The sequence below is a fragment of the Aythya fuligula genome, chromosome 9 (genome assembly GCF_009819795.1).
Source record: "Aythya fuligula isolate bAytFul2 chromosome 9, bAytFul2.pri, whole genome shotgun sequence".
Lineage (NCBI taxonomy): Eukaryota > Metazoa > Chordata > Aves > Anseriformes > Anatidae > Aythya > Aythya fuligula.
The window spans coordinates 14,777,273-14,839,281 of NC_045567.1; the positions used below are offsets into that span (position 1 = coordinate 14,777,273).

Here is a 62,009-nt window from a genome sequence, read left to right on the forward strand (position 1 = left end):
TCAAACATCAGTCAAACTTTCCCAGGTCTCTGCTTCTTTACTCTTCAGTGGATAATACAGTCAGGACCGCTAGCATTTGCTAGAAGTATTGGCTAAATTTGCAAGCAGCAGCACCAACCTGGGGAAGCCAGCCTGGCCGTACTTGTCTGTGCAGCTAAGCCTTGCCAAACACTAACCTAAGAAAAGACAGGAGATTAGGAACTGATACCTGCCACGACCTGTTCCATTTTTTTCTGGTCTGACTCCTGAAAAAAATTCAAGCAGCTTTTAGCCTCAAAGATTACTCCAGAAGCAGTTACTGGTGGAAAGACAGAGCCCTAATCTCTTCATGAAGCTTGGCTCGAAGTCTAACAAAGGGTCCTGAAGAAACATACAGAGCACAAATTATTTCTGTTAAAAGTAGAGAATTAAAGTTATGCTAATAGAAGTCATTTGGCCATCTGAGCAGTCTCCTAGCAATTGCATAAATTACTGCCTGAACAAGGAGTTTCAACCAGAGCATCATTTCTTGGCCAGACCCTGACTGATTTCCAGGCAAGCAATAACGAGCACTCTGGGGGGAGCTGCTCTATCCTCAGATGAATGGAGTTAATAAGTCACAGGAAGCTGTTTAATAAACAAATTCCTCCTTTTTCTCTTGTGAGCTGTACAAAAACAGAGTATGTGAACAGAGACGCCTGTTTTCTGCATATTTCCCAAACCTTTTCCCCATCGAGCCCTTGCCCTTCACTTTAAGAACTTCTGAGCCCTGAGCTGCTTTCATCTGAGGAGCAGAGCACATGGTGCTTCTTTGGCAGCGGGTTCCTTGTCCCCTCTGTAACTCAGAAAAGCAGTTCCTCATTCCTCTGCTCTCTGCCTCCACAGGCAGAGCAGCAGGATTTGGGTTCAAACCTGTTATTCTCCTCTTAAGACGCAGCCATTTGTAGCTCATGAAGAGCAATTTAGCAGATAGATTGAGATGTTTCAGGTTTATCTTCCCACACAAGTAACAGCAAATTGTAGCATGAGATTTGTACACAATTTTGCTTGAGCACCCCGAGGCTGGGAAGCTGCCTGATGAAGCTGTTTTGCTGGAGCTGCACATTTCCCCACTCCCCATCTTCCCAGCACAGCGCTCTCCTGCCTCTGAAGTAGCTCTGGCAGAGGCGATGGAAGCACTGCAGGCAGAGAAGCATTACAAAAGATCCACAAAGAAAAGCCATGCCGTGAGCTAGAGCTGCCTGTTTGAGACAAGTCACAGCAGAACTTTTTGTTGAGCTGGGAAAAAAAAAAGGTCATTTGATTTTTTTTTTATTTTTATTTTTAAATTGTATCTGATTTATATACGGCTCTGTACATTCCCAGGGAGCAGCAACAGACCTGCTGAATCACCATGACAGAAGCCTGTATCCAGGCAGATTTGGGTTTTCAGAAGCAAAATTTCAAAAACTCTTTAGGACTAGAAGGGTTGGAAAGAAATCTGTAACTGTGCACACACACACCATTTAGCATGGGACAGCTGGGTCCTCCAGCTACTATTGCAGTGAAGTTCAGTACTCCCAACAGAAATTGCTAGTGGAAACTTCTTTCCCCAAGGCATTTCCATGCAAAGCTCTGTCTGTAAACACATCCAGTTTTATCTATACTGTGCCCAAAGCAAGCTCAAGCCCGTCCATCTTTCCATGCCCTAAGGCATGGAGATACCAGAGTCTGGCTCCAGCAAAAGCTAATCTAGATTTTCAGCACTCATAAACAGAAGGCTTGTGGCAAACACTGCCTTTAGGACTGTGAGGATGTCAGATGGGAACAAGCACGTCTGTCCCATCTGAATCCTTAGTCCTTGTCTGAATGTCCCTGAGTGCCTGGTCTCAGAGGAAGCATTGCACACCTGCAGCAAGCCATGGGAGTATCCCTGTGTCTCTTTATGATGCACCCCATGCAAAGCTGGGTTTTGGCAACACATGGAAATCCCCTTGTGCAGGACCCCATGAGAGAATGGCAAAGGTTTCGATCTGATATTTGCTAAGCAATGATTTTTATCTGATATTTGCTAGGCCTTGTCTCCCCCTGCATGGAGCACACTGCACGACCCTGGCAGCTCGGCCCCTTCCTGCCATGGTGTTTTGCCCATGGAGGAAGTAGGTGGGGTATGGGCCGGCCAGGAGCCCTCAGCTCACATTTCTACGGGACCTTGTTGGTGTATTTTACAGCTGCAGCACACATCGATGCAGTCCCTCAGCAGCTCCTTTGGAAGCTGGACACCCAAGTCTTCCTGGCTCCCCAGTGCAGTTGAACATCTGAAACCCATTGAAAGAAACAAACAGGAGAAAGGGAATTGAGCTGCTCCAACAAGCCTCATCTCTGAGCAGCAAACTTATCTCCACTGCTGCTTCCACGCAGCTCCAATTCCAACTTGACCTCCATTTACCCAGGGCTCTCCACAACCCACAGAGACATCAAGTGGCCAAAAAAACTAATTGCACATATAGACATGCGGAGTTTGCCAAGGATGGCTAGAGAGGACAGAGGGGCACCTCAGCTTAAGCAAAGCTGGGCCATCCACAGCTCAGCAAGACGTTGTTTTACTCAGCGTCTTTACTAAATGGTATTTCATTTTATTCTTTCTCTCTCTCCTGTTTAGGAGCCTAGCAAAAACAAGGTAAAAAATACACAAGATGATCCCTGGAGAATGAATGGTCTGGACACATCCCCAGTCCCCACCAGCAGCACCCCTGCCAAAGGGACAAAGCCCCTCACAGTCTGCTGAAGCAGCCCCAGGCTCCTGAGTCTGTGCTCAGGAAAGAGAGACCTCAGAGTAAGTCAAGGGGCTGTGCAACTTATCTCCTCAGTTTTGCCTTTTCTCTTTCTCCCTGTATAAAGTAAATCAATTTTTTCCCCTGACTCCCTGCTGTAGGGTTATCAGCAGCACAAAGCGTAATGGAAGAGAGCCTGGCCAAGCTGGAAATCATTTGCTGTTGTCAGTACCATGGGGAGAAGCCTTTCTCTCGGAGCTGAAAAACCTTTTGAAGTTTATCCTAGCCCAAAGCTCCTGTCAGCTGCTCCTCCTTCCCACACCTTTCCCTGCGATAAGGAGGGAGTGCAGCCGAGGAGCCCCTGAGATGCCGGTCAGTGCCATCCCCGGCTGCTGATGCTGTCAGGGGCCTGGCATTACCTTAGGGGAATCAACTTAACTGAATTTTGTATTATGTGCATTGATTCAAAGGGAGTTTCTCACACAAAAAGCTAAGAAAATGAGGAGTTACGCGATAATCGTGTGCAGGTGTTAGAGGTGGAGGGCAGCAACAGGTTTTGCAGGCCAGGCCTACAGGTTTCCTTTGACCAAACTGCCAAACCCTGCAGCAGGGAGCAACCCCAAACCTCACTGCTGTAATCACAGGGACACAATCAGCCCCTCCTGCTTGGAGGGAGCAACTTTTCAAGCTTCCCACTTCCTAAAAGGAACAAGAAGGAAGAACCCTGGTGCCTTGCCCCAGCCCCAGAGTGCAGGCCAGGCTGGGCACTGGGGTACCCCCAGCTAATTCAGCTCTCAGCCACCCTGCTGCAAGTTACTTTTAATATGAAAAATATGCGTACCTTAGCACTGTCCGACTGTCTCTGGCCAGCCCCAGTGGAGCTGGCTGTGAAGGGCAGCAGGCCCCTGGCACGGGGAAGCACGGGCGATGGATGCAGGCAGAGTTACAGAAAACCTCTGTTAAACCTGCCAAGAGACCAATGTTTCACACTAAGTTTCTGCCACCCACTCGAGTTAGCAACTCTTGTATTTCTGAACAAAGGCAGTGTGCCAGATTCCCTCCTCACACCCAGCCTCTGCTCATTCCCTTCTCCCCAGCATCCCACTGCTGCCTGGGGGGGTTCAATACCTGACTCAAACTCACCTATAGGTTCAAAGATCAGAGAACACTGACAGACTTTTTCCACCACCTGAACTTTTTCCAGACAAGGAAAAAGTATATCTCTCCAAAAAGTATTTCCTCCCAGGAGAGTTTTCTCCAGCCCTGTGAATATCAAAGAGAGACAGCTCTATTAAACTCAGAGGACAATTGTCCTCTCTGTATTTCAGATTGGACTAAAACTGTGCTACAGGGGACAATTAATCTTCAAAATCAATTTTTTGTCAGGAGGCTAAATTTCAATTGTCTCAGGAATGGTGGTGCTGGGCTGGTAATTACTGTCTGATGAGGCAACCTCTGAATTCGCTGCCCCAGAGAACACTTTTTATTAATAACTTTCACCACAAATCCCAAGTCCTTTTTTGACTTTGAAAAAAAAAAAAAAAATGAAAAGAAAAAAGAAACATGTTGCCTTATTTGCTCTGTTAAAAATCTCAAGCTGTCAGGAGTCAGATGATGTGCTTTGGGTTTTCATTGAATTGCAAGACAAGGAGTAGATATTCCCTATTCCCCAGGAAGGCAAAGCAAAAACCCCAGTTTGTTTTAGAGGCAGGATAATAAAAATGCTAATCTGCTTTCTTTTGCATTTGCATCCTTTTCCCCCATGTCCCACTCTGCACAGCTGCAATAACCCTGACTCCTCATCTCCCTCTTTGTGAGAGACCCAACTCCTTTCCTCCTGTGAGCACCCACACAGTTGCTGGTTGTTTGGCCACTGCATACACCCATTTGCTTCCAAGGCTCCCTGCGTGCCAGCACCCAGAAGAGGCTCCGAGCACAGCCAGCAACAAGCCTAGGAAGCCACGGAAATGCCAACAGGAGCCACCTGCCCAAGAACTGGGCTCTCTGAAACGTCCACCTTGGTCCCTACAGCCAGGATATTTCAGGATATAGTGCAGTGACAGCATCAAATACATGAATCACTACAGAAGCAGAACTGGTCCAGGGCTTCCTCCTTCCTAGGGAGGCTGTAAGCTCCCCCTGGCCCTGGGAGTGCTCAGTTCACCACAGGGCAGCAGAGCTTGATCAGCAAGCACTGCAGAGCACGGTCTTGTCAAACTAAACTTGTGTAGCCAGCACACTCTCCTGGCACAAAGGAGACATAGCTTTGTAGCTCAGTGAGCAGATGGATTAAAACACAGATTTCCAACTGGCTAACCACCTACATTTTGGATGCAGAAAACTGATGCACTAGTGCCTTGGATGCTGCCTGGGGGAATCTAAATGCCCTCAGACCATGAAAACAGATGCCAGCCTGAGCCAGACATACACACCCATGCACCGCATTTCCTGGTGAATAACCCCAAGTATGTCAATGTACTCAGTTTCTAAATCATACCACCAAAATACCAGATTTCCCCAGGAGAAGCCTGGTGCTGGCAAATTGTTACCTAATCCTTGCTGGGGGTCAGGAACCTCCTGGTGCAGAACTCCATGCTTACACCCTTAACTCTGCCCGGGATTTCGCATTGATCTGTCAGATGAACCCAGCTCTCCTGCCCCCAATCCTACATTTTCTGCCACTGTTGCCCCTTGCAGTGGAGAAATTCAGCCTCTTCAGGAGCTACATTTTACTAGCAAAGGGATTGTGCTGAACTGAACCTCCTTCCTGCCTGCTCTTTATTTTCCAGCTCACCCAGCTAAAGCTCATTTGATTTTAAAGATAATCCAATAAACATCAATTAATAAAATTGACTTTGCAAGGATTGGATTTCCCTAGTGCATGAGACCAAGATTAAGGGTCAGGCCAGAAAGAAAACAGGGCTGACATTTCTGTTAAGATAAGATGTTTCTGTTAAACAAAGTACATTTTCCTTTGTACTAATGAAGGTTCAAAAACTCCTGCAGAAAGCCAGGACAGCACTGTATGTAGGTGTCCAGGTCCCTCCCTAGGGGAAATGCAGGTTCGGGTACACTATTGCAGGCTCTGCTGTTCCCAGGTTCAATCTGAGCTTTTTCCAGTGTTCATGGGCTGGAGTTTCTCCACAATGCAAATCTATAATGACTTTCATTAGGAACATAAAAAATAGAAGGAAGATTCCAGAAGCAAAAGGAATGCACAAAGAAGGACAGTTGTGTCTGAAATACGTATTGCAGTGCTGCTTCTTTGCATCCTGTAATATGTGTATTAATATTTGCATTAGCTGCTCACAGCTGGAAGAATTCATTCTCCAGCCTTGAAGACCAAGCAAAGGTGAGCTTGCTAAAAGCCCTTTCAGGTTTGGATAAGCTCTTTGCTGCCCAAACATTCTGTTGAGTGCTTAGCACCAAATTAAGCTCTTTCATTCTTAATCACAGAATCATCCTTTTACCACACACTGGTAAACTGGAGAGACTGCTTACATGCACACTGCTACATGGAAAATGCATCTGTAGCTCAGGAGAGCCCTTCAGATGTGTCTTCTGAACTGTTCTTCCTAGCTCCAAAATGGGAGTGATCCCTTTAGGAACCTCAGTTACATTCTCAAGCACAAAACATATTTTGGCACCTCAATTCATATATCATGAAAACACCACTCATGTCAAGGCAAAAAGGAACAAAGCTTTTTGTTACAAGGAAATGCCATTAACCAACAGGCTGGGGTTGCTGTAAGACAGTTCAGCCCATGAAAAATTAAAGGCAACATAGACCTCTAATGCATCATGTATCAGGAGAACCATTAAGTAATCAGTCGGCATCCAGTTTTATAGGGCATTTTGGGCATAATTCAATCTTCATTCATTTTAGATCATTTCCTTAATGAAGTAATGCACTGGACATAAATATTTCAATGCAACTCTCTAATGTCCTTTAAGTAGCAAGCAGCCTTCAGTAATACAGAACCCAATTAAGCTGTAAAGGGTAAATACTGCGAAAAGGAAGAAGGGCAAATTACAAGAACAGTTATGTGCTTAAGACCATGGGATTCAGGCAAAATAAATAAATAAATAAATATTACAGCTGTGCTTTTACACCAAAGCAAACTTAAAGCAGCAAAAACAGCAGTAAGAGCTGATGTTAGAGAGCTGCTATCCTTACAGCTGGACTGCCTTCCGGCTCAGGCACCTCAAATGATATGGGGCAAGGATTGTTTTTCTGCCTCAAGATGGTAGAGCCCCAACACAGAGGGATTTTCAGGTAACCCCTGCAATGGAAGTTCCTCACATCCTTCACAGCAGCGATGATTTTTCTGCCTTCACATACAGAAAAGCTGGGAATGATTTAGCATCAGGGAGGTTTCCTTAAATGCCTTTTGCCCTCCTTTTACAGCACTAAGTGGGGATTTTGCTAGGGACCATCTCTCTTCCACAGGATACAGATAGATCAAGGGGAGCTTTAAAATAGCCTCTGGCAGCGTACAAAACCAAGCGGCTGTGGGGCTTGGGCACTGCTTTGTAACAGCCCAGACCTCACAGCGCTGCAGGAGCCACCTCTGGCTGATCCCCTGGGAGAGAGGGCAGCAAGCCCGAGTTTTCAGGCAGACTGCTTGGTGCATGGTGCCTGGTGCAGATCCCCGAGTGCTGCACAGCAAAAAGTCACAGCACTAAAACTGAGTTTTTGGAAACAATTTTTAAGTATTCCACAAACATCTTTGCCAAGCAGCAGCCACAGGTTTCTCTAGGATCTGGCTCACACCATGATAAGAAAAAGGATCCCTAAAGCACAACAAAGCACTGCAAACCAGAGAAACCCATTTGCTCCTTTTTGAACCACAGGCTTAAGCAATTCACTCCAACAGCTAATGCAAGCATCTAGGTGAGGAGGGAAGCTATGAAATGCACTTTAGCATCTAAGAGCATTCCTAATCCTTTGGGGAAGATTGGGGACCAAAACACTCACAGCACAAGCAGAAAGAACTTTAAATCCCTCTGAGGGCTGGGAGAAAGCATCCTTCATCCTCCCCAGTGTGAAAGGGTCTGTCCCAGGGCAGTGGGGCGGGTGAAAATGGCCGTAAGAGTAAGGAGACGCTTGCTGCAGGGTGCCAGGAGCTTGTAAGAGGGTGGATACGTGGTTTTGTTGTATGTCAGGAGACAGGACTCCTTATTCTCTGGGAATTTTTTGTTTTATTTAATGCCTTTTTTAAAAAAATAATAAATTAAAATGTTTAAGTTGTTCAGGTGCAGCAGTCGCAGCTTGTCACCCAGCCAGCTCACCCCCGGGTGAGGCACAGGCCCAGGGGAAAGCACTGATCCTGATCTTGCCCAAGCAGCAAAGGAGCTAAATTAGCATCACCTGGGTGATCTGAGGTCTGCCACTTTCTAATTTCTGAGTGCTTGTGTTTGCCAAACAAGCAGCTTATATTTAAAAATATGTTTCTGGCCCGTGATTTCTGTAATTAAATGAACACAAGCTGTACAATTCTGGAGCGCAGCACTGTCAATGGCAAAACAGCCAAAACCTCATCCTGCAAGCGATCAGCAGCCTCGGTGCCACCAAGCCATTACCGACCTCCCTGCCCAGTGCCACCAGAAGCAGAGGGCTCCCAGGCTCCGGCTGGAAGGAGCAAGGCAGCAGCACAGCTCCCAGCACAGCTCCCAGGCCGGATCGGGCCCTGCAGGAGCCCCTCTGGCAGCAGGGAGCCCAGAGCCCAGGGGTGCGGGGCGCAGCCGCTGCTGCTCTGCTCAGCTCCGGCCGCTAGAGAGAGCCCCGGCATCAGGCGTGCTGCTCCCACGAGCAGGTGGAAAAAAAAAAAAAAAAAAAACAAACTGGAAAGACTGGAAAGAAAAAGAAAGCATTTTTGCCACCTTCTTCTTCTTCTTTTTTTTTTTTTTTTTTTTCCCCCTTTTTATCTTTTTTTCCAAGATATTTCCAATCTCCAAGATTGCTATCTTTTATTTTTCTTGTTACTCCAAGTTTGTTTTCGTGCTTTTATTTTTGATTTGCTTTCCGCTTCTCAGGGAAGAGCAGGGCTGGGAGGAGAAGGAGTAGGTAGAATCAACAAGCAGTTCTCACGCTTCTTATATGGGATATGCTGCGGGAAAGGCTTCTCACCAGAAAGGGCTGGATTGCACGCCACGGCTAACACTGAAGCTGAGTTCAGCCATGCAAGGAACTGATGAAAAAAACTGATAATATACCCAGCAACTGGGGGCTTAGAGGCATCAAAACACCTCCATGGGAGCTAGGAGCCCATTTTCAAAGTGTTAGCAGGTTCATACAGCCTTCATGAGTATCCCAGTGGTGATAATTTGTTTTGAAATTACTTGTTTTATTCCTTCAAGAACTCCCAATCCCCTCTTGTTGATTTTTTAAAATTATTTTTTGTTATTATTTTTAGGGTTACCAGCTCATTTTGAATATTTTTGTTCAAAATTAAGGTAGGCTGGACTGGGTCACAGGCTTTGGTAGCCCATGTGGTGAAACCTTCCTTTGTTTCTGGGGATTTGCTCTATCTGCACTTCAGCAGATCAGAAGGCTATTTAGGGAACACCAAGTGCTTCCAGCTGAGCAGAAAGCAACTTCCAAGTTGCAGTGAGTGGTCCTGGGGGTCTCACCAGGCAGCTCATCCTGATTTCCAGCAGACAACTTCTGTCCAACCTGCCTGAGGACCACAGAGAAGAAAAGCCCCCCCCCCGCTGGGCCTACCTGCTTCTGATGGGGCCGTTCCTGTTGCTCAGGACCTGTGAGGGTGCTGCTCTCTTCCCAGCTGGGAGTGCAGAGGACTGAGAACAGGAGGGCTAGGAGGTATCAGCCTCAGTCAGCTGTTTCTTAGCCTACAGAGAGCCAAGCTGGCATTAATTTGCACCTTTACACAGCTGAATTAACTCCTGCCGTCAGGAGAGCTGGGTTAGGCTCCCAGAGGAGCAAGCATCAGGAGGACCTGGACTTCTGCTGGAGGCAATTACAAATCATGTTCCTGGAGCACTCTGTGGTGACAAGCACGTGTATGGCCTTGCCATGGGCACTGCCTGCACCTGGGGAGGATGAAGAGGTGAAGAAGGCTGCAGTGTGCAGTACACTTTGGGGTTGTGCTCAGGCCAGGTGCTGGTGTGCTTCTGCACCAGCTCACCTGCTGCACGGGTCAGAAACCCTACTAGTGAGGCAGGAACATGCTCTTCTCCCTCGTAATTAGGCACTGGATATGTCAACCGTGTTTTAATGAAGTTGGGACAGCATCCAAATCTAAAACAGGCGGGGAAGAAAATATCCTGTGATGTGGCATTATGCTGGTAAGATGTAAATAGGAATCATGTGGTGGTGCTGGAGCTCCAGCACCAGCTAGGGGCTGTTTGCTTGGAGCAGGGTCTTGAAAGGCCACAAAGTGAGTCATCGGAGTTGAGCAAGGAACAGATTTGGGGAAAGGGCAGCTCAGGGGAGCGATTACTAAGGCAAGAGCAGCACCAGGGGAAAGGAGACAATGTGAAATCTGAGGTGTCAGTGCTAGAGCAGCTGCCTGCCATCAGCAAAATGAACTAGGGGCATTTGGCACAGTCACTGGGGGGTGGAAGAACACCAGGGAATGTGTACAGGTGGGAGATGGCAGCTGCAATCTGCAAATCCTACCTTGCAGAGCAAGATGGAGCAGCCAGATGGGCAACTGGGCTGCTGGGTACCCAGCAATGCTGACTTCAAGCAGTCTCTGCTGGCTTACCTTTCTCACAGGTGGAAAATACCTGGGGAAACTTGGATCCGTCACCTGCAGCATGATGGATCACCAGCCACATCCGTACAGTTTGAGCTGGGTATGACTTGGAAACCCAGAGATCAGCAATTCCTCTAGTTCAGCCAAAAATCTTTTTTAAGTCCCCAGGCGCTCTTCAATGTTCCTTTTGTGGCTCCCACGTACAACCCTCCATGCAGGCATTCACGCAGCAGGTGAGAGATGCTGCTCGGGGCTCCAGCTGGCCCCCTTCCCACCACAGCCCCGCGCAGCCTAACGCTTAACCAAGTGCCAAGGCTGGCATGAAAGGAGCCTTTCAAAGGAAACAGACCAACCCAGTAATTTCAGACAGGAGGCTAAAATAAATTGTAAGTTGGCAGAGCTCTTGGCACTTCTGAGTGCCCTGTATTTACAGGCTCTTCCTCCGCTAGCCATGTCCCAGTATTTTTAATTATCTGTTTTGTTGGTCCCTGCCTCTGCTCACTAGCAATACCTAAGGGACTCTGAGATGGAGGCGGTGGGAGGTAAAGATGATGTAAAAGTGATTCAAAGCAGTCAGGCAGTGCTCTACAGGCCCTAAAATACCCAGAGGAACTCAGCTGGAGACAGGGCACTCATCCCTGCACAGACCCGAGCCCAAGTCCCTGCAGGGACAGCCTGGAGCACCCTGCATTGTCAAGGAGTGCTCTGCTCCCCCGTGCAACAGTTGTTCCTGGCAAGCAGAGGGGAACAAGTGAATAAACAAACATTTGCAAAAGGTTTTAGAGTTTGGACCTGAGATTTGCAGTTAATGTTTAGTAGCCTGCCCTTTTGTGTTCTGCTGCAAGCTGAATTCATGACTTGGAAATGGCTTCGTCGGCTCGTGTTTGAGTTGTGTGGTTGTATCCTCACCTGCTGCCTTTGAAGACAGAGCATTTGTCACGTTTTCTTATTGCCTTCCGTCACACCACTGCAGGTCTAAGCTGTTATTGGGAAACTTCAAGAAGGTATTTTGCAAACTAAAAGCCATGTTAACAGAAAGGGGAAAAAAAAGTATCTTACTTTTGCAAATAATTACACAGCTTTATTATTCAGTATCACAGTCTCAGGAAATGAAACAGTCCAGATCCCTTCCAAGACATTACACAGCCTTTTTCCATCTCTCTGGCCACAAAATAATCAAATTAAATACAAATCGTTGTTTTGCTACATCTATTAAATTGGAAGAACACAATTATTGGTAGAACCAGCTAAGCTCCAGGAGCTAGGGGTGGAATGAAGCACTGCCTTCCCCTTCTCTTGCATAACCCACGGAGGGCACAGCCAACAGGACACACCAAACAAGCCTCCAACTCGCAGCAGGGAAAAGAACCCAATTCAGCGTTCCCAGAAAAGCACACGGAGGGACAGAAGGATGCAGTCAATAACAAAATACAATGGTTTATTGAACAAAACGGGGCAAGGCAATGTTCCCTTTACATTCAACGAATTCAGGAGTATGAAGCAAAACATGCTATACACACACGGACACGATACTTTGGTTAAATGTCATTCAGAAGTTCTATGCCAAACCTGGTTAAATTAGAGTGAACAGTCAAAAATAAGAAAGAAGAGGCTTGCATAGACAGATTATTGTCAGTGCATGATTTATATATTTAAGAATTAGCTGTTGCAACACAGGATACACTTTGCAGCTCTGAGGAATTTAAACCAATCCACTAATCCATCTCCTCGTATGGCTAACATTTAGATTCAACAGGCTGAAAGCTTACCCTGAAGAGCTAAACTAGACAACCGCAGTCTCTCTGAGGCAGTTAGCTATATTGCAGTACGCAGATGCAGCTGGAGACACACTGTGGAGTCTACTTAAGAGTGAACACTGATACAGTGAAACTTGTTTGCTGTGAAATAGGAAATGCTTGCGTGTGCCGTTGTCCTCTCCGGGACCCTCCTGTGAAGAGCATCAACTGCACAGCTTAAGCCTTGCCCTGTGCTACCCAAGAGGAGGCAGCAGCAGCTGATATTTCCAGCCCAGAGGCTGAGGGCAGTGCAGCTTCTCAACACAAGACGTGTGTAGTGCAGCCTGTCTGAGGCATGGCAGTCCAAGTGGCATGTGTGCAGCACAGCTCAACCCTCCACGACAGCCCTGCACGGCCAGAAGTGTGTTATGGCACATTTCAGAGTACAGATAACTGGAGTCTCTGTAGGTTTATGCCTGTCCTTCACAAGAAGAGACAAGCAGCCTGTGGTGTGTGTTATGTGAGGGGCACTGCTGTGCCTCAGTGCTGTATCCCACACCCACCTCCCAAAGCAACTGCAAAACTAAGCATTGAGAGAGAGTGGGGCAGAACCAGAACAGTCCCTCTGCTGGGGACGGATATAGGGCAGCCTCAAAGTCATCCCCAAATGGGAACTGCTGCTGCTGCAGCTGCCTCCTTGGGCATCACCACCACAAAGAGAACAGCAGAGAACTTGGTCGCCTGTCAGTCCCTGCTCTGAGCTGCGCTTTGTTTCCTACTGCACCTGAACACAGCCTTGCAGCAACAGTGCTGCCATGAGGAATAGCAGGAGCAGTCTGATTCAGCTGGCAGATGCCCAGGAGAATTACTTCTTGCAGAGAATATGAGTTTTATGGACTGGCTGCACTACATTGCAGGAGTGTAAACTAAGTAGGGGAATCCTCACACTGTCTCCAAAGTGCTCCCCTTGTATATAAATTAGCAATCCACAGTTAGTTTGCATACAGGTTAACATGAAGTAAAATAAAAACCTTGATAATAAAAAATATATAATATACACATTGATCAATAAACTGAACGAATACCCTCTAATGTAACAGTGGCTGTAGTTTGGCACAAAATAAAAAACTCAAAGGTCTAGCACTGTAAAAAAAAATCTGTTTTTCTTATGATTGTTATTAAACTTGATTCATATCCTGACAGGTGGGAATGCAGAGATATAAAAATACTGTACATACAAGATCCCTTTTACAGAGTGAAGCAGACTGCAGCATTTGCAACTTCTACCCTTCCTCCCCACGAGGAGGAAATTCAATGATGAGACTTAACCTATCCCCTAACAGCTGATATTTCCCCACCCCCATTAAGTTCAAAACCATGAAGTTCTTTAAAAAAAGATTAACCTGTTTGATCTATTCCCGTGACGACAACCGCTTCTCACTGCAGGAAGCTGTACAGTCCAAGTTTTAAGACAGTTATTTCGTAGCAAGGTGACTCAGATCAGACTGTCGAAGACGTCGAGTATCCCTGCACGTAAGGCACGATCACTCAGGTTCGCCTCACCTCTTCTGCGGACCACTGTGCTTTGGACGGAGGCGAGGTGGCGGCGAGAGCTCTTGCTGGTGAGATGTGCCTGCTATGGAGGTTAGGAAGTGCCAGGATTTCACGGTGATGGACTTTCCACACGGTGCTTGTTGCTTTGTTAATGCACATGGTAAGAAAGAGATGCAAGAGCTGAGTGACCTGGGCAGGGGTTCCTGCAAGAGCTCTGACATGCTTGTTACATCCAGAGCAAAACCATAGGCAGAGCTACTGAAACTTGGTAACTGAAGACACACACACACACACGAAGTTAAACATTTCTCTGCCATGGATAGGAGATTTTGCTCTGGCTGTTCCTTTGTAAAAGAACGGCTTCAGTGATGCTGGTTTTGCATCTCCCTGACTCTCAGCAGAGCTGTGGCTGCTGAGCTCTAAGAAGTATTGGCTCCTTTTTCATCCCTGGTCTCAACTCTTGTTGACTTCAGTGGGGCCATGGAAGTGGCTACTAAACAGACAAGTCCAGTTGCAACTTTTGCCTCGGGAACCCCGTGTCTGCACGAGGCCCACAAGGCATGTCAGGTAAGCAATTGCTCTGTTTACCCCCCATTTATTAAATGCTTTTCTCAGCTATCATTCTTAGCATTCCTCCCTGTAGACAGAGGTGCCAGCTCCCTTCTAGCAAATCCTCGAGGCCCTCCTATTTACAAGGGCTATAGAAAAAACAAACAGGAGAAGAAATGCAAGGGACAGCAAATGAATAAAGACAAGGAATAAGACTAAAAAGTTAAGCACTAAGGGAAGACATAGAGCAAAGCAGCCCCGGAGCATTCAGCGGTCCCTGAAAACATCCAAGGAAGTAGCAGACGCTCCTGGGTACTTCCCTTGAGCTCCCTTTTCTTGGTGCCACAGCTGGGCAGCTTGGCTGGCCCGAGGAGGCCATTGAGGAGATCCTGCAGCTTCATGGAGCAGGCACTGGGGCATTCTTTGGACTTTACCCAACTTCCAAACAAGATCAACCATAATTTTCTCTCATAGCATTTCCACTCACTCCCACTGAAGTCAAAAGCCTGGATACTCCTAAGCATCTTTCCTGATTTAATAGGTTCTTCCTGTGTCAGCAGGCTCAGGGCCTTCACAACTTTCCTGAATAGAAGAAGACAGAAGTTACATCAGCCAACTGCAGTGCAAGTCAGCTACAGAAGCCCAGGGAGGGCTGAGTTAGTTGGTGGTTTTCCCTTGCCTTGTGCAGAGGGTCACCAGTTTCCCATGGACAGTCAGTATAAAGCACAATTGCTTTCTTATTTGGTAGGATTTTTCCCCATCCGATTTTCCTAAGTGCCCCTGATGATACAAGCTGGGGTACTTGTAAAAGTATTAGTTCGTAAAACCCCACCAGGCATCCATTTCACAAAAATATACACACTCTAATGGAAAGGAGGGAGAAAAATCCCAACACACACAAAAAAAAAAAAAGGCATTTTCAGCAGTAGAAATTTTGACTGTTACATGAAATACAAAAATAAACTTTTATAAAGTAAAATCATTGCAAATGAGGTTGCCACATTAACCCAAGTTATCTAACAAAAAAAAATACGGTCTCTGTTGTTTTTTCCTGATCATTTAAAAACAACATTAACACTTCTGAATGGACAAAGGTGGAACGAAAAGAGGGCTCAAGGCAAGGACAGTAAAATCTAGCCTCTGGCTGGAAAATTTCCTGAGAAAAAAGAGCAAACAAGCAAAAGCTTGCGACTCACTTGAAGACTCATGCAGGTAAGCAAGCCTATGGGCTGGAAGCAAGGGTACACAGCTAACAGGTTGCTGCTGATCCAGTCTAACTTCACAACATTTTTGGCTGGTGCATGCCTGGAGCAGAGGCCTATTGGGGCTGTCTGGTACTTCACAGGGAGTGAGCTGGTGCCAACATCCCAGGGGGTAAGAGATGGAAGCTTGAGCTGTTGAGCAAGGCAAGGCAAGGCACGGGCTCATGCTGTAGTGTTAAATGATGCCCTTGCAACTTATGTGAAAAATGAGTTGCCTCATATTCCTAGTGATTTGTCTCAGTAGCTATCCTGACCAAGGACAAGAGCCAAGGTTAAAGCCTTTCAGCTGCCTTTGGGCTTGAATTGTGCATTAGTGCAAGAGCAGAGAGCCACGATCTCTTCCGACTTCCTATCCGACTCCACGCCAGCATTCACTCTCCACAAAGCTCCACAGAGCTGTCAGGCTCCTTTCCCAGGCAGCTGCACAGATCGGTGGCAAGAGCGAGCACAGTCTCAGCTCTGCCTGCACCCTCCTCAGCAAAGCCAGCAGCAGGACTGCAGCTACCAGCAGCAGCAGCAGAGCACAGCAGGACAGCCTCTGTGCTGGGCTGCAAGTGCAACAGGAGCACCGCAGGAGGCTCTGCTGCCATGAGTGAGACTGCCAAGGGAATAACTAACCTGTACTGCCTGGGCAGACTCCAAGCCAGTGTCCAGCTACTCAGCCTTGCAGTTTAAAAATGCACTTGGAAATACATGGAAAAAAAAAAAAAAAAAAAAGGTTAGCAAGACAAAAGAATTGGAGTGACAGAAGGCAAAGGGAAAAAGGCTACTTGTTACTGCAAGAGCAGAATGACTTTCAAAGAGTGGAAGGAAAACAAGCCATCAAAAGGGGAAAAAATAAAGGAAAAAAGCACTGCATGGGCAGACGTGTACAGAGAACTTAAACTTGGATACACTGCTGTACCCTGGAGAGCAATAGTTTCAACCTGACTGGAGCCTGCCTCAGGTGCTGGACAGAGCAGCGCAGAGAAGAAGCAGTTAGCAGAGACATTTTGCAGACTGTTTGGCACTCTGTCTCTACCTCAAAGTTGCTTTTAACAGTAGCTTTTGGATTCAATGCTCTATGCCCATATGGCCCTCCTTCAATCCTATGTTTACAAGACACACTCATGTTCTGACATAAGTTACTGTGCTCAAGTGCATCAGCAGCTGAGCTAGGAGGTACAGTAGCTCCCCCGTGGCTTCAGTGAAATTCCTTAGCTTGTACCACCTGGAAGCTCAAAGCAGGTGACCACAGAGATCCCCGCAGGCACTGAAATATGTTTGCGTGATTATTCCCAATCCACAACTCCCAGCTTCATCAACTCCCTGGCATGCCTTAAAAGTCATGCACCCAAGATCTAATTTCAGTTGAAGTAGTTCTTCCTCTTAACTGTCCTATCCGATACCCTGGAGCTAAATGCATGGTTACGTGCCCTAACCAAATTGCTGGAAACCCTAGAAAGAAACACAGCAGTTAAGAAGTTTTGTTCTAGAGGCAATTTCTTCCTCACCAGTCCCAGGTTCTAGCTTTGGATGGCACACACTGTGAGGATACTCTCTCCTTCCTGCAAGCTACTGTGACTGTCAGATTGGCTCAGCTCTCTTATCCAGCAGCAGAAGCAGCACACATTCCCTTTAACAACTCTTTGCTCAGTCATCCTAATATGGAAAGAACTTGGACTTGAGATGTTCTGCTGCGTTGCCATAACCCAGCTCATATGTTGGATTTTTCTCCCTTTTGTATGTGCATCTCTACTCGTCCTATTTGTCAAAACTCCAGCCAAAGTTTAAAAATAAATGAAAGCCTCAAAGGAATAAGAGGGAGCTGTTAAATCAGCTAGCTGATTCACACAGCTCAGTGGCGGCTAGATTGTACTGCACTGCTTAAGTGATCACATATGAGTAAGAAATTGAAACGAACAAGTGTTCCTTATTAATATGATGACACTTAAAAAGGAGATCCTGGGAGTGGAAGGTGGACCCCCCCATGGGGTAAGGAATTGAGAAAGTTGCCTGGCAATTCCAGTAATGTTTGCTACAGAAGAGTCAGTACCAAAGCGAAGGCTAGCACAGTTTACTGCTTCCTACGGGAACCTGGAAAACAAAACAGAAAGGAGAAACAGGTTGTAAGGATAGGTCCTGGTAAAGAAAATACTACCTGCAGTCATCTTACTTGTACTGCCCTCTTGGATCTCTGATGTCAAAGAGGGAACTGTACATTACTTTACTCCAGCAAAGGGAGGGATAGATCCAAAAGATACCCATTTCTCGCAGGCTGTGAATGGCACCACAGTCACATTTCACAGCCTTGCTAAGGAAAACAGAAGGATCACTGGGCTTACAGACTATATAAACTGCCATCAACTTTCCAGCTCTTTTGATGAATACAGAACACAAAAGCATCCAAAACTTCAAATTTTGGCAAGAAAACTGTCCACATTTAAGTTATAATCAGTGGAGTTGGAAAAAATCTGAGTCTACCTCTGGCTGCACCTTTCTTCCTCAGAGCCTCTAAAGATAACTCAGACAAGTGGCACACAGATTTCAAGAACTGGGGGGGAGGGCGATCCTTCACTGCTCCGGTGCCAAATTATTTCAGGAAACAAGCCAACAAAGCAGTGCTGAGATGCTACAGGAATAAAACAAGCCTGTTCTCAGACCAAGCTTCTATACGATCATCCCATCCACATGCCAGACAGGAGATACTCTGAGGCTTTTTTTGTCATGTATTGGATCATTTGATATTAGTGAGTCACCTAAAACTCATCACATCATTGTCTTCATGTTATTTCTCCTTCATTTGCTGCCTGGATTCACAGTCATTCATCATTAAGAGATCACACAGGACAAGCAGAGAGCATTTTGACAAACTCGAGGCAAACCAGTTCAGCTTTTCCCTCTCTCAGCCAGCAGTGTGCTCAGCAAGCAGAACTCACTGAGTAGCATCTCCTGCCTGTTGGGGCAATAACATCCATTCCTCCTCTATGACTATTCCTCTTTCAAACACCCTGTCCTCCAGGCTGGCTACGCGAGGAAAACAATCCACAATAACCCACGTGTTAGGCCAGCTGTGGACTTGTTCCTACCTTTAGGAGAGTGCTCAGGTTTGGAAAACTGACGTAAGGGGCTGGACTGGCTTGTGTAATACCGAGCATGTTCGAAGTCATCAAGGAGAGGCTGTGACCTGCCAAACAAAAGGCAGCAGAAGGGAAAAAAATGCATAAGAACATTGTGGGGGGACACAGGAGGAACAACAGGATGGGACAGTAACAAAATTAAAAGGCACAAGAGTATGGCAGAAGGATCACCTCAGCTGCCTGGTATGTCCCTGCCAGTTTAAAGCAAACTGATTTGGGCTTTCCACTTGCAGACCAGCTCCTCTGAGCACAGCCTGTTACTGTTCATATGGTGAGAAATACCTAGTGTTCAGCACTTCCCATGGTCTGCTTTCATTTAATAATGGTTTCAATTTTTCAGGAGACAAAGAATTTCCATTATGAAATTTGATGCAAACCTCACTCAAAAGGAAAGAGAAAAGTTTCAAAGAGTTTAATGCTTGCCTTGTTTCACCCTAGAACATTTTAATGAGATCTGTCTTCCCCTGCACACCTTCATTGTTTTGTTTGCAAATTAAACAAAAGCTTCTAAGCTCCTATCAGGATTGGAAATCAAAACCACCAGGGTCACTTACAGGATTCTGTCTCACACAACGGCATTAGGCCAGGGTACAAAGCGATTCAGAAGATGCACTGCATTACGGCACGTTCCCATCACTTCTGGGATGAGGCACCCCAAAGCACAACACGCACGTTGCAGTGGGGTGTCCACACACAGCAGCAGTGTACAGGGCATAAATGGGGAGCAGGGACACAAGGGATCAGCTGTGCAAATGCAGCACAATTACTCCTTCCCACCCAGAGATGACATTTGGTTTCACATCCCCAGAAGTTTTGTTTTGTTTTCAACCCTCTTGGTACTTCTCTGCCATTTTACAAATGTCACTGCACAAGCTCATCAATCTCTGTCAGCGCCGGGCAGGAAGACCAGTATGGCCAGCAGCCACAAGCACAGCGAGTGACGCATGTCACCGAGCACCTCACGAGCTCTGTGCCAGACGTCTCCTTTTAATGCTAAAAGCTCTGCTCTCTGCCAACCCCCTCGTGGGTCAGGCTGGCCGCCCCATGACTGCTCCCCAGGACTCAGCTCCTGTGCAGCTTCCTGAGTGCATCTCCCCAGTTTTACTAGCCATGCGTTCAGCTCACCTTACAGACTTGTCACCTTTGTGTCGCTGGGTTTCAGGCCCTTCTTTTGACCTTGAGCGCGGGGACTCGCTTGCATCATGCTGACAAGAAGAATAAAAAGCAGTTCAACTGGCTGTCCACATGCCTTGTGAGACAGCAGCCAGCGTGTCGAGACTGCCTCAGCTCCACACAACCCTTTTGTGCTCAGCTTTTGCACACTGAGCATGCTGACACGTGCAAATGGCAGGATCAGGACTAACTTATGATAACTGAAACTCAGCCTTGCTGAGCCAAACTTAAGCTTTGCTCTAAATTCAGGACAGTGCTGGGGGACCCTTCCCAAAGCTGAGGTCAAGTGCATACAGTCCATGTTAATGGCTGCACGCAGCATGGCTGAGCATGAGGGACCAGCTGCACAAAGCTGTGCTGCTGCAACTGCTCCAACATGGTAAGGAGTCTGAAAACTTCAGCTACCTCCAGCTGGCCCCAAGATTAACTGAACACCTCCTTTAGCACATTAGGAAGGCAGATTATGAAATCTGTTTCTTATCACCTTCCACAACGGCTAGCCAAGATCCTGCAGTATTACACTAAAACCTAGCCTAGGCTTGATATACTCATTACTTCATAATAAAATTGGCTCAGCTGTGCTGTCCGTGTACCTGTGGTGAACAAACAGAACCAACTACTGCTTTTACAGTTACAGCAAGGACTTCGGTAGAGAAAAAGTCCTGCAGCAGGAGGGCTGACAGTGCTTCAGGGAGGCCATGAGGTGCTGTGACATCCACCACCAGCCTCCACGGCCACAGTCTAAGGCATACATTACTTGAGACTGAGTCTAAAGAGTATCTAACCAAGGATAGGGCTCCAAAAGCTTAGGAAGCAGCTGAGTAACAGGCAGCAAGACCCTTCGCATGCAAGGGTCTGTACCATTCCTCTTGGTCTCATCACACACCCCCACCTCCCTCTGGAACAATGTTATAGGATTTCACTTGGGAGACCTCCTGAAGCTTGACATACCTTCCAGTCTTGATCATGCCTCTTCTTTTCAAAGGAAGACTTTTCTCTCTCCTTCCCTTTCTTGAAAGCCTTTTTTTCCTCAGCCATTAAGAGACGGGCAATTTCCTGAAAGGGAAAATACAGACAGCATGTCAGAGGTTGTATTGCTATTCTCAGTTTGAGCTGTTTAAAATCTCTCCTATGGACTGCTAAGTTAGATGGGTGCAAAGCCAGGATTCTACCTGAGCCTGTGATCAGGGACCAAACGACAGAGCAGAAGTGAGACTGACTACATGCTGAACGCCCAGAGGATCCCAAATTGCCTGGTTTTTGTTTGCAGAGCCTTTCAGCCCTTTGTTTCTTTTCCTTCAGTATTGGGTTCATCTTCCAGCATCTCTGATAGTCTCCTACAGTGTTCAGTTACAAGAGATGCTCTTCTTCAGCCAAGAAGAGCACTTCCTTTGTCAAAGTTGCAACAGGCAACACAACTCCCTGTTAAGCTAACCTGAACATGAAAACTAGCCAGAAACACCCCCCGGAGGCCTGAGATTCCCCTACATGGGGAAAAACAAACAACTAGAGGGTCAGAGTAGACAAATAGGGCTTAGCAGTCTCCACAAGTAAAATGCTACAAACATTTAGCTTCTTGCTCACCTCATCCTGGGCCACTTGAGCTGCCTTCTGATCTGCTTGGTTGGCCTGAAAAGAAAAAAATGAGACAAAACTGTAAAACCTCTAACATTATTAAGACCCATCAAACGACTGGGCAAGGCAGGCACCTATACAAATACACTGCCATCCTCTCCAAATATATTAAATTAACTCAATAATATTAAATTAACTCAATATGTACCTCATAACCCAGACAGTGGCATTTCAGCTGAGTTTTTTCCCCATCTATCCGGGAAGCCACACCACAATACATTGCCCTTTCTCCCACCCCTAGCCCAGGAAAGGCTCTGGCCTGTTCCAGTTCTCAGCTCACCAACCATACTGCCCAAATGCCATCTTCACCTGCCTGCAAGCATTCATTTAACATCACCCTCTCCTGCCATTTAGTTTTTGGATATGTAATTCAGGAAAAAAAGGCTGTACTGGGTCAACACCAGCCTTCACTGCATGTGCAGTTATGGGTGGCAGAGCTGACCACCAGAATGCACAGCAGCAAGGCCCCGGTCTTAAAAGTCGTAGATACACGTTAGCGGTTTCCAAATTCAAGATGTCACTGAGTACCTTAATTGTTTCATGATGACTAATGCATCCCCTCTACTCACCAGGAGCTCTTCCTCTTGCAGTTTCCGAGCAATCTCAGCATCAGACAATTCCTGTTCCCTTAGGGGTTTATCATAAGTGGCTTGCCTCATCCCCCTCAGCTTAGTTCCTACAGAATTAGGAGAGAGAACAATCAGCTCACCCATTTCCCAAATGCTTCAGAAAGGAAATCCCCACCGTCTCCTCAGCCTCTTGCAGAGCCCCACTCGAGGGGACCACAGACCACTATGAGGTACCTGCCAGGCAGACATTTTGAGGTGCAGCATGCACCTTAGAATAAGTTTTTTCTATACATATAGTTACACCATGTCTTACAAGGCAAATGAACTGTACGCTACAAGAGCCATGCCTCTTGCTTCAGCTTTCAGTGGCACAGCGATGCTAGCAAAGGAATTGAATCACAGATTTTTCACACACCATCAATTCAGACAGCGGAGAGCAGCCTAATGTGCTACAAGCACAGCAGAGTCCTTAAACACACCTCTGGAGCAGCGCGGGCTGCAAGAGATGTCTGGGACAGGCACACAATGTTTCTGACAATTTCATGCTTTGGCCTGACCCACGAATTTCACAATTCATAGTGAGAAAACAGCCATGTAAACATTTCTGGAGTTCACGCAAGGTTCAGTTCTTGCTTTGAGTACAGAGGTTTTTTCGGTTTTGATTTTTTCTGAAGTGTTTATTTAAAGGTAAACCACCTACAAGTGGTTTAAATGTTGCATTTTGGAGTCTCTCCGTGGTCTATCTGCAATAGGCCAAAGGAGTCCCCCCGTATCCCCGTTATAAAATGCGTGATCTCATTCCTGTACAATGAATGCCTTCTCCTTCCATCTGCAGCCTGAACTGTATTGTTCAGCTATCTCAGACATCTAAATGAGCTCTCTGCTTTATGTCTGAGGTACACAAATACTCCAGCTGTCTGTCTGTGTCTCTCCCAGCCCAAACTCAGAAAATAAGCTTCACTCAAAACTTCCATGCTTCCAGCACTCTGCACGCTGATTATAAATACATTACAGCTTAGTGGGCCACATATCAGCTTCCTTCTGATCAGGTAAGACCAAGGAAAAAAAATAGTTTTTAGAGGTCAATAGGTTATCTTCTGTGCATCTATCAACAAACTACCATTGTACTCCACCAAATACCCCAAATGCTTCAAGCTGTGGGCCAGAGACCTGACGCATCAACCCCGAATCAAAACATGGAATAGGAAAATACCAGCTCTTCAGGTATTAAATGTGGTATATGGGGTATTTTTGCTTTTTTGCTCTGATTAAATTTAGGTCAACAGATCCAATGACTTTAAGCAACATTTAAGCAACAAGTAACACCCCTCTTACACATGACCCTAGCATGAAAAGAAAACTTCTGGCTCTTCTGGCAGTTACAGTTAAGTGCACGGCTCAGCCTTGCCAGAAGAGTATGACTGATCCAAGCTGTGAAACGCTGCAGTCTCAGACCAGCACACAAACTCCACCGAAAAGCATCAGCTTGGTCAGAGTTAAATTATTCAAACTGCTTCCAAGGCCACTATAAGCACAGTTTTACCCCACCAGAACAGCTTCGCTGACAGACTTTCATACACCATTGCCCCCATGAAGAGCAAAACTGTGTTTCCAGAATTGTTCACTGAACAGCCAAGACTGAGTTTGCTTTATACAGACTGGTACCAGTCTTGATTTGGTCAGAAAGCAATGATAAACATTACTCGCACATCACTTCTGCCCACACTCAGGAGCACAAAGCCCGCCCCAATTCCCTCAGGAAGAGGATGTGAGCTTCTGGCTGCCCTGACCCCACACGAGGGTGATCAGAGTCCGAGTCATTCCATCCCATGCTGTATCAGGGCACATCACAACTTACTGACTATATGAAGGCCTGATTAACACCCCCCACTTCCCCACAGAAAACTTTTGCATGAAGACAACAAAAGAACAATTCTCCTGGCATCTCTGAACACAGACATGCTTCATCTTCCTCACCTTACCCACGTAAGGACCAGCTGGATGCCATAATGTAGGAGTTTCCCAGCCTGTGGCATACACAGTGGAAGTGGAAGTTCAGAGACTTGATCTAACAGACAGGCCATCCCTCACTCCCATGCAGGTTTTAAAATCAGGAAGATGTATCTGGATTTTACAGGCCACCAGTCCCCAAGTATTATTGAACAAAAACTACTCAAGTACATGTTTCCTAGAAAAGTTCATTTCTACAGAATTTGTTAAGAACATCCTAAAATATATCACAAGTGGACACTTGTGAGCTTTGCCTAAAGTCGTTTACATTTTCAACATTTTTTTTTTCCAGTAGGAATTAGATGGACATTGCTGGCTTGTATTGGTATTAAGCAAAGTGTCCTCACTTACAGCCTTGCATCCCAAATCAAATCCCATTTCTGCGAGAGGAAACCACGGCACAAATTGTATCAGTGAAAATAAAAGGGAATTTTTACACAGGATACCGAGGGCACCGTTTCCAACAATACCTTCTTACTCCTTTTGAAACCAGGGGACATGTCGGGAAATAAACAGAGTGAGAGTCTTAGCGGATAAAAAGAATCTCATTAAATAAGAGAAACCCAGGCAGGATTCACCGTGTACGCATTGCAGACTGATATTGGAGATTAAAAGTCTTCAGAAGAAGCAGCACTGATTTCAGACAGCATGACGGGGCAAGCAAAGGTCCGTCCCCACACATACCTACACCTTCCCCAGCACCTGGTTACCTGAGTCTCTCTGGGAGTCTCCAACCTCTCCCCGGCTCACTGAGTGTGGGGAGGGGGAAGGTTTCCTGTGTCCTGTGCTTTTGCAGTCTCTCTCCTCACCCCTCCTATGATCTTCTTGGAATTCGGAGTCCCGGAGCCTCTTGTCGTGCTCCGTCCTGTGCGAGGAGCGGCCCCAAAGGCGGGATTTATGGTTTTCAGGGCGCACCACCTGGCTGCCGCCCCGACGCCAGGTCTCCTGCTCGGCCTCCAGCTCCACGTCAAGAAGAGGAAGACGCTTTTCTCGGTCTTGCCTTGCTGGCTTTCTGCTGCACCGTGCCTGGTCTGCGAGTCCACGCTCTGACTCCAGGTCAAGGCTGAGAGGTCTCTGAGCCTTCTCCCTGCCGGCTGCCCTCCTCTCCTGCAGCTCCCAGCTGCTGCTCTGCTTATGGGCACCACCATCAGCCTCTCTTTCCAGGTCGAGGCTGGGAGGTCTCCCAGACCCACCCTGGCTGGCTGATTTCTGCCTCTGCCGATGGCCATCAGTGGCCTCGCTCGGTTGAGGAGAGCCGTGACGATCCTCCGAAGAGACGTGCCTGTGTTTGGAGGCTCTGTCAGACAGAGGCGAGTGTGCTTTTTGGCGCTCTCTCTGCCGATGTGCGTGCCTATCATCACCACGTGCCCTGGGAGGCTCAGAAACCTGCTCCCCAGGATCATCCCGGGGGTGCTCTGAGCAACAGGGGGGACAAACAAGGAGGTGGTTAGTGACAAAGGGTTAATAGGTGCTCAGTGAGGCCAGAATTACAGCACGCAGATGAAGGAAGCCTGACGCAAGTGTAAGCTGGAAATGCAGGTAAAGTGCAGGGGGCTACACAGAAAATAGCAGGGATATAACACTTGTAGGGTGTAACAGGAGACAGAGAGAAGCGGCAGCCTGGACTGAACCAGGGCAGCACAGGAGGCAAAGGGGTTGAAGCAGAAAGCATGGGTGCAGCCCCAAAGTGTGTCCAAGCAACTCCTAAGGCAAGGAGGAGCCACTGTGAAGATTAAGGATTTTTACTGATGCCATTTGGGATTTAAAAAAAAAATAAAAAAAAAAAAAAGAAACAAAACAAAACAGCAGAGCAACTTGTCTCCTGTCACTGCTGGAGGATATTGGACTCCTGATGAGAAAGGGGCTTACGAGGGAGAGCACAAAACAGAGGCAAGGCCAGGAGGCTCCGAGCAGAGGGCTGTGTTGGAGCCTGGTTTATGAGCACCCACGCCTTGCCCTGGCTTTAACCCCAGGGTTATTCCCCAGAAATAACAGCCTCAACTGAACATGGGGAAAGACCCACTTTTTTGAGTAAGAAGAGAGAGGGGTGGGACAGCATTTTTTATTATTAATTTTAAAAAGGTATGACGGATAGCTGCAGCATCCGTACACTTCCCACCACATCTCTTGAAGACTTAGGAGTTTCAGGGCCTGCACTTACTGCATCGACAGAAGTTTAGTCTGTCTGCAGAAAGGGCTACAGAAACTTAAAAGGCAGGATAAGATTTCACAAAAGTCAAGCTCCTGACCTCAGCAGTGTTGCTGGAAAAGCCGCTTACTCAGCGGCTTAGTGGGGTTGTTTCCTCTGTGCTTTTCAGAAAGCACATGGAAATTTTCTTTGCTTTAGTTTCAGTAACAAAACCTCCACAACTATGAAGATGCGGAAGGCTTCCTGTATACAACCTGCTAATTAATTTAATCTCAATCAACTTATTTGATAAGAAAAATCATTGCACTGAGTGAACTATTATCTCTACAGCAGCTTTTCAAAGTGAAGAAGAAATTTCCTTGAAGCAGAGGCTGATTGCAAACAGAATCATACAAAGAGCAGGGGTAAGACTTTCCTTCTCCATTGCTAAGAGTTTTTATAGCATCTTAAAATATTTACTATATTTCACTGCACCTGAGCTTCATTCTGTCCTCATAAATAGCTCTGCCTTCCCTACAATCATCCAAGTTTCAGAAGTAAGAAAACAAAACAAAAAAGCCACCCAAAAACTGAATGTTCCCTTCAAGTCATACTATTCAGAAAAAAAAAGCTTTTCTGAGCCAGCAAAAATAGAGCCTACTGAAAACCTATCTTGAAAACAAATGGGTTTTGTTTGTGTGACTTATCCGGAATAGATATATTTTTAAGAGTCCAAGAACTGTAAGAGTAACCACAGCAGTTCCTGTTAACTGGCAGGTTTTTCTGTTCAGTTTTAGATTGTGAGCATGATTTACAGAATAGTTATATCCAACGAAACAATTTAAGAGACTTACTGAACAACAGACACCAGAACCCAAAAGCAAGAATCAGGATTATTTATTTTTTTAAATAATATTAACAAGGATCTAAAATTAGCTCAATTTTGTCATTTACAATAAGCTCAATATATACATCAGCATGGAGAGGAGATTATGAAAGAGCAAAGCATGGCTGCGTTGGGAGAGGATCGACGCAGGAAACACAATCATGCTAGACAGCCTAAGCAGGACATTTGTTTTTGGGGTATCTCAGGGCAGTTAACTCCTCAGCAGGCACTGGTTCCTGCAGCACCTTCTGCAGGGGCCAAGTAAACACTCTTTAGGTCCTGGTGTTACTCTCTCAAGCAGCAAGTGACTAAGCGAATACAGAAGTGTTTTTCATGGCACAGACACTTCTGGGAGGAACTCGGCTTTCTTTCATGTTTATTTTTCCACTATTTAAAAAGCTCGGTTTGCTCTCAAGTAATAGCCCTAATCCATGCTCCTCCTGGATGTGGATAAATTTTTATTCTGTCAAGACAGGCTAAAACCCAAACAAAGCAAGAGCTTTTCTTTTGACTATAAGTTCACAAGTAGCAAGGACAATATAAAAGAATGCTGAAGTCTAATCAAATGGTGCCCCAGTATTTATGAGGTTTCAGATCAATGTACTAGATGGTCCAGACATCAAAATCCACTTCAGTTCTTTCGTTCTTTCTATTTTTATTTATTTATTTTAGGTACAAGGATCAAGAACAGCACTACTATAAATGGTCATGCAAAAAGTGCCTTCCACCTCACCTCCAGAACTACAGATTACAGCAGGAAGAAAAGTTAGACCCACAAGATATCCTGCTTTTCAAATCCATAACAGAAAAAGTTCAGAGAATCATAGACTTCTGTCAGCTACTTTCTATTATAAAAAAAATAATCCATCCTGTCATACCATCTCTGCCTGGCAACACTTTTACCTATACTGTATTTTTTCAGAGACATAACCCATTTAATTCTGAAAAATTAAAGCATGTGTTGGCCATAGACCTCTCAGATAAGTCTTTTTTTAGCTCTGCACACATACCAGAACTTGGGGCCATGAAGTTTCCACCTAGTTATGGTTTTGCACTTTGTGCTGTGCATTTTCTTGGCCTTCCTTGAACTTGTTCCCAATTGGAACTAAAATATTTTATGTCTGAGGTCATATAAAGATGTTTAAAATTGCCAGTAGTATGGATGTTAAAGCAAGAATTAAGAGGTTTGATCTTCATCTTCACAATCTGTTAATCAAAATCAGCCTGTCTCTACCCCACCACATACATTTTGAAGCAAGAACACAAGAACCACCACCAGTGCACAGCAAAGCAATCCCCATATTGCTCCATAATTAAACACACTCTGATTCTCTGCTCCCAATTTACAGGAAGTCTGTATTTGATCGCAAAAGATACCCAAAAGAAAGCAATGCAGTGCTGTGGGTCATATATTCTTCACAAAATACAGTCCCAGATGAGAACTGCAGCAAAGACATTCTGTGGAGATGACCTTGTTATTCAGTAAGTCATTCAAAGCAGTTGTGCTAATTTTAGGGCTTGGATACATACCTGCAAGAAGTTATTTTTGAAAGGCTGTTCCATGAACCAGCATTTATTCCTTTGTGCACGTACCAGTGCCAGCATCACAGATGAGCACACACATTCAAAGAGAAACTGTTCCAAGTGTAGAATTGTGTCTGCATTTCTCCTCTACACACTTGCAGCATTACGCAGAAATAACTGTGACTTATTAGTACCCTCAGCAACTGTATTTTTCCAAGTAGTTCCTGACTCTAGAATGAAGTTAGATCCTGGCCCTGGAAATTTATGCAATGCTACAGTACTGAATGCAAGTAACGGAAATCTCCCTAACTAAGCTGCTAGACCACCAGGTTCGCCTATAATACCATGATCTTGACACTTTATGAAGGAAGAACTTACCTCCATTTTCTGAATAATAGCTATCTTCATACATTTTGTGTCCCTGGGATTCTGGGTAGTGCTTCTTACGCTTTTTTTCCTCCTGCAGTTCTTTCTGTTGTAGGAGACGGGCAATGTCCTACAGAGATTGAAGAAAACAGTCATTACCTTCCCCTAAAAAACATCTCCAGATTCTTTTATTAAAATACAACTCTAAAAATCCTCAGCTTTGTTTTCCAGACACATCAGTGACAGGGTTACTCTTGAATTCAAACCACATGCTAGAAGGGCTTCCACCTACGTGGCTGACATAAACGGCTACCTCAGCAATCAGCACACAACCTCCTCCAGGCCCAACACTGAACTTACAAAAAACTTGCAGGTTTCTCATCTATCTGCATGCAAGCCTGCAAAGCCCTAATGACTGAACAGGGACAGGAGGAATTTCTTGGGCAAACTCAGGCTTCCAGCAGCATCTTGGTTTTTAGATAAGAGCACAACATGCTCACACAAGTGGCGTGCTGGACCTCCCTCCTCAACTCCACCAGCCAAGGAAAAATACCCAGGCAAAGACTCTCTTCTAGCTGAAGGCTCTTCTGACTGAAAGGACTTCCTAAACCTGTCAGTGAACTCACTTCAAACCAGGTGTAATTTACAGGGACTGCAGGATGCCAAGCAGGGAGATGCATCACTTTGACAGAGGCTGAAGGAAAGAAAAATCGAATGAGCTGTTAGGGAGAGAGGAGCTACGGACACCACAGGAGTGCTGTGGGAACTGTAGGCTGTTTATCTTCTGTCACAGTTTTGGTAGACATGCCATCAAATAGAACAGCACTCCATTTTCTTAATTGATTTTCTTTCAAGATGACTAATGGTTCAACAAGGCCTAGCAATAGTAAACAGCTCTTTGGGGCTTGTTCACTCAGGGCCCAGAAGCTTGCGAGTCAGAGGAGCCAGTCTGAAGCAAAGAAGAGAAGCTGGAAGATGCTACCAGCAGGTCAAGCTTACCCTAGGGCAGTATTCATTTAAGCCTCCCTAGACCTCAGGGCTTATGAAGCTGTTCGTGTAGAACATATGTTGCAGGCTAAAGAGGTATCAGTGAAATACAAAGTCAGAAAAAACCTTCTAAAAGCAAAGCCAGCACTGAAGGACAGTGGATGGGTGTTCAAATGCAAGCTGTTATTTCAGAATTCAGATCGGATCTGTACAGTAAACAACATTGTCAGGGACCTTGGGACACCACAGGCTCTTTACCACAAAATTTCCTTCCCTCGGCACAGTTAAACTCTAACAAGTAGAGCAAGTCTATAAATACATGGGCTTAAGAACATTATCTCCAGGATTGAGACAGTTCAGGACTTGCAAATCCGCATAAGCCATTGCTGACAAACTGAACCTGTAAGCAGGTGGACTGAGAACTTTATTTAAAAACCCTGCACATCTGGCTGGATCTGCCCAAACGCTGCCCAGTGGTGGCACAACACTGCTGGCCACTCCTGGTATCAGTTACCACATACACTGGGCAAATACCACACCCCTGTGTGCGACAAATACATGATGAATTCGGCACACATCCAGTATCAATACCACTCAGCACGTCCTGCAGGGTATGCGTAGTATGCGTACAGATGCCATGCTGAGGGTCACAGGAGCTGCTCTGATGGGGTCCCTGCTCTGCTACCTGACAAACCCTTTGGGCGCTGCACAGCCCCACTCACGTTGCATCAGTACAGGAGCTCCCTCTGAAGAAATAACGCTGGTGAAGACCCTGGAAGGACAGCAGGATGAACTCAAGCTCTCCAGCAGTCCTGCTGTGAAGGCAGTGACAGGCAGCACTGCTGCACCTCAGTACTCAGCTGCAGTCTAGCTCAGTACACATCTGTTTCAGCCACCCTTCAGAACTTCCCATGTACCAGCAGGAAGAGAAAGAATATTTATGGCTTCTCCTCATCACCAAGACATATTCATTTGAAGATTGCTCCTGACATCAAAAGAAGATCACCATGCTGGTTTGACAGGTTGCAGGGACCTGCTGTCAGAATGCTGACATCCCAAAATCCCTCTGCTTAAAGCCGTGTGATTGCAATACCAGAGCCAGCCCAAGCTGTATTGCATCCCCCTCACTTTCCCCAGAAAAATAACATAGACGGTCACGTTTACAGCACAAATTCTTTAGGCAGTGTTCCTCCTACCAGCATTACCACAAGAACCTCTAAAGACCTCCTGGCCAGCCTTTCAGTACTTGTTTGGACATAAAGGTACAAGAAGAAAATGAGGTCTTGAACAAGCAAACTGATGCATCTGTCATTTACAGACTAATTCTTATTTCAGGTTCTTCAAAGAAACAGGCTTTTTTTCAAGTTCTTCCTATAGAGAAAATGCCACTAGATGCCTCTTCAGCATCATGAGACTATCTAGACTTCTTGGGGACCTATCTAATCAAATATGGGGCCACACTCCATGTTCAAACAGTCACAGATAGGAGGAATGTGTCTCCCAAAAACCCAATCTGGTACACAATGAAGTGATTAACAAGCCAAATCCTTTGAAGGCCACAGACAGACCACACCGACCATTCTCAGGCAAGAGCAGCAGGGCAATATTCTTCAGTCACAAAAGGAATCTGCTAGCAATTATCTGTAACAGGGTGTTCAGGCTGTAAAAATTAATCTGAAAATGAAGGAAGGTAAGGGAGAAGCCAGAAGTAGACAGCTGGGCTAAAGATCCTACTTAAGTCTTTGCACCAAATAACAAAGCAATTCTAACCCAGGATTCTTACAGACGTAGTAGCTGTCTTCTTGCATTTGAGCAGGAATATCTCAGACTGTATAAACAATTACTTCCTGACACCACAGCAACAAACCCTTCAACAATACCTACTACTACTTGCCTTCTTTGTTAGCAAGGTGACTGCCATCAACAACCCCCTTGATCATGAAAACCATGACTGTATCTTATCCCCGTAACAGGGCTTCCTGAAAGCTCTTTGCACGTTGAGATCCACAAGGACCAGGACTAACACCATGCAAGCCAGCTCCTGTGGCTACTGACTGAGAAATGCCTGTCCCAAAATAACTGCTATGAATAGCCCTGCCATCTTTGCAGCTTTAAAGGTTACCTCATCTTTTTCCTCCTGCCTGCGTCGCTGCTCTGCTTCAAATACCAGCTTCACTTGGATTTCCTGAGCGATCTCAGAGTCCTGTCGTTCTCTAAAAGACAAGGAAACAAGGATTATAAGCAGCTAAAGTCAGACATCAGTCAGCCTGTAAAGAGAGATAAAAGCTAAAAGAAGCCATCCAATTTACACAGAAGAGTTATTACTTAGCAGTAGTGCAGAGTAAATGAATCCTCGCCAGGAACCGAGTCTCCCTCTACTTATGCTGGACAAAATTTAGAAAATAGGTCCTAAGACACTCACAATCAAAGTAAAAAGCAAGAGAAAACACGTTCTTAGGCAAGATATTAAGAAAGGAGATAGGAACAGTAAGACAAGGCAGGCCAAGGCAGTGCATGCTCATCTTTGCAAACAGCAGTCTAATACTGCTGCGGAGTATTTGTATGTGTGGTGCATAAGCAGGGGTTTAGGGGTAAGGTTAACACAGATATTTCTAGGAAGTGTTTTTGATGTGAAAGCCAAGAAAGAGAAAGTGCAGAAATGCTTATACCAAATGCAGTATGTAGGCCAAGCGGAGGCTGGAGGTGGCAGTTCAGTAATGAATGAGAAATGCCACCGAGATACAAGAGCAGAGGCAGTGTCAAGAGGCAAAAGAGCAATATGCATCAAAACGAGGGGTGGGAGGCAATCGTCACAGCACCACTGCGGATGCAGGAGTAGCACAAGACTGTATTAACCGGGGACAGAGAAACATAACAGAGTAATTGAGACATGAAATCACTTTCATCAGTGTGGGTAGACCATGAAGAATATATTTCTGGAGCGTCACACAGAAAGCATCTGCAAGAATTGTGCAATACTCAGCTGCATGCACTGATGCCCAGCAAACAGGCTGGAACGATGGCCAGGGTGTTCTTAAAGCTAATCCAGAAAAGTGCTGGGGGATTTGAGAAGAAAGATTAAGATCCCTCTCCTTCAGCACTGTTGAAATTAAGCCAAAGGTTTGCTCTGAACAGGTCATATCAATCCCAGATATCTCTGCAATCAAGACTGCTGGAAGGTAAGGCATAGAAGGAGATGAAAATGGGGATAACAACAGGCAGAGATTGCTTTATTAGAAGACAAAATCTTGAAGAATATGCTGGCAGTGATCAGACAGGTGATGGGAAGACTACTGAGAGCATTTTATGGAAGTCAAGCAGATATTTCAAGAGAAGCAGGTTCAACTATATCGAAGTTACACAGCAGCGCTATGGGCTGAAGCACTTGTTCTGGCCTTGAGCAAGGATCAGGGCATAAATGACCTGGCAACCTTGGAGGCAAAGGACTGGAAAGAAATCTAGGACAAGAGCTGATGAAATTAAAAAAGTGAGCTTAGACAAGCACTTTCAGCAGCAGAACAGAGAAGCGGCATTGCTGGAGCAATTAGCGGCACAACACAGGCTTCTTTTACGGGAAACGAAGAACAACCGAAGTGGAAGGAGTGGGTAGGTGGCTTAGGGGGGGGAAGGACACTGCAAGAAGAATGGTTAGAAAAGAAATGCCACCAAGAAACATCTAAATTTATCCTACAGAAAGAAAAGGAACATGAAGCAGGAGGGGGGGGGAAAGAAGCTTCTTTATTTCTGTCAACTGCTCTTCAGAAACAGACCTGCAATTGAGCACTGCATGTCGCTTATATCCCCTTCCTCAAACACATGAGAACCCCAAATCTGAGTCACAATTCGACAATTCCTTCCCTTTCCCAGACCACACCTGTGAACATTTATGCATATCTATAAGTTGACGCAGCTTAGAGACATCCTGGAAGGAACTCATGAATTTCAGTGTTTGTAGGGCTGTAGTTACCAGTTACAGGCAAGCAATTTCAGACATCAGTTTCTTTCAACTTCATTAGAAAAAGTTGTATTTTGTGAGTGTGTATGTTTGTGTGTTTTACTTGACTCCAGCCTGAGACCTTCTCAGAAGCACACAAGCTCACAGGTCAGCAAATCTGGTTCTGGAACCTGCCTTATAAAAGTGGAACCAAACAGCTGAACACGACAATCTGATCCCCAGGATTCGCAATGTGCCTAAAACATTTGATCTGTTATGACTCCAGTCTCAGAGGACATGAATCCAAGTGGAAAACAGAAAGGTCAGACAACAACATGATGCAAGTCTCTAATTCCTTGGGGAAGCTGTGAACAGAGCTAACGTGCTTAGTTCATCAGCACCAGCTGACTTGCTAAATTCTTAAAAATCCATCTTGCTGCAGACGAACAGGAGACAAATGGCTGTCTTCCAGAGGCAAGGCAGTAAGGTCACTGCCTCTCCATTCACAGCAAAGAACACCAGGAGTAATGCACAAGCAGAAGTGTTTTCTGTTTCTGATGACATGCATCTTGGAATACTCCATATCAAGTTCTTTCGAAACACTGAACAGAGGATTGCATTTTGTTTTTTGTTGCTCAGTGGTAATTAAATACTAAGACTTGATTAGTTATTGAACATAGGCAGATCTTTCAACTTGACTTGAACATAAGCACAAGGTTAAAGAACTTTGGCAGCTCTTCTTGTCCTCTTGTTTCTCTGGTATGAATTCAAGCGCCCAGCAGTCCCCAGGAATCAGCCAGAGCAGTATAAACATCACCAGCTCTGAACATTGCACCGATGTGTCCTTCATTCCTGGGCAGCCAGGGATGTTAGTGTCAAGGAAACCCTACATCAGCTTAGAAAAAAAAAATTAAAGTGTCACTGATTAGAAAGCTCCCATTCACACTGGCTGTAGCAAGTAATTGTTGCCAGATGAGAAAAAATAAAAGGGTTTAAGGGAACTGCTCAAAGGAACCGTTCACATTAGTGTAACAGAATCATTATGGCACCAGGAACAAAACAAGGAAAGCGTATTTTCACGGTGTTTCAGACAGTTATTTTAGCAACCTTGCTACTACACTTGGCAGCATGCAGGCTGCTCTGCTAGATGTGAGAGATGCTTTTAAAGAAGCATGAAAAAAAAAAAAAAAAAGGTTTGATGCTTCCCTGAATTCTTAAAGAGAAAAAAAGTTATTTCTATTCTTGTTTATCTTCACTTTTTTTTTCCTAAGAGAACCTAGGATTTGAAAGACAAAGAAAAAAGCTCTTAAGTTTGAAGAGCTTTTTTATGCTCCCTGTTTCCAAAGGGACCACCCAGTTCTGCCTCATCATTCCGCCATCACCTTGCAGCATCAGATTGTCCTACAGTACACAAGAACAGTGAGAATCATTTTGGTGTCAGTACACACTGATCTTACACAAGGAAAAGTGGGAACGTACAGAGAATTGAGGAAGAAACAGATCCAGTTACAAAAGGATGCTTCCAACCTGCCTCTGCCCTCCTCTCCCCTTTATTTATTTTTTTTTAAAGCACCGTTCTTGCAGAAAAGCTCATGCTTTCAGGAGCAGGACTTTTGCTGACATAACATTTTGCATCAGCAGTTCTGCCTGTAACTTGGCTCACAAAGTTAGCAAAACTCATTTTGCAAAGTCCTCCAACAATAAAATGGTTTGCAGTTCCCAGCAAGCATCAAAAAGGAATCATCTCGGTCACACAGAGCTAATTTTTACGTTGTCACTTACACGCTCACATCTCTGATCGCTAACGAAGATAAAGCTATTGAAATAAAGCACAGACTTCAGAGATGCACACATACCTTCTGCGTGTGCTTGTAACATTGAAAACGGGCTGATTTGTCATGTCCCAGCCCTTCAAATCTTTTATGAGCAGCTCCTTTGAAGCCAGTCCTGCATCACACACATCTGCAATACAGAGCTCTTCTACGCCATCACCATCTCTGCCAGATGAACCACCCAGGGCTTGTGATCTACCACCAACTGCATCTGATGGGTGGCATCACAGAGCAAGACACAAGCCGGGATGTGGTGCAGCAGCTGGGAAATGTATCCTGCCTTGCAGACCCTGCTTTTGCGGGGAGACCCATCAGAAAGCAAGCTGCTGTCTCTTGTCATTGTGATCTGACTAAGCCCTGTCACACAGCCACTTTATAACTTCTCACACATTGCAAGAGCTCAAGTGAGAGAAAAAGGAAAAGAAAAGCACTAGTGTCAACTCCTGTCCTCGCTACTCTGTGCCGGAGCCCAGTATCAATGCTTTCACAGCAATAGATAATCAAAGGCAAAAGACTGATCAACCTGGACCCCACATGCCATCAATCAGCTTGAAACAAAGCAACTGCTTTCAGTTCTCTGATCAAATGGGATGAACACTGAAACAGTTCCACCCCCAACTCACAGGTCTTTTTGGCGCTTCTGGATTTGAGCACGTGCCTTCAGATCCTCCTCCTCTTGCAGTTGCTTGGCCACCTGCAAGTCATGCTGCACCAGACGATTACGTTGAATGTTTGTCGCCAAGTGATGCTCAACTGGAATTAAATAGACAAGAACCCCAAAATCAGCCTGAAGAACTTCACGGTGTTAAGATGAAACAAGGGAGAGGGATATTCCAAGCTAGAAAGGAAGAGTTTTCCATGTAATATCTCTACAGGTAGGGTAGGAACTTGAGACAGTCTCATTTCAACACTGAGGGGGCTGCATATATGTGCCTGTTACCAAAACAAGATTAACATGTATTAATTGCATACAGATTTAGAGGGATTTCTCTTTAGGCTTTGAACTTCATTTCCTGGTCACAGGAAATTATCCTTGATTAATAAAGTGGTCTGGAAGAGACCACTAGAACACAGTGAGGATGAGGTGAACCTAAACCACTTCTGATGGATGCTTCCATAATTTCTCAAGAACCTCTAGAGACAGGAACTCCTCTCCCTCTTTATATAATAGGTTCCAGAACCTCACTACCTTTATATTTAGCAACAGAGCAACTGAATACTACAGCGAGTCCTTTACCATACATGGATACTGCCTGCAAGAAAACATGGCTACAAGGGCTGCAGCTGAGAGCCAGCTTTAAGCTCGGTGTTCTCAGGTTCCAGCAGCAAGGGCACTTCAGTGCAACCTGCACACTCCAGGAGCAGCTGGAACAGCATTAGCACCTCGCACTGTACACACCAATGGGGCTGGCACACTGCAAAACAGATTAGAGAGGCCACCACACCTCAAACTGTAATGCAAACATACCCCATGTAAAAATCACCAGGCACTCTGAAGTCCCTGACTGTACTCTCCTCCCCACCCCACCACCTTTTTTTTTTTTTTTTTTTTTTTTTTTTTTTTTTTTTTTTTTACATCCTTGTAGCATTCAGCTGCCCTACCTCAAAAAGACCTTAAAGAAAGCCTCCTTTCTGAAGGCAGGCACTAAGGCACTAGCAATTCTGAAAGAAGTAAATGAACAGGTTTCTTCTGGCAGTGCCTCATGTCAGCCTATAAAATCTGTAGTTTCCAAAATTGCTAGTCATTTCTAAAAACCTCGCACAGCAGCGAAGCCTCAAGTGCACTCCCACATACAATCTTATTATAAACAGCATAAACAAACTCAACTTTAAAGGAGAGTTGCATTTCATGTATACAGTTTTCTAATATCTCTAGGGTGCAATGTATGCTGGAGGAGAGCACAGAGTAGTGTTATAAGACAGCAAATAGAGTAATAATGGTACTCCAGACTCCATTAGAAAGAATAACAAATAAAAGCAGGGAGGACCGTTCTTAGCAAAACTAACAAAACCAACTATCTGTTGGGACAAATTTCCTTCAGTTTGTGCCAAGCATTGTTACTTACTCTCTTGTTCTTGCAAGTTATGGGCCAAGGTATGATCTTCCAGAACAGCGAAGTCTCGACACACTGTACAGGGAAACAAAGCCAAAAGAATTAGGATCAGGAGGTGAAGGGAAAAAAAAGTACACCAAAGCCATCAAGAAAGATGCAGGGGGTCAGAAAAGTATATATACACAGATTACAGACACACTTCTCGCCCACCAGCTGAGGATTTTTTTCACCCTCCTGCACTCGCAGCTATTTTTCCACACCCTTATTTTCTGTCCCTCTGTGCACTACAAGTCTTCACTTTCCCCTCCACCTCAGCATTAGCTTAAGCCCAGAAGTGCCCCGTGCCACCACTGTATCAGACCACGTGTACAAAACCCTGCACACCACTCAGCCACCCCCATTTACACCAACACCCACACTGAGTGCTTTCAGCGAAACCCAAGCTCCAGCATTTGTGCTTCCTGTGGCTTCCTTTGCCAGGTTAGAGCTGGAGGCTAGGATTTTCCCTGCACGAGGACACGTGCACACTACCACCTCTGAGGAGCAGAGCAGACTGAGCTCCACAGCTCTCCCTGCAAGGCATTTCGGCTGGCTCAGGAGTCACTTTACAGTCATCTCCTATAAGCTCCATCAGCTTTAAGCACAGATGGCAGGCATGTACTGAGAGCCCTCGTGTTGCCCCTGCAAAAACAGACACTCCCCTGCTCAAACCAGAGGCAGGTCAGTGCCCAGGGCCCGCAGCTCCCTGTTGTGCTCCGTGCAGCACTGGAAACACCCGCTGCCAGGCTGCTCATCCCCTGCAGCCTTTCCAGACCCTCTGCTCTCACCATGCAGACTTTGAACCTGCATTCCTCATGCCCAGCTACGTCCCTCCTCACGTGCCTCTTCTAGAGCTCAGCGTGCCTGAAGCGAGCCAAGTTAGCGATACAGACAGCTATGCAAACACACCCCACCTCTGGTATGCACCTCCCCGGCTTTCGAGTCGTCACAAATGCCTAACAACAACCTCGTATTTACTCTGACCTGAGGATGAAAGTGCCAAATGGCACTGGAAGTAGCACTGATTGCTGTGCAATCATGCTAGAAACAGCTCTGAACTCAGCCGACTCATAGGTAACGCACACAAACACTGCACACAAGTACCTAACACACAAAGTTCAATGACAGAGGCTTCAGTGGCTTGAGTGTAAGACACTGCTGTAGCAAGAACTCGTCCTGGCTAAATGCTGCAGCCTGAAATCGGGTGCGTTTGGCACAACCCACGTTCCAAGGAAGCACCTCGCCTGGCACCGTTACCCCCAATGCTCTCAGACTGTACCCAGGAGCTCCACCAGCTTTCCCAGGGCTTTGCCACAGGTCCCAGGACTGCTCTCCCCCAGCAAGAGTTTGGGAATTGTTAAGGCAACTGCAGAAAAAACAAATCACAAATCTAATGCCCACTCAGCAACCACAAGACTTTGACACCAGAAGAATGCCAGGAACCTAACTTTTAAGTAGATAGGTTTCTTTTTTCCATAGACTACATGAATAAGTACTCAAAACCCACGCAAACGCTCCTCCACCCCTCCATCACACACAGCTCAGCCTGGTCGAGCTCAACACACCAGGGTCGGCTGAACAGCCCCCAACCCCTGAGCCACATCAGCCTGCTGGCCATGCTTAGTCCAAGGGCTATTGAGTCATTTTCAGTGCAAGAGCAGATTCTGAGTTAATTAATAGACTTTCAGACAAAATAAAATGAGTTCCACAGAAAACATGTAGTTTTGGACCTAAAATTTAGGGAAGCTGTTGGGGTGAAACGCAGCTGGGACTGTGTGGATGAGCACACCTGCAAACACAGAGCTCCCATTTGCTTCAACAGGAGCTTAATTAAGGCAGGGGCACTGAAAAATTGAGAACAGAGAGGTCTGACACTTGTTCTTTCTAGATGCAACAAGCTAAACTGCTGAATGGTGCCCAGAAGAGGATTATCTCCCGTTTGAGGTGTACGGCACAAAGCAGAACACCGTGTTCTTGAAGCTGTGAGCAGATGTATGAACCGCTTCCACCTGGCTCCAAAGGCAAAGCCTCTGGGGAAGACCGAGGTTTCTCTTCAGCAAAGTGACAGCCTAAAAAGAGAAAGTGAAAACAAACAAAATCCCCAGGATGTACCAAAACTGCAGGGGGGATTTCTGAGGACTTCTTTGTTTGCCAGAAGGTTCAGAGCCTGAGCTGAGGATGCTTCCATCACTGCTAAGGGTGGAAAACCCAGTGAGGGAACGAGCAGGGAGCTGCGTGCCCCCGAGCCACAGCCCCAGGGAGATGCAGCTCCCACCTCAGGCAGCAAGCAGCAGCCCTCACTTCAGGTCAAAAAACAGTGCTTCGGGGAAAGAACAGGCAGCAGGGTGGAGATGAGGACGGCTGCGGTCATACAATCCCATAGTGACTCTATTTAAGCGTGTATAATTCTGGATGGTGCAATTACGGTTTTGTCATTGCCTGCTTTTTATTGCAGCTCCTTTTAAAAAAAGGAAAGAGGATACTAAATACTGAGCAGCACCGAAACACTTGCAATTGGCCTTTCTGTATAAAGAAAGGCTTCCTTAGCCACAGAGCTGGCAAAGCACAGCTGGGTTTCAGGCAGCAGGGCTGCTCACAGGTGACATACCCAGCGCACCCAGGGTTCACAGGCTCATTTTTATGGGATGGGGCATGGGGACAGGTCCTGTGCAAAGAGACTTTATCTCTGTCATCCCTAATACTACTGCAGCTTCACAAAATGATCACAAAAAAACCATCTTCTATTTACACAAGTATCATCCAGCCTGCTGGAAGGGCACCTCCGGTTCGGAGGCTTCAGCCCTGCCATCAGGTTAGGGCTAAGCGAAGGCATCTCAGTACAACCCAAAAAGAAAAAAAAGAGGGAAGTGCTATTTTTAACTGCAAGGTCTGCGAGCGAGTTCATCGCACAGCTGCATGAACAGCTGGATGAGCAAGACGAGGGAGCACAGGAGCAAGGACAAACATTTCAGAGCCACATACTTAAAGACTGCTGCAAAGATTGTGAAACCGCATTCCAGCCCTTCCCAACTCCTCTCCGCACAGGCCCGTTCGCTGCTCTGCTCCCCATCGCGTTGGAGAGCTTTGCCTTGTTGATCTCAACGCCGTGGGTGCTGGCAGATCTCTGCTCCATGCTCCCCTCCCCGGAGAGGCACATATGTGGAAGAAGACTTCAGATTTTTTTCTGTTCTGCCCACACCCAGCTACGCTTTTCTATTTGTTTGGGAAAAAACAGGGTGATGGAAACATGCTTGGTGTGCAGGTGAGGAAGCAGAGGGCCTGGCAAAACACCACTCCTCTTCTCTTGGCAGCCTTGCAACAACCCCCCAGAGGTCTCATCTCCTCCAGTGAGCCTCATCCCTACAAGACAGCAGGGACCTTTTAACCTTTTTCTGAATGATGGCTCACTAAAAGCTTTCTAAAGCAAACATGGACCGATTAAACAAGAAGGCCAGGTGCATATACTGCTGTACTGTATAGATGGGCCTGCTTCTAGCTGCTCCTCCAGAGATCTCTTGGAAGAAGTCCACGGATCTCCAAAACCAAAACCACACAGCCCTCTGGTCTTCGCTTCCCCACAGGCCACAGCTGAAAGCTGCTGGATGCACGAGACATAAAGCAGGGCCCAAGGCTCCCTCCGGGCTCTCCAGGACGGGTCTGTGCCGCCCACACCTCAGCACCAAAGGGCAGGAGGCACGCAGGGCCCAGGGCACCACCTGGATGGCTTTTCCCACTGCGCACACTGCGGGGCACAGGCACCCAGCACTGGCAAGCAGGAGGCCCCCAGGTGTGCGGGCTCCACGTTGCCTCCAGCTTACAAAGGAAAGCGAGCAGAGCGAGCTTGCAGGGCGGCAGCAGCCCTTGGGTTTGCTCACACGCGTGGAATCATTTGCAGATTGCTGAAGCAGCCGCCTGGCCATGTTGACACCATGTTAAGCTGCTCCTCTAAACCCCAAAACGGACAACTGGAGCGCACAGCCCTCGCTCTGTGCTGCTGGCAGGGCAGAAGGCACGAGGAGACCTTTCGTCACCACCAGAAACTTGGCGGGGCTGGCTGCCTCTAACTCATCTGAGCACATTATTCCAAGTCTCGTCAGCCTCAGAACAATGTGCAAAGGAAGAGGAGAACATGACATTACTAACACAATGGAGCACTGTCTGCCAGCCATGTGGCAAGGGACGGGGACACCTGGAGCTCCCTACCAAGTTTTGGGGTGATGGCAAGTGCAGAGCGCTCCCTTAAGACCCGACCTGGTGCTCATGGCACTGGGTCAAGCATGATTGCAACTGCAGGTGAGGCCAAGAAAGCCAGCCCTCCTTCCTTCAGGAGGCATCCAACAGCAAGGGAAATTCAGGATAGCTGGAGATGCAGACAGGTCAGACGTGGTCTGAAACAAAGGTTCAGCAACACAAATCCTCACCCCCTGCCCGGCCTCAGCCTGGCCCTGACACTTATTACTGGGTATTACCTGCACTGGCTTCGTGCTGAGAAATAGGACGGCCCCAAGGACAACAGCCTCACAGCTCCTCCTTTCCGAGAGGCTTCGTGCCGTGGGGGATAGAGATCTCTTCCCCTATTCCCTAATTGCACGGCTGAGAAATGAAAAGGTAAGCTTAACGCACGCTCACCGCTGAGAATTAACTTCATTTCCCATCTCCGGGCCCTGGCTGCGAGCCACCAGATGGCCAAACAAGCGGCAGGGCTGCAATCGGAGCAGCTCCGAGTGGCGAGCCCGGTGGAGCGTGAAACATTAACAACAGGTTTGCCATAGCCTGATTAAGCCAATCTGCCCTGCCGCAGCAGGGAGCCGGCCTGGGCTGTGCTCTGCTGGCACAGCTGTGAAGGAAGGAGCTGCCAGCCCAGCCGTTTTCACAGCCACGAGTGCCAGCAGAGGAGGAGGAGGGCAGAAGCCTGGCTGGAAGCATCACCCTGTGCAGCAGCGGCACCCACGAGGGACCCCTTGTCCCTAAAGGTGTGTGCTGCCCTAATAACAGCGCCCCAGGGCCCACACGCACGCCCCAAGCATTTCCTTTGGGGCCTTAAAATAAATAAATAAATAAATAAAAAATCTCTTGCTCCCACCCCCTCCACTCCCAACATTTTCCCCACTGACATCACGCGCTGGATAATTCATAAAATAAAGGAGAAGGCGTGAGTCACGCTTAGCTCCGAACATCTGCAGCGTCTGAATCCTGAAGTGAAGGACAAGAGGAAAGGGGGGGGGCAAAAGTGACACAGGAAAAAACAGTTTGAGCAGCTAAAACCACTTTTTAAGGCCTGCAGAGCTGACTGATTCGGTGGAGAGCAGCAAGTGCAGCCCGTTTCGAGCCAGCGATCTCGGGTAGATGCCGAGTTATTAAAAAAAAAAAAAAAACAAACAAACAAAAAAAACAGATGAGAAAGAGAAGCTGGGACCTCAGGGACTCCTAGCAGCAGGGCCTGGTCTGGGTGAGGCAAGTGCTCCGAGATCTGCAGATGGTTTCCTTGAACCCCAGCTAGCCCGACCGAGCTGGCACCCAGCTTGGGGCGAGGGGCTAACTGGGGGCAGTTTCCAGAGGAAACGTGGAGTCAGGACACCCATCGGCAGCTCACCCCAAGGCAGCAGCGAGCGAAGCCTCTCGTTTCCTTCCTGCCTCTCCCGTGGCACCAGGAGCTCCCCGAGCTCGTGCTAATCCACATGGCGTCTGGGCTGGCCGGGACACGTCTCGGCAGCTGGAGTTCCAGACGGCATTCCTAGGGCCTCGATCAGCTCGGGCAGACGGTGCCAAGGAAATCAGACTTGGCGCAGGGAGAAGCCGGCCCCTGGGCGACGGGCAGGGCAGCCTGGGGAAGGGATTTCTGCCCCTCAGCACGGCGTGCACAACTGGGAGCTACGAGGCAGCATGAGGAGGCTGGGCGGCCCCACCGGGAGCCAAACAACAGGTCTCTGCCTCGCTTTATAAAGGATGAATATGTGGAGCAAGAAATATCTCCACAGAACCATAGGTTGTTTTTTTTTTTTTTTGTTTTTTTTTTTTTGTCTTGTTCTTATTGGCAGTCTTAGCATGGAAGCTAAAAACAGCTTGGGATTTGGGAAGGAGGTTATCCTCGCTGCTCTAAAGATAATGCCTCGTGGTCAAGGGCAGGGGTTTGTGTTCTGCCTGCACCCACCTCCAGCAACCAGCTTTCACCTGCCCAACAATGCTTTGAAAGGAAGACCACGTATATTGTTCGAACCAAACCTTCAGAACGTGAGTCGATCCTTCAACTTGCCTGGAAATGGAAATCAGCAGCCCTCCCTCCACAAAATGCCCTCTGAGGCCACTGCCTTGGCATTGTCTCTCCTTTAAACTCGGCTGTGAACCATGCCGTAGAGCAGTCCTCAAGCTGAGATAGCATCTGCTGAGCACTCCATAGCAGAAGGTGATGAGCTTGCACAGCACAAACAGGAAGCTGGAGATACCTAAGACTGCAGAAAGTAGCACCACAAGGGACCTCAGAAGGTCATCTTAGACCATGCCCCAGCACAAAACTTAATAAAAACCCCAAAGTATTGTTCTGCCTTTATTACAGAAGGGCTGACATCTTTTTCACCGTTGGATAACTCCACCCTACGTAGCTTCACCTGCAGACTTTCTAGATAAGGGCAATTCTTTTTATTCCTCAAGATTAAGACACAACTCATAGGTCAAGGATGTTAAAGACCACATCCCATATTTTCAGAAGAAAATACTGAGCTGAAGCACTTCAAGCTTGTACACGTACTGGATAATGACTTTGAGCCTTCAGGACTTACTGACACATGCTTCAGAAACTCAGCCCTTCCAGCCAGGTCCCGCTGGGTTCCAGATTTGGAGTACTCTGAGTCAAAAAAAATCCCCCCCAGTTGCTGCTACAGCTGCTGCCTCATGTTCCACAAGTGCAGGCACATTGGAGAAGCTGAACACATACAGTATTTTGGCACCCTAAGAGTAGAAAGAAGAAGAAAGTAGAAAGAAGTTTTCCCATCAGCCGACCTGCACCACTGCCCCCAACCATGGGGCACAGCAAAATAACCACCACTGCCCTGACCAAAATCCCTGGCTCACACAGATGTCCCCACAAACCCTATTATAGCTGCAAGCCATGCCTTCAGTAGTGTCCCACAGATCATACGATGCTGTTCTTCTCAGGAGGATTTTTGTGTGTGTGTTTTTTTTTTTTCCCCTTTCTCTCCCCCCTCCTCCCCAAACAGGATGTCATGGCAGTTTTAGTTCTAAGCCCAACACCACTCATTTCAGGCGGTGTAAGGGAAGGAAAAAGAAAAACAGTCTCCTCACAACGCTGAGCAGCCACCCACTCAGAAAACTGCTCAGGCATGGAGCTCGCATCTCAAGGGATTTGCGCTCTATACGCTCCTCTCCCCCTCATCCATCTCAACAGCGATTACCGTATTTTACTTTGATTTGTTAAGCAGCTTTCACTTCGGCGTTTTCAGCGATTTCATACTACACAAAAGTGCTGGAAGGACACACTAATTTCCCAGACAGACAAAACTTCTGTTCTCTGCTCCATGCAAGCCCAAATCCCTTGCTCAGCGCAGCAGCAGCTCTGCAGAGGGCTGGCAGTCCCACCCTGTGCTTCGGGGTGGCTTTCAGGAGCCACAGCTCCCCGGATTGTGGGTGCTTCATTTTAAAACCCCCAATTTTTGGCAGTGGTGAATAAGCTCACACAGCAGCACCACAGAGACGGAGCCGGGATAATTCAAACCGTCAGCTCTCCCAGGCTTCTCTTCCAGCTTAACCCTAAAAGATAATGCAGAAAAGACAAGGGAGATGGGATTCAGAGAGGCACTGCTCAGTGCCCTTTCAATACTCGCTGTGCAAGGCTGACTTCGGAAAAGCTACCGCCCACGGCAAGGTGCCAAGTGCCAAGAAGAGTTCTAGTTCCTCTGAAAACCTCACACTGAGGTTTCACACCCCGGCGGACCTGCTGTCATTTAGAGGAACCAGCAGCAGAAACGCCACTTTCTTTTCCGTGCCCAGGTGACTGGTGCCAAACCTGAGACTGCTCCAAGGCCCGCAGCTAAACCAGAGCTGCAGCTGGGCGGACTGCAGCATCAGCACGCAGGCTTCATTCATCTGGATCTGATACCAAGAGAAGCGAAGCTCCAGCAGGATGGGCCTCAGGGCAGCCTCCCGGGCTTGCAGGAAACCCGGCCAACTGCTGCATTCAAAGCTGAAGGTGTCTGAACCGATGCTGCAACCAGCTCTGGTTCTTGCAGATTCCTATCAGCTTCCTTCTTCCTAGAAAGGAGCACTCCTGCCTGCTGTCCACGCTGCAGATGAGCCTTCTCTGCCCTGTGAGGACAGTCATCTTGTACCTAACAGGTCAGGGATGCTCTGCCTCATTTTTAAAACACCCCCCACACCCTTTTCTTGTTTAGTTTTTGCTCTGCCAGCCCCCTCTCGGGTGCTCTCCCCCCCTAGACACACACTTCCCACATGTAAGCTCTCCACGTTTGTTAGTCAGCTCCGGAGAACACAGAGTACCAAAGCTGGCCCCGGATCAGTCAAACTCCTGCATCCATCTGCAAAAGAGCCACAAGTCAGTAGAGTTGCAGCACTAACAATACACGTCCCCCTTCCTGTCAGAGCCTGGTGCTGGCACTCTGCCCTCAGCAGCTAGGATTACAGACAACAGCACAGGAGGGTGAGAACACGGCCCCAGCCTCTGGAGCAGACGGGCAGGGAGGCGAAACCTGCAGCACAAACCTGGAGCACACTGCGTCGGGGCATCTGCATCCACTCACGTGCATTGCAAAGCATTTGTAAGGCTGACAGCCCTATTCTATCGCGTGCCTGCTCTGAGAGCACAAAAAAAGATTCAAGACAGTCAGAAGTAAACTTTTTTCTTTTCCTTTTGAGGGCTCAATCGCCTTTAGGTGGTACTGTATACATACAGCTTGGAGGGGGGAAAAAAAAAAGAATCAGGACCTAATAGGTTCACCTGTTGCTTGGCCAGATCTGATGCTCCAGGCACTGCCAACAGCTTGGAGCACAAGGTAGCTGGGCTGGAGGCAGAGCTGCCTGCTCCTCCTTGCAGGATCGGGGCTGTGGGGAGCACGGGCAGGGCCACACAGCCCCAGCCAAGCACCCAGCCCCTCAAGCACTGTGAATTACGTCAGGAGAGCCCAGCCTCTTCCCAACACCAACTTCCTTCGGAAACCTGGCGCCGGCTGCAAGGCCTGCAGGAGAGCAGAGCCCTGTGAATAGCGGCGCTCCCTGCGCACCACGAGAAGAGCCAACACCCTGGCGGCTTGGAAAAGTCCCAGGTCTCTCCTTGCTGTCCTCTGCTGCTTAGCCCCAGCCCCAATGGAGAAGGCTACAGGAGACACTGGTGAATTTAGGACATATATCCCTGCTTCCACACCAGCACCCTATTAAAAAAAAAAAAAAAAAAATCAACAAAAACAAACAGCTTCAGAACAGAGGGAAGCTCCTTCCTGACAGGATGCCCCAGGTAATGTTTCCATGCCTGCAGCAGGAGCACCCACTCAGACACCTCTGCAGAGCAAAAGCCATACTGATGTGCACCAGACTTTCCACCCATGCCACCCTGATGTGTGCCCACGCATTTGGGCACTGACTGAACATTGCATATTTAGCCCATATAAATTTCCTCTGTTGCCCCTTCCTCCGAGCACTGACTCTGTTCAGCAGAACGGCTGGCGAAAGTAAGAACCATGCACGTGCACACGCATGACCTCAGCATTTCGCTGCACGTAGTATTTCAAAAAAACCTCCTTTGAAAAGAGAAGTGAAGAAGAGCGAGTCACCTGCTAACCCACCTCGGCTTTCTGTCCTGAACAGCACTCACCGCAGGCAGGGCTGCAGGGAGCGCGCAGCCCAAACCCCACCAGCACCCTTTATTCTGGCCCCAAAACTTCTCTGCTGTCAGTAGCTAAGGAAAAAGAGCACCGGGCCTTCTCTGCTGAAAGCAAGGCTCACGATAGCCCTGCTAAAAGGGTCTCCCAGCTGCAATATTGCGCCAAGGCCTTATAGCACTTACAGCGTTACCAAGCAGCGTGGTGTCTTTTCACATACTAAGACAGAAATGGTGCAAAGGGCACGATTTCTGTAATTCAAAGGGAAATATGAACTTCCCTGTGGCCCAAACCCATCCAGCACAGTAAGGAGAGCACTGAGCATCCCTGTGGGGATCTGCCCTGCCTTCCCAGGCGGCGATGCCCAGCAAAGGGCCGCGAATGCACTGCAAGGCAGGGGCAGCAGAAAGGCAAACACCTTTATCGTCGCTTCAGAGGAAGACAAAAGGACAGGTCAGCAGCAAGCACGATGCCAGAAAGCGGAGTTAAAGTTCTGAAGTCTGACGGCAGGTTTGGCAGCAGCTCAGCCACCCCCTGCAGCCTTTCAGCCTTCAAACCAGTGCTCAGCAGCCAGCCGGCTGCACGCACGCTGGGAAGGGGACAAGGAAGCAGGGAGGGGACATGTCACCTCATCCATAAATCGCCACATTCGCACGGGCTGGATATCTCTCAGCAAGAAGAAAAACAAGGCTAATTCCAGCAGAGCAGAGGCATCTCACGCAGCCCCAAGGCACAGCCCGGCATTTCCCCAAGCAGGGTTTCCTCGTGCAGTCCCACTGAGGGCACAAGGGGCCCGTCCTGCTGTCTCGAACTCCTCCTGGCACACATGAGCCCTCTGATGTTGCTCACGGCCACAGGAAATTAAAGATTAAACAGAGGCCCACGGTCCCAGTAAACACAATGCTGCCCGCAAGGCACTGCTCAGGCAGCAGCAACGGGAGCCAGCCAACGTCCTAGTATTGGGAACTCCCTCTGCCTTCTGGCCACCTCCAGGACTTGGGACAAAACAGGCTTTGCACCCTTTATTCCAGCCCCAAAACTTCTCTGCTGTCAGTAGCTAAGGGAATCTCTGTCTGCAGGAGGCATCAACCTGAGTTTGGAAGCTTCTCTCTGCCAAAGTCTGCTTTTTGGGCAATCTTTTTGCCTTGGTACAACGCTCATGGCAGCTCACGGAGGACAGCGCGAGGATTTAAGGGCTGGGAGGAGGCAGACCTGCTTGCTCTGAAGCCACGAGCATGAAATGCTAATCCTGCCCATCTCCTCTGCCAAGTGCTGCAGACCCGGAACAACTGAATGCATAATAAAACTTTCACCCAGCTTTAACCAGAGGCAAAACGAGCACCACAGCCGCAGCTACTGAATTCATGCACACTGGAAAAACAGACCTCCTATTACTCAGAAGAGCTGGACATGAACCAGTGACCTAGAAAGAAAATCTTGTGTCCGCGTCCCATCAGCCTCCACCGCCCTGCTGCCCTCGAGCCATCCAGCTCGCCTGAATTTTTCAGAGTGCTTCTCAGAGGAAGTCACAAAGCAGAGAGCTGCGACACTGCACATCAGGCTCCATGAAAAAAACATCAGCTGGAGCCAAAGGGCACGGTGCAGGTGGCTTCACGGTGACCCGGCTGACCATCAGCCTCTCTCAAAGCTGTTCCGCTGACACCAGCTGAAGCTGAACCCTTCCTTCACACGAACACGGCTGACAGCTCACCCCTCAACACCCCCCTCTTGAAAAACCCCAAGGCAGAATCCAGCCCCACACACTCCTCGCCAGATACCGTGCCAGCCATCGAAGCTTTCTGAACCCACGTGCGTTTCTGACAGACGTCGAGTTCCTTCCTCCACCGCCGTGCAGCTGAGCACACACCGCCAGCCCTGCCATAAACCCATCAGGTCAGCAGGCTGTCCCCAGAGGTACCCGTCCCTCTGTTGCTTCCCCCCAGCAGGCTTTTGTTGCAGGAGTCTCAGTGAAGGTCAGGTTAAGCTGCAGGGGTCAGAGGGAAGGAGCTGTGGCTGGGAAGAAGACAGATGCTTACAACAAACTTTTATTCCATGTCCGCTAAAGCCAGCTAGTTTGCCTGCCCCAGGGTTTTCTTGTCCAACTTCTGTTTCCCTGTGGCAGCACTTGGAGGTGCATTTTCTGCTTCTACATTTGGGAAACAACCAGCAGCATTTTAAAGTACGGATCAGGAGCTTCAGGAAGTCAAATTAAACAATAAATAGAAATCATAAGGTGAGCAGTGCTGCTGTGCCTCTCGCAGCGCAGGTGGGGGTGACAATTCGCCTTTGTCAAGACTGGAGCTTAAGCAGCAGTGTGGCTGGGTTGATTGTAATGACTGACACAGACACATTGCCTTATACTTTTTTAATGCTATTAAAAATAAAATGAAATAAAAACTTAAGCTGTTGCAATTTTCTACAGTTCCAAAGAGCCGGGTACTGCTGGACCAGAGTGCAAGATCTCTCCCACTGTGCCCCCTGACTCCCTTCTCTCTCCTCAGCACTGTCAGACCAGCACTGAGATCAGGAGGGGAAAGACAAACAGAGACCAAGCAGAGCTCAAGCCAGTTTTCTTACTCGTTTTATAAGTAACTAATTAAAATTATATTTCCAGGATGCTTTTGTCCCTGAAAGGCTCGCAAATTAGACCTCCAGTAAAAAAAGAAAAAAAAAGATCCACACACAGACAGCTGAGCGATCCCCCGGGGAGGGTCAAAGGAGCACGCAGCAAAAGCTGCTTTGTGAAAGAGAAAATGTCACAGGCACTTGAGAAGCAAGTGGAAATACTGGCAGAGATGCTCAGCCTACATATTGCAGCCACCACCAAAACCTTCAGCAAACGCCTTACAAGAGCTTTACTGACCACAGCGGTCAGAACATGAACTCTGCATGCCTGGAAAAAGCGGCTTGGTAACAGCAGGCTGCAGCACCAAGCTGTAGCTTACGCTTGGAGAGTGTTTTGAGGTTATATCTTACAGCAGTAAACTCCTGCCCACTAAGTAAACTGGACTGGCTGAAGCAGTTTTCACCAGCAAAGCTCCATCGACACCACGCTTTCAGCTAATATAAATGCCTTTAAAAATAAAAAATAAAATAAATAAAATAAAGTAAGCAGAAAGTAGTAAGCCACGGGCATCGGATTTTCCCTGCCATCCTTGCAGGGAAACGACCCCGCCTGTAGAGCAGCCTTGGAGCCCACAACAAAGGAGCAGGACGACACTGTCGTGCAGCCGTCCCAGGCACCAGGGAGGAAAGCTGGACATGGACAGACAGACAGACACCCCCCTCCACAAGGGGAGCGAGTGAAGAACAAAGTACTGGAACCACACCAACGCAGCAGGACCGTGCTCTGCTGTTAATGAATGACCAAGCTGACCTTTGCCCAACACAGAGAAAGGGGAAGTCTTTCCTGAACGATCAACAGTGATTTCTGTGTCAGGAACAACAAACGTGTCCCCCCAGGTACGGAAGGCGATGCTTTTCTTTGCCTGCTTGGTGTTAACACAGCACCTAATCCACGGCATAGCTCTGAATCAACCCTTAAAACAACAAAAACAGACGGGTATGACTGAGCTACGAGCAGGAAACATGCCTGAGGCTTTGCACCGCACAGCTCAGGCCTCACCTACCTTGCCCCCAGAGCTGCTGGGGCCAGCGCGTTAAGCCCAGCGCTATCGGGTACCGACAGCTCCCGTACCAACAGCTCCCGAAATGCCAGAGGTGGGAATTCACAGGGACGGGATGAACTTCACCCCATCGCCACGCTTTCACTGAGCTACCCCAAGTGAGCCCGGGCTGATAACTCAACCTTATCAGCCCGCTGCTGAGGTTAACCGGGTTAATTTCCTCGAGGAACCACGCCGGGCGGGCTCTAAGGATGAGCCCCTGGCAGCACCGAGAGGACCGGCTGTGATTTCATTAATGCCCATTAACAATTTCGCTAATGACCCACCGGGACCAAGGCTCAGCCCTGAAAGTTCAGCAGGCAGCTGTGGGGTTTTGTCCACAAGCACCACGGCACGCGAGGGGTCAGCTCCCTGCACTGACACACACCCCCAGCTCCCGACTAGCCAAAAGAGCCAAATTCGGGCTGATTTGGTTAAAATGAAATTAAGAACGATTAAACGAGCAGCAAGGGAAACAAGTTGGGGAGCACGGGCTGCAGAACCAACGCCAGCCCTGACAGAGGGTGGGCGACCGGTGGGGGTTTCAGGTGCCCTCCGGTGTCCCCCCGGTGTCCCCAGTGCCCCCTCAGTGTCCCCCGGTGCCGCCCCGGTGTCCCCGCAGCTCCCCCCGGCGGCACAAGGGGCTCGCCCCGGCCCTACCTTCCTTGACGCCGGGCAGCTTGGACTGGTCGATGCCGATCTCGGCCATGCTGCCCGCCCCGTGCCTCCCGCTCCCAGTCCGGGTGCCGGTGCCGCTCCGTGCCGTGCCTCCCGGTGCCGCGCCCCGCCGCACCGAGCCGCCAGCGGCCGTACGGGGCGGCGGAGGGGACAGAAAGGGCCGGGCCGGGCCGGGCCGGGCCGGGCGGGGGGACGGGGCGGGACGGGGGGCGGGGGCTGCCGCCCCTCTGCCGCCCGCGGCCTCCCCCTGCCTGCTGCTGTCCCTTTTCCTTTTTTCTTTTTTTTTTTTTCTTCCTTTTTCCCCCGTTTTTCCCCTTCTTTTATCCTTTTATCCTTCTTCCCCCCTTTTTTCCCTTAATTTATTTTTTCCTTTCTTATGTCTTATTTACTTCTTTATTTCTCTTCTCCTTTATTTCTCCTCTCCTTTATTTCTCCTCTCCTTTATTTCTTTTCTTCTTTATTTCTATTTCCACCCCACCAGCCCAGGCTGCCCCCAGCCCCACCCAGCCTGGTCTCCAGGGATGGGGCGCCCACAGCTCCTCTGGGCAGCCTGGGCCAGGGCCTCACCACCCTCTGAGGGAAGAATTTCTTCCTAATGTCTAATCTAAACCTGCCCGCTTTTAGCTTAAAGCCGTTCCTCTTTGTCCTGACACTCCCCAACAAAGAGTCCCTCCCCAGCTTTCGTGTTGCCCCCTGTAGGTATGAGAAGGGACAAAACAAGCTGAGAGCCTGAGGCGTTCGCATTTACACAGCACCTTTAATACATCACAGCCAGCGCTTGGGCCCTGCATTCACAAACACGATCTTTAAGCTTTGGATCCCAGAAATCCTCAGTTTTCCTCTGTGCACACAGCTCTTTGCTTTGTCTCCTGTAATGGATTTGTACCATCTTATCTAAGGCCAAAGCCAGCCACGCAAATTAGTAAAAATTCCTGCCATTCCTGGTTTCCACTAGACAAATTACGTGGCTCCTCGTGCCTTCTCCAGCTCCCTTAATCAAGCAAACACGCTGCTTCTTGGGAGACCCTGCTGGGTGACGGCAGCAGGGCTGTGAGCTCTGCTAGGGCCTGAGGAAGCTTCAGGCCGACACTGTGCATGGTGCTGAGGTCTCGGTGCTGGAAACAAGAGGAACATCTCCAGAGCCCAGAAGAGCTGGAGCAGCCTCCTGTGAGGGGCAGCACGAGTAAAATCAGTGCTACCAGCCAGCAGCATCTCTCAGCGCCATTCCCCAGCGCACGGCCCTGCACACCACACAAAGCATTATCTTTGCCTTTGTGACAGTGAACTTCTCTCATCTTAGTTTGATCTGGGGACACTCAGATGAAAACTCTGAGGCTGGAAGATGGCATGAATTATTTGAAGACTACAGAAGGTTTCAAAGACCTACAGAAACATGAGAATGACCACAGGGGGCCTGGAGATGAGAGAGAATTAAGCAGGAGCCAGGAAATGTGTTACTGATGTGGAGCTAGCACCGCGGCACAGTGATGTTTTATGTTCCCAAAGGGCTCCTAATTGTGGCAGATCTCAGATCACCCTCCCGGCTCTCACTTGTGTCTAAAAACTGCTGCTACCAGGCAAAAGCACAGAAGGTGTCCCTTCTGCTAGATTGACATGGGCTTTTCCTGTGCAAATTGTACAGCACCTAGCTTGACAATAGACATCGCAGTGGATAGATTAATCCCAATAAAGCTAGGAAAAATAACCACTTTATTTAAGATAAGAAAACACTGGAAGATAAGAAAAAGATTCAGTCTTTTGTAAAAGCAGGAACTCTCACAAGAGCTTAATCTCATAGGAAGACAAGCCCATCTCATTTCCCAGGACAAAAGCAGCTGGGAATCTGATCCAGAATTTGAGCTCAAGTTCATGGCACACATTTAACTCCTCTTCCATGAAGTACCTTGATTTGGGAGGGACATTTGCAGAGCTCTCGCCCAACTTCAAAATTTAATGGGCTTGCTCTGGGCCTTGCCTGTGTGAGTTTTAAGGATCTTCAGGGCTAGAGATCGCATGACCTCTCCGAGCACTGTTCCACTCTTTTCTCATTTCTTTTTTTACTGTGACACAGACGGACTTCCCCATGCTGCAGCCTGCGACTCCAGCCCCTCGTCCTCACACTGTGTCCCATCTCCCTCTGTGGCAGACCCTGAGGACCAAGCACACTGCAACGAGAGGAGTGTGGTCTATCAGACAGCTGCAGGCAGGGTGTCAGTGATGGCTGGGAGCGTGCCACTGGGCAAGTCTCAGTCCCCAGAGAGCCTGGGCACTTTCCTGAGCTGTTTCCAGGCATCCAGTGCTGCCCCAAACAGCAGACATGTCATCCTGGGGCACCACACAATGCCCTCCCCCCAGCCCTCCACGTGCTCCTGAAGGGATGTGTGAAGCACAGACTGGAACTATTAAAAACAGCTAAAAGCAACGCCATCTGGACTGGCCCCGAGAAAAGCCACAGTGAGATTTTGGGGGTGGGAGCTGTTAGGACCAGGAGCTGGGAGTGCCTTGTGCTGCTCTGTTCCTTCTGCAGGCCACGAGACACAATTCTGTGCTCGCTTCTTAAATAAACTGGGCACTGCTCCAAGTGTCATGCTGTCATTTTAGGTCAGCAGGATAACAACTGTGAAATAAACTGGGCCTCATCAAGATGTTCTCTTTCAGCAGAACAGTCTTTGTTAAAGTTTCCTTAATGGCTGCAAGGCTAACCCCGACTGATGAGGCTGTTGTGGGGGCAGACAGAGGATAATGATCCCACGGGCAGGAACGTGTGTGTCAGTTACTGGTCAATGCAAAAAGATGCAAAAAATGGTTCTAGGTGTTTTGGGATATCAGATGCCATACAAACCTGTGTCCAAAACCCATGAGGGTTTTCCAAGCAAGCAAAGATGCACTTTAGGAGAGGCTTCAAGTGCTGTGCTAGAAAGGACCGATGAGAGGAAGCGATGTTACAGTACTTGGCAAGGAGCACCAAGAAGCAGGTGTGCAATTTCCATAGGTAGCTGAAGGGTTCAACTCAGGCTCCCTGGGGGAAAAGTGGAGAAGAAGCCTGCAAAGATTAGGGTATTATAAAACAAAGCACGCCAGAGGTGGTGAATGGAGTGATTGCAACAGAAGAACAAAGGAAACAAAATCTGTGCTTACGTGTAACATAATGGGAGGCAGCATGAAAGTCGCAAGCTGTGCACTTACAGGGCTTTCGCTGACTTTCCAGTTGGAGAGAGAACCCATATAATAGGAAGTCAGGTATAATGCTGCTCACAGCTCAGCTACACGCACAGATCAGATGTTCGCACAGGCTGCCCAGGAAACTGCAGTGTGCAAATGAGCTCGGCATCTGTGCCCGCAATTTTACATATGCATTTGCAAGGGTAGTAGTTCACCCCCAGCCCCAACGAAGCAGTTAAGTTTCACATCAGCAAAAGAGACCAAAAGCGTTCCAAAATTCTCCTGCACTGAAGAAAGTGAGAAGTAATACTAAAACTGGTGGATTTACCACTTTTCCCTCATCTGCTGTGCTTCATGCTTTCATTTACTCTTACAGGTCAGAAGAACAGAAACCCCCAGAACAGATATTTCTTCTTCTCTTTGTGCTCCACAGGGAGCTGCCTGCAAGCCTGCACAACAGAGGCAGAAGCAACCTAATAAAAGTGGCAGGTAGTGGGGAAGCCCCTTGGCCTGCCATCAGTTACTCAGCCACTACTGCCTGGATAAGATTTCAACAGTGATGTCGTGGGAAGGACTTTGGTGGGGGCTGAAGTCAGTGCAGCTCTCATATGGCACCAAGCTTGCCATATTCCACAGTGAGCAACTGCTAAATTTACCTAAGATCACCTTTTCATTTCCACCCTCCCATACTTTGCTGGTTAGAAAAAAAAAAAAATAAATAATAATAATCTTGTGTTATCACTTCTGCCAGCCTTGATTTCCAAGGCCACTTTTAGGGCTTTGTGATGTGAGGGATGGATAGACCCTCAAATCTCAGTGGTATCCCTCATTTCAAGTCATGATTCTGTACATACAAGTTTACATCCACAAAGCATTGATGTTCGCTCAACAAAAAACATTTTGCCTGTGCAGGAGCTACCAGAGAGTCTCAGGAGCCCTGTGTGCAAATGGCAGGCTAGGTGAGAAGACAGACTGTCAGAAGTGCAAGTATTATGGTTGCCTATGCAAATTTCCTCAAAACAAAACAGATATATTTACTCTACAAGACCTCCCCTGGGTGACCATTAGCGAGAACATTTTCCAAATAAAAAACTACCAACACGAAAAACAAGTATTTCTCAGTAAGTCAAAAGGCCATATGATGTAAACTGAGATGAGGAAGAGGGAGAAAGGGGAAGGATGGCGTGAAAGTTGGCACTGTTAGCAGACAGAGTTGACCTCCGCAGCCCTAAAAGTGCCCCAGTGAGCATTTCTAGCAGCAAATTACCCCGTTTCGTTTATGGCCATGCTGCCCCAAGTACACGTACAGACTGTGTTCAATTTAGACTTACTGAGAATTGTTGATTGAAGTAGAAATGTGCAAAATCCAGGCAAAACACTCAGACAGATGGACACGCACACACATTCCCGTACAAAGGATTCTGGCCACAGCAAAAGATCCTTGCAGAGGTCCTTGGTGCAGGTAGCATTCAGCATCTTCAGCCCAACACTTGCAACAAGACAACTGAGAGGCAGTTCATTCCTCCTCAGTCACATGGGGAGCTGCCAAGTACACATCAGCACGTACAGCAGGCTGTGAATTTTACCAGCTGGTGGCTGTGGTGTGGTCTGGAGGACACACACGGTGCCCCACTGACAGCAGCCCTGGGGTGCTGGAGCTTGCTGAGTACAGCTCAGAACAGGCTAGCTCTGCAGAGGCTGCCCCAGAACCAGCATGGGCGCAGTGATAGGACAAGGGGGAATGGCTTTAAACTAAAGGGTGGTTTAGATTAGATATTGGGAAGAAATTCTTTACTGTGAGGAGTGGTGAGGCACTGGAGCAGGTTGCCCAGAGAAGCTGCAGATGCCCCATCCCTGGAGGTGTTCAAGGCCAGGGTGGATGGAGCCCTAGGCAACCTGATGTGGTGGGAGATGTCCCTGCCCATGGCAGGGGGTTGGAACTGTGTGGGCTTTAAGGTCTCTTCCAACCCAGACCTTTCTGTGATTCTATAAAAAAAGGAGCTGAGGTCTGTCACTGCTGGCAGGGTGATGGGCTTGTAACTACTTTTGTGGAGGGCAAGTCCCAGCTCCAGGGCAGAAATCACATCTTGTTTGCTGTGTACTGATCTGTTAACTCAGTTACCACTTCCACAAGTGGCTGTTCTCTAATGTCCTACAAGCTGATGGAGAGGGAAGATGATGTCCTGAAAACCAGCACCATCTCCATATCACTCTCAGCCTTCCTCCTCTTTCTGTAGGCCAGGGAAGATTAGCCTCTGTAGGGTAATACTGTTCTTGTAAGGAAACCTCGCAGCATCGCTTACTGGGCACTGAGTCCCTGCTGAGTTCAGGGACACTGCTCACACATCATCTGGGATGGACTCAGCCTGCAGAAGGTGAGTCAGAACAGAAGGATCAAATTTAGAGTAAAACTGATGGTGTAACAAGGTCACTCCAGATCACGCCACTTCAGGACACTATCCTGGCTCAGTTAAATAACCCTTTCTGAGGAGGGATGGGAGACTGAGATCTGGTCTGGAGGAGGTGCTCCAGCTTGGGATTAAGAGGCAGAGGTGCAAACAGCATCACGACTGTCTCTGGTCCCAGTTTCTTCTCCGCAGGCTGCCTCCCCCCACATCCCATGTTTTAACAGTCCTGCATTGCTCTTTCAGCCCTCTTTCCAGGAGAACACTTTGGAGCTGGCTTGTTCTCTAAGAAGTTGAACGGTCTCCTGGCAGTCCTCAAAGCAGATGTGAAAGGCAGGCAGGAAGACCAGCTGCACTTCTTGCCCTCCTCTGCCTTAACCACGAGGCACTGCTTCTCTCCAGTGCAATCCCTCTCTGATGGGAGCTGGTGATGCTTCTCTGTGCCCTCCCTTGGCTGGCTGCAGCAAGGTGACGAGTGGAGCCATTTCATGCCCTGCCTGGGACCTTCGTCTCTTCCTTCGCTAAGCAAGGAGACAGTTAAACCAGAGCATCTCATTTTGTGTCAGTAACAGGCCAAGCAACAGCTGAGTCCCAAAGACAAGCACGTAGAAGGGGGAACAAATTGCATGAGTCAGACTAAAAGCTTCATAAATATTGACTGGTTTTAACAGTCCCCTGAGGAACAGAGAATCTCATTTTATAACTACATCTCCCTCCCCATTATGCACTCCCTCCTCTCAGGGAGCTGCAAGGGGGGCTGCTCTTCTGGCTTATGCGCACATTATTTTAATTCCTTTCTGCAGTGAAGCTGTGCTGTGCTGTCCGAGGCTTTGCACCAGCCAGCAGCAGGGTATCTGAGCACCTTCCAGTAGTGCTCTAAATAACAGGACCAGAGTGGGCTTTGCTCTCTCAGGTTCACCCTGGGGTAGAAGTGACACAGGCAGAGAAGAAATCAGATATTAAACATACAAAGAATGAAGACTGAAGAGGGCAGGGTGTTTTTCAGTGTCTCCTTTGATTCCTATCAGTGAAGCACCATTGGAGAGAAAGAGGGACAGACAGGTGCAAGAATAAAGCAGAGAGGAGAGACAAGGGGTGTCAGGTCTATGATGGTTATGCAGGGAAAGACAGGCACTAGGGGACCACAGGGACTGGGCAACCGAGGAGGGAAATGTTTTAGTGGGCATACAAGTGGACAGAGGGGGTAGGGGTATACAATAGGCTGGGGAAATGCACTGCGAGTCACTGCTCAGGATGGGAGCAAAATGATTCACCCCTTTCTGAATTCCTCTACGAAGCTCACCTCACCCCTGCTGTGAGGGCAGCTCTCCTTCCTTGCTACTAACAGCTCCCTAACTCCTCCCTCTTGCTGAGGCTGCTATGCCTCCAGTCTGCCTTCCCCTATGTAGAGCACGACCCCTCCTTTTTTCCAACTCTATCATTCCCCACCCTTGTTTTATCCTTGGAAATGCTCGGAGCAGAGACAGGAGTCTCCCCATGTGGCACAGAATAAAGTCCTGTCTCCACCAGCTGAGACACCTGGTCTCAGCCAAGTCCCATCCTTGGTGCAGAGGCTGCAGGACAGTTTACACACCCTTTCTCCCAACCTTAAGCAAAGGCTCTTTTCCCACAGGTCCTCCCACAGCAGGTTGTTCACTTTAGGACCAAACAAGCAAAGCTTAAGTGGAGACCATAAGACCACAGCAAAGCCCATGAACTCTGCTGAGGCTCACCTGAAATATATGATGCATGCAATGTTCTCAGGAAGCACTGGAAAAGAAAAATTCCTCCCTCTCTTCAAATCCCAAATGCACAGCATACACAGTGGTTTGGAAACCTGCCACTCTAAGCAAGGCTCAGACTCTCCTACTCGCAGCAGCTCAACACTGCCTCCTGCATCTTGCAAGTTGCTGAACTCCTCTAGTCTGAGGCTTATTCCAAAAAAAAAAAAAAAAAAAAAAAAGCGTTACTGCTTTGGGATTAAGCTAAAGGTTGGTTATCCGGGAACTCCATTTCCTCTAGATATATCCATTAGGTTTAGAAACAAAGCTCAAAGTGACTTCAGAGAAATTGGAGTTTCATACAGAATACCCAAGAGCCTTTATTGCCCCCAGATCTGGTGTTCTTCCGGGCAAAGAAAAGAGCAGGCAGCACACAGAAAGAATCTCAAGACTTTGAGGAAGATATTGTCAGGGATCCCCTAAGGATCAGCAAGCCACAAGCGGCAACACAGCCAGCAGAACAGGTCCAGAGACAGCAGCCAAGTTCCATCAACAACCCAGGCCAGGTCATAAGGAAAGTCCATGGGGATGAGGCAGATCCAAGGTCAAGGTAGAAGCCAACCCACCGGTCAGAACCTGGTCCAGCAGTGGCAACCAGGGTCCAACACACCCCAGTGAACAACAGACATACATGGTGACAGGATGGGTCTGAGGTCAAGTCAGGAGCCTTGTTCAGCCTCCAGTTCAACACCCAGAGCAGTAGGTGCTCTGGGCAGTGATACAACTGACCAGCATCCCTCCAGCATAGCTCAAACAGGAATGTGGCCCGGGGCTGAGCTTAAATGAGGCTCCTCAGCCTGCAGCAGAGAGCATGGGTAGAAGCCCCAGCTGGAGCTGCTCAGGGCCATTAAGGTCTGTTAATGCCCTCGGGCATTGCAGCTGAGTTTAGTGGCATCCAGCTTGCCTGGGACAGGTCTTCTCCATTCCCACCCTGTGGGCTAGCTGGTTTTGTCCACCCTGGTCAGTTTTCCAGTTCAGTTGGATTGAATTACCTGATGTTTGCATAATTTTATGAAAACAGAAACTTCTGTGTGAAGAGACTTAGACAAATTAGGACCACAGGAGCTAGGGATGGAGCTCCCACCTTCAGGTTCTCACTATCGTTGAGCTGTAGACACACGTGCTCAGTGGATGGTATAGAGATATTATCACTGAGTGAAGTAATTGAGAGAATGTGGAGACTGTTGTTGGGAATAAAATATGTAAGAACAATAAAATAGAATAATACTTCCAGCACTGAGACAAATGGGCTGAAAGCAAAGATATTTCCCAGGTGGGCATCTTACTATAGCGTAATACCTCACATCAACCACCTCATAACTGCACTGTGTTTGCAGGTCACTTGCAGAGCTACAGGACCATCCACCCCAGACTCCTGTGCAAGGTGGTGCTCATCATGTTATGGCCTCAGCTTCTTGGGGGCTGCTCACTACCAACCAGTTTGCTACGGGCAGCTTGGGGAGAGAGGTGGCTGAAAAAGCACCCCCAGTAGGATGTAGGTGTCCTTCAGCCCGAAGAGGACTTGGTGAAGAAGGGGATTACTTCAGCTGGTTGATCATTAGTTCATAAGGCTGAAAGGAAAGATGAGTTTGTTTTATTTCTATATATTATCTCTGCAGGAAACAAACAAACAAACAAACAAACAAAAAAAATACTATTTCCTTGGTAGGGAAAGTATTCCTTAATGGAAATGTCCCATTCAATTTCATAGACACTTACTGAAAAAACAAACAAACAAACAAAACATTATTTTAGTTAAATATATATATATATATTAAAAGGGATATTAAAACCACACAAAGTGCACAGCAAGATGTAGGGAGAGCTGGGATCAGAAGCCAAAAGCCCAAACATGGAAATGACATTGTCTCTTAATTAAGATGAAGTGCAGGTACCATCAGATGAAGCTATGTTGGGTAATCTGGCATGATTTAGTGTCAAAAAAGCACAAGAGGTGAGTCACTAGGAGTGCATGTACAAGTCAGAGCTTGGCCAAAGTATAGTACAGATGATTCAGTTCTGCAGATGATGATTGGCAGAAGAAGCAGAAACGAAGAACAAAGCCTAGTGCCGTTACTATTAGGGCATTTTTCTTCATAAGGTTGTAATTAAAAACCAGGAGCAGGTCCCTGATCAATAGTGATGGACAAACAAAAAAGAGAAAACAAACCAAGATGGAGTCACGTCCTGAGAAGACATGGAATATGTGTGATGTGCCTCAGTACTTTGCTCTAAACTAATAAAATATGGCTGTGCACCCAGAACTGGCATCTGACCTTCCAATTCTTCTTTTTCCCAGAAAAAAAAAATGAAGATAGTTGCCCATCCTTGATGTATTCCATATCTGCTGCCAAACCTGCACTCCCCCACTCAGACAGAATCCCAAAATAGGGTGTGATGCTTTTCCCGTTGACAAAGCCATAAGTCACCGTGAGCGAGATGTACTCAATACCGTCCAATCAGCTAAATGGAAAGTGCCCCTCTGTTTCCCACCATTTCAGCACTCGTTATATCTCACGTTAATTAATATAGGCACTAGGAAGTGCAATGATAAATTACAAAAACCCATTAACCTGATTCTGTCCAAACTGGTGACATATGGCAACTGGTACGTTAGACAAATCTTCCTTGCTAATGTGGGAGTCCTCGTGTCTGAACTCCAT

At 47.6% G+C, this 62,009-nt stretch overlaps 1 protein-coding gene across 1 annotated transcript; it reads right to left on the reverse strand.

The window, feature by feature from the left end:
• Positions 1-16,088: 16,088 nt before the first annotated feature.
• On the reverse strand, positions 16,089-52,110 carry CCDC50 (coiled-coil domain containing 50). The gene is made up of 11 exons (XM_032193613.1): positions 51,981-52,110; positions 37,784-37,846; positions 36,341-36,470; positions 32,074-32,164; positions 28,977-29,094; positions 22,051-22,157; positions 21,431-21,475; positions 20,798-20,902; positions 19,799-19,878; positions 18,623-18,720; positions 16,089-17,630 (listed from the first exon to the last, which is right to left on the reverse strand). The coding sequence occupies exons 1-11, from the start codon at positions 52,027-52,029 to the stop codon at positions 17,611-17,613; spliced, it is 906 nt and encodes a 301-aa protein (XP_032049504.1). The 5' UTR covers positions 52,030-52,110; the 3' UTR covers positions 16,089-17,610.
• Between the last annotated feature and the right edge of the window lie 9,899 nt (positions 52,111-62,009).

Coding starts and splice junctions, on each gene's coding strand:
- CCDC50 (XM_032193613.1), bottom strand. CDS start 52,029: ATGGCCGAGATCGGCATCGACCAGTCCAAGCTGCCCGGCGTCAAGGAA. Junction 29,095..32,073: donor GGCAGGAGGAAAAAGATGAG/GTAACCTTTAAA, acceptor CAATCTCTGTAG/GACATTGCCCGTCTCCTACA. Junction 17,631..18,622: donor ACCTGAGCACTCTCCTAAAG/GTAGGAACAAGT, acceptor TTTGTTTTCCAG/GTTCCCGTAGGAAGCAGTAA.